Consider the following 72089-nt stretch of genomic DNA (forward strand, 5'->3'; position numbering starts at 1 on the left):
TTTTACGAACAGGCAATCAGTGGAGTTTGTGCAGCAGGGGACGTGAGGGGGCCCGATAAGGTGCACTGGTTACCAGACAAGCAGCTGTGTTCTGAACCACCTGAAGACCTTGCAAGGCAGATTCCTTAGCGGAGATCAAAGCATTGCTGAAATCCAAGCGACTAAGTACCAGAGCATGAACCAGGGTTTTGCGTGATTATGCGGGTAAGAAATGAAAGACCTTGCGAAGGAGGCTGAGGGCATGAAAGCAAGCTCTTTTTGTTGCAGCTATATGTTCATCCATGTTTAGATCTTTATCCATTGACACCCCTAGGTTTTTAACAACAGTCTTAGGCAGAGGTGCTGACCCTAAATAATTGTGGAGCCTTTGTTAGATACAACCTTTTCCGACTTCCAATAAAGAGACTAAGGACCTTATTATGAGTCTGGTGGTCCAGAGACAGCCAAACTCACGGTGGCGCTCTCCCACTACCCTATTATGACTAGGGTGGTTGGGCCACACTGAGGCCACCGCAACCATCAAGGAATCGCTGTTCCCTAGCGGTTGCACGGCAGTCCTGAGGCGCAATATGCTTGGCCCTGTCAAGCATATTATGAGTTTCTACACTGCCACACTTTTCATGGTGGTGCGACCTCCATGAAAAGTGTGGTAGTGAGGAAACAAAGTGGGCTCTATAGGGCCCCCTTTTGCCTCCTGCCATGTGGATGTACAGAGGAGGGCATAACATGTGCCCCCCTGTGTGCATGCTCACCACTACCTGCACGACATGGACTGTAGCAGTCCATGCCGTGCAGGTACTGCCTTTGACGTTACCATTGCGGTGCCTATTTCATAGGCACCACCATCAAAACGCCAGAGAACAGCCTGCCAGACAAGAGAACACTCCTAATCTGGTGGGTGGTTCAAATATGGGTTTGGTAGTGTGGGAGTGGGAGCGGGAGCGGGGCAGTCCCGTTCCTGCATGCCAAACTCATAATAAGGACCTAAGTCTAAAAGTAAAAATCTTTACTGCAACTTCGGCCAGCGGCTCCCCGATGATGACGCCTCCTCCTCGGACACTGCCAGCTTCCTTGTCCCACTGAACCCTTACATTCTGAGACATTTTTCTTCAAAAATTCTGAAAAGTACAGTGGTAAGCAGAGACTGAGCTCAATCCACTTCATGCACCCGAATTGTGCTCCCTTGCGGTTTGCCATAACTTTTGACTTCGCCCAGTCTCACGTAACTAGATGTCAGTGGTTGGTGCTGTGATCTTTTAGGTGCCACTTTAGACTTTAAAAATTCATAACTCTACTTCTACCTTTTTGATTTTTGGCACTTTGGTCCCAAATAATTTATTACAATTTACCCTATGTTTCTAAATTGGTAAGGGGTTTTTCTTGAGTTGTTTATTCACTTTTTCATTGTTTAAGGGCTGCATAAATGCTTTACACATTGCCTTTAAATTAAGCATGACTGCTTTGTGACATGCTACCAGAGTGTTAAGCACAGGTTTATTTAGTGACTATTGGTCACTTTGATAAGGATTGTGTCTGTTGCTTGAGTAGGGTTGCACACTCCTCCACCAATAACCCAATTTATCACAATCATTGAACAATAAATATTCCTTAATACAATTCGCAATCACTCATTCAAGGACTCTGTCTATAAGTAAGTATTTAGTCTGCTTCCATCAGTTGCCACCTACCCTGAGGTGGGCTATCACAGCCCAGCATACACTTGGAAATGATAGGAAAGGGATATCCCCCCATGTTTCACTGACTTTTATGGTAATAAATGCTGATGTAAATTAATTTTGCCATCCAGGCACAGGATTTATATGCATCTAAAGTGAGAGTCTTCTACCTTGCCCTCATTTAGTGATCTCTTAAAATACTGCAGACTGCTATATGTTCCCTTTCTCACCCCTGAGGGAGAATAGAGATGTACGAACAAGAATTTGTCATCAGTAGCATTAAGACCACCTTCATTAACGAAAATGTTGTTAAAGACTCTAGCCATCAAATGGCTAGAAGAAAAGTCCTTTGTAAGGTTTCCTCAGCACATCCTCAAATGATGATAAGTTCAGTTTTGCTACATTGTACTGTCTGCTAGTCCAAGAAACCACTATCCGCAAACAGTGGAGCTCCTGTCCAAACTTGTTGTTCCTGCTGCTGCAGGCCATCTGTACAATTTAATCACTGTTATGCATCTCAATCTCAGTAAAGCACTATGCAGACCTCTGCAGCTGTTCTATCACTATCTTCCTTTGTTTGATCATAGACACCTTGGAGGGCTCTCTCCTGTGTTTTTTATGTAGCGTTCCTTTACTTCTCCCTTTCGGGTTGAGGTCTAGGTCCCACAGGTCCCACACTTTTTCTTGCAGAGGTTTTCTTGTCTTCCATCAGTTGCTCATCTTGTAGCTTCAAAGTTTCTTGGCGTTTTTTGGGAGATTTTTTTCTGATGAAGTTGATCCATCATTGCAATATCAGTTGGCAAGGATTACACCACATGCATACTTTTTGCAAAATTGCACAAATTCAGACGCATGGCAAAAGGCTTTTCCTTTCTGGTGCATAACTAGAGGGCTTGGAATACCAGGATCCCATGAACATGAAACATAAATTTGTGCCTCACTTGTGCCAAATCAGCACTTTTTACAATCATCTAAAAGTGTTGTGCACAGGCCAGGATGGCAAGATTTTAGTGTCTCTGAAGTCCGAGCCCCAATGCCTTATGTATTTTGTCAAACACAATGACTTAAACTTTTCCAATTTTCTGCAGTAACTTAAACTGTCAGTGCACAACCTTGTCATGCCCTTCGCCTTTGCACCTTTTGGAACTTCCAGAATTCCTACATTATTTCCCATGGAATTATTTTCCAAATCTTCAAACATGCCTTGCAAATGTATATTCTGTTCCTGGAGGATAAGGTGTTCCTGCTGAAGGAATGCCTGAACCCCGTCACTAACCTCCTTCTTCATCGCCTTAAGGATGAAGAGTGCCACACTTGCCCTTAAAAAGACCTTCTATAAAGGTTTTTAGTCACTTTAGAGGTATCCTACTTGGTGTTCAGCAACAAAGAAGTTGTCCCTAGTGACACAGCTGCCTTTGATTTCTCCTGAGAATTAGGGTTAGCATAGGTGGCATTGAAAAGCATCTCTTTAACGCATGGTTTCTTTTTACCCTCAGCAATCATTCTCTTCGACAGAGAACTGCCAAGTGAGTGAGGAGAGTCATGCCCAACTGTGGCAATCTTATGGTCCCATGCGCTAGAACATTACCCCTCCTAGGCGTCAATGACTGATTTATTCCTTCGTACTCAGAGCACAAAGATGGAGTTCCCACCTCAGGGTTCTCAACAAGCTGACTCCTTAGGACACCACAACCAGTATTTCATGCAGTGTCCCCACCATAGTGTCAAAGAAGCTAGTTTCATTATCCCAGGGTTGTAGAGAGAGGGAACACCACTTCCCCGGAAATCCCAAGCTTGAGAATATCTCCTGCCAGTCCTCTCAAAATGTCAATGCTGTTGTTTCACCCCTTCAGTGAACAATGCTACCCCAGCTCATACTCCTCTTTCAGGAGGCTCCACCAGCGGAAGAAGTCACCCTCACTTTTTTGAGAGTGAAGTAGATTTTTCAATTGTGTTGCTAACATATTGTGGTCCTGGGACCCCACCGGTAAATAATATTCCCACAGGATATTCTGATCGACCAACTAACTTTATCAGAACCTCAAGAACAGTTCTTAGGTTCTCCGACAACTGGCAAAACTCCATAAAAATGAAATATTGATTAACTTTAATGTAAAATAAATTTTCTTAAACTTTATGAAAATTCCCTAAGTTGCCCTAATCAAATTTAACCTCCAATGCCGATCTACTTTTTGAAGAAAAAAAATCCCCCCAAAATTGAAACACTTAGTAATCTTAGTAAACTTTAAGACCATGGCGTGCCAATGTTGGCGGGAGGCCATGCTCTATTTTTATCTATTATTCATGTGTTGGTGTTAGTCACCTACCTTAGCAAGGGGTTGGACTACTCCTAAATTCTGTATCCATATTTGTGCAACATTGTGTCTCTGCTGTAAGAAGTGTTTAGACACTGAGAATTCTGATAGTTGCAAATGCTAAAGAACATATTCAGACCAGGGCCTTGACAAGAAGGGTTTGGAGAAAGCTAATATACCCAGACCCCTCTCTACAGAGGCTTCACTTTAGCTGATAGCAGGCGAGAAGTGGGATGGCTCACCCAGACTACCAGGTATAACCATGAGTTGGTGATTAAGCTTCCAAATGGAATACAATTTGATGGAGCATGCTATTGCTCAGCAAGCTACTAAGCATACTGGTTATTTGTATATGCAGTTAGTATAACTTAGTAAGGTAATGGTCCTCCTTTAGATATCTTTATGAACCTGAAAATCTCAAATACGCATCCTGGCAAATTCACTCAACCTTTCATCCATCCAACATCAATACAGTGAGAACATTTAAGCTCAGTTTGCACTAACATGTACTGTTTACAGTGATTAGGAACCACTTGATTATTAAGTAAATTACACATGTATACATTCCTCGGAGTATCCTTGCGCGCTATAAATAAAAATAGCCTAACATAGCATAACATAACATGTACATTAGTATTGCTTTTGGGTTTTAAGGCTGAACATTGATAGATGTTATATTTACTATCACATTTGGAATTCTTCGACACTAACTGAGCTAAAAGTAATTAAATATCCGAATAGGTTATTTCTTAACAAAATTTAATAAGATAAACAATCATCTACATCATGGTCAGAACTCAAACACCAGATGCAGTCATTGTGTGGGTTGGTAATAGACATCATTTTACCGCACTCCCTGCAGGGCTTGAAGAAATTGGATACTGAGAAGCAGACAAAGGCAACAAAAAGGCAACAAAGTACCAGTTGGCTACTGAGATTCCCGATAACCGTTAGCGTCGACGACGCGGAAAAAAGGGAACTGATGTCATCACGCCGGCGTGGGCCTATTATAGGCGTCGGTGACGTCAGCGGAGTCGCGAGCGATGCCGTGTCTCTATGACGTCCTAGTCCACGTCGGCGCGAGGGGGATATTCACAAGGTGAGGAATCCACACGGCAAATGTATCTATCAGAAAGTACTTTTTGTAAAAAGGAAGGGGCTATCAAAGGGACAGGCTTTCCTGTATTTCTCACTGGAAGGAACAGGTCCGTGCACATTCTTGAGGAGATACACTTCTAAGTGTATAATTTATGTAATTGTGATCACGTGACCCAGGCTAAACGTTTGCTCCTCTGGTTTCCAGTTAAGCAAAGAATCCCCTTCAAAACCCTCTGGGGCCAATTGATCATAAACCCTCCTGTGTCAATGATAAAATGGTTATGATAAATCCATGAAATATTTCAAACCTGTTATTTGCTGACCATGGTTCTCTGTGTAAAACCCACAGCTGAGACAATAGTGCTATGTCTGCCAAAAAATGCACACTTGGTGCACCTGCCTTAAAAGTCGGAAGACAATTGCATGACCTTGTTCATGTAAACAGACAAGTGTCTGCACAGACATACATGTTATAAGAGCTTAATGCCAGGGCCAAATATCATAATACCAAAATATGAGAAACATCCACATGGGCCTACCTCGGACTTAGATATAGCAATTTTGGACAGTGGTGTAGAATAAACATTGATGTAAAAGAGTATTGTTAAAACATACTATGTTGTGTGAGTGCTTTTACTGTTTGAGTCAATACAATGTATCCAATGTACTTGAGATTCAGGATGAAACAATCTCACAGTCTCTGGGCCTTATTATGATTTTGGTGGTCCAACTGCCATAGGACCGTGTCTGCCCCCGCCAGCAGCCCACAGATGGCAGTCCACAGACCACCCTATCACGAGAGTTGACCACGGGTAGGGAACTTGCAGCAGTGGTGAGGTTTTTATGATAAATTTATTGATGTCTGTGTGTGCATTTAGACTGCATATGTGTCGGATGCACACATATGCATATGTGGAAAAATACCATATACCTATTAGCCCTAGCAATGGGTATATGGTTAAAAAAGGACTCACCTGAAGGTCACTTCAAACTGGGTCATAATCCTCAGCGGGTGAAGATCACGCTGTGAAGGGAGGACCAGGCAAAAGGGATCCACATCGGAATCTGCTTGGAAAAAGAAGAAATGGGTCAGTTACCACCACCTTAAAGCAGGCAATTGGACCACCATGGTCTGCTTGTGGATCAGGCAACTCATAATACCCACAGTGGTGCAGCTCCTCTGTACCGCCCTATTGCAGCTGCCATTCCCTGAACACAGCGGTTGGTGGTTTACAGGCGGTCTCGGTGGCCCAGAGGCAGTGTCCGCTAAGCTGATCTGCTCATCTCATAATACGGCAGTTCTACTGCCGAACTCACTGTGCTCGAACCCCCACCACCAATACAGAAGTCCACAGCACTGCTAACCTTGTACTGAGGCCCATAGGGTGGCAATAGCCCTTGCCAGAGATATGACTGCAGTGTTCAGCTGCTTACTGATGTCGTGGAAGATACGTGGCCTACACCACCCACCGCTGGTATCTCCTCAACACAGACACATACAATGATGTGCGCTAGTTTAAAAAATATCATGTAGCATGAGGAAGGAGTCATCATAGAAGAAGAACAACCATGAAGCAATGCCAAACAATGACAGCATCAGTGTGAATATTCTGTTCCGCCTTTTCCTTACTTCTATGTGTTATAATCTCACCTTTACCTTCTTTTAACACAGTACCTTAGGAATGGATGAATACTATGGCTTAATTAAGGATTTTCTCATTCCGAGCAGTCTGTGAATCTATTAGAAGTTTAATAATGTTTTATTTGTTTTAAATGTTAACATTTGTTTTTAAAAAATCAGTCCCCTACTTGGTAAGTGTCTCCGTTCTAACAGTAATCATAAGCTTCCAAGTACTTTCTGCAACTGTGTATGCTGCTATTTTATTGTCAAAAAACGTATTTATTTGATGACTTACAATAATAAAGAGGTGTTTTCTTATAATTAAAAACAATACAATGTCGGTCCAATATGTAGTACCCACAACAAAGACATGGTGTGTAAGTTTTTAGCACTTTCAGACTGTCACTAAGAAAAAAGGAGTAATAAGCAAAAAAGAAACACATTTCATTTAATTTTCCAAAATAGACTGCTTTCAATTCCTCAACCCTGTCACTACCCAACTGTCCTTGTTCTGTTTACACAATTCAGCAGCTACTTTGAAAGCAGAATTATTTACGAATGGCAGTCTTTATTACCCTTAAATCAGTGGCTACATATATTTTCTTAAACCTTTGAAATGTGTCCAATAATCTTACAGTATCTTTACTAAAAACAGCATCTCATGCAAAAGATCAGACAAGTGTACTTTAGCCGTTATTAATTAGTTAGGCTTAAGACCAACATGCATATCTGACACAGCCTACAAATGCATAAAACAAAACAAATATTCGTGATGTCATTGTAAGTAAGGGTGAAACATCATAGCTACAAATTTTAAAATAAGTGGACTGGTAGGTATCAATCAATTAGTTCCCTAACTATGGCGATCATTATGAGGGCGTGCGGATCGCCACTGCCTGACCGGCGGCGGCGATCCACACGCCATAACTCCCCGCCCTACCGCCATTTACCCCCGCCATATTACCATGGTAGGGGGTACCGCAGCAGATGGAAAGACTGTCCGCCACTTTTCTGCCAGCAGGCAATCGTCATGATTGCCTGCCAGGCCGAAAAGGCCAACAATATGGTGGCAGTGCCTTGCAGGCACCGCCATCCATATTATGATGACTGCGGTGGGCATGTCTTTCTATGGCAGAGACTCCGCCATGGAAAGGCATGCATAGAATGACTTTGGGGGCCCCCTGGGGGGCCCTGGGGGTGGGGTGTGGGTGGGTGCACTGGGGGGTACCTATGGTATCCCCTTCATTGCCATGTACAAGGTGACAGTGCCTGTCACGTTGTGCACGGCAATGCACAATATGCCTCTGTGGCATTGCGGTGGGTGCTGTTTACACCACCGCCCGCCGCAATGTCAAAGATGCGGGATAGGTGGCGGTCGCATCCTAATTGGCGGTGCCGGACTGCTGCACCACAGGCGGCTGGTCCCAGCACCACTAGGGTGGTGGGCGGACTTCCTAATGGGGACCTATGTGTTCCAAATTATGAAAGCCTGTACACATCGCTTTATTAGAGATGTCTGTTGAAACCATGTGACTTGGTAGGTGTCTTCTAAAGAAAATGCATACACAGAATGGCAAACCAAGCAAGAAAGGCTAGAGAAGAACCAAAACATGTTATCTTCATTTGCTTTGTTAATGCCCTTTTAAATAAAACTTAACTAAAGCAGCACACAGTTATCTATCTATATCTCTATCCATCTGTCTGGCTATCTATATATCTGTCTATCTATTACAGAATGGCAGTCAGACTGTGTAGTTATAGTAAGGACCTAGTTACCCTAGGAAGTGGGTTTTTGGTTTTCTAATATTTTTTGCGTCATTTTACGCATCTTCACAAAACTTTCCAAAAGAAATGTTCATCCACTACAGATCCTTCCTGCAGGGTATTGGGGTGATCCATCAAGCAGTGGCTGAGAAAAATGAGGAGGTATGAAACCCAATTTTCCCCTGCAAATACCCTATGGATACTTGAATAGCACTACAGCCAAAACAGCTGAATGGAGTGACACCAAATTTAGTAAAAAACTAGGGGCCCGATGTAGGTAAATCTTTTTTACCACTTCTTAAATACCGATTCATACCGAATCGCTATTTAAGAAGTGGTAAAAAAGAGGAGGGGAGATGTAGGTATTTCAGATTCGGTAAATACCGAATCGTTAAGATTCGGTATTTACCGATTCTGTAAATACCGAATCGGTAATGCCCATTGATTCCTATGGGCATTGAAGCCCATAGGAATCAATGGGCATTACCGAATCGGTATTTACAGATTCGGTAAATACCGATTTCAGCAAGGGTGCAGGGGTGTCACTTTGACACCCTCTGGCACCCCAAAAATAGGCATGTGCGCCATGTGGCACACAGACATGCCCACCTGGATTCGGTATTTTACCACCCAATTAGATTGGGTGGTAAAATACCGATTCTTAAAGCCCTGTGGCACTCTGACATGTGCCAGCTACATCTGCATTTACAGATTCGGTATTTTACCGAGTCTGTATTTACCGATTCGGTAATTTTACCGAATCGGTAAATACAGAATCGGTAAAATACCGATTCTGTAAATGCATGCCCTACATCTGAAAACCCTAATACCGGTTGGAAACGGCCAAAATCGGCCATTTCCGACCGGTATTAGGGCTCCTACATGGCCCTAGATCTTTACCCAGAAAGTGTGCTTTTTGTGGTTTAGTGTTAACCACTTCAGGTTTTTTTGAGAAATTAAGGTTATAAATGTATAAAATCTTTAAAGGTATCTTGACATTTAATTCAGCGATCTGATTGGCCAAGGGGGCTTTTTTCCATTGGCCCACCCTGTGTCCTGAAAATGAAAAAAAATAATACGTATAAGGGGGAAGGCTAGGAGTAGCCTGAACCCCTGAACCTCCGTGGGGATTCCTGAAGAAACTCCCAACAAACAGTTAGCCAGCATGACCAGTGGGGAAAAAATCAATAAAAGAACTATGTGAGGTGTGTTGGGGCAGGCTAGGCGCTGCAGCCAGGCCACAATTTTAGCCATGCACAGCGGGGTGCTGCCTGCCCACAGGGGGTTGGACACATGGTCCAACTGTAGTTTAGGCCTTGCATTAAGCCCCATACCGAGCACAGCCAAAGGCCAAACGCAGCAGGTGGTGGCTGCCTGAAGGATGTTTAGCACAAGAGCTGGCAGAAGACCATGCACAGTGAGGTTTGGCATAGTTCAGTATGGTAATAAGATCTTTAATAATGTTATTCACTATATTATAAATTAATAAAACGAATTTCGTAGCGCGCCCTGCATTGCATTTTGTGATGCAGGGCACGGAACGAAATTCGTTTTATTCATTTAATTGTTTACTTACCTGTAATCACTGATATTCTGGTGTTTATCACCCCCACCCTGCCCCTCCGCCTCCCCGCCTGCCTGCCCCACCGCAACTCCCTCCATGGGCCGCGGCTGTTAGATTGCTTTAACCCCTTCGCTGCGGCGGCAATTCCGGCGCAGCGCTAGGGGGGCGGGGGGGCCGAGCGGCGCTCGCATGCTCCGTGACGAGCCGCGGTTAAGCTGTGCTCATGACGGAGCGGTTCCGTCATGGCCCCGCCCGCTCAATGGAACGTCCAGCGCAGGCGCGGAATTCGCGCCGCGCATGCGCGCCGAGCGGGCCATGACGGAACCGCTCCGTCATGAGCCCAGCTCAACCGAGGCTCATGACGGAGCGGCTCCGTCATGAGCATGGAAGCGGTTAAAAGGAAACTACAGTCATCAGGTGATTGGTGAGCATCGTGTGTGGGTTGAGGGTGCTTCATAAGCATCAAGTTCATGATGGCAGGCTTTTGCAGGCAGGACACTAATCACTAATGGTTAGGAGGTAAGTGGACATAGTAAAAGGGTTGTGGAGAGAAGAGGGCTCTGTGAAGGGTAACATATGTGGTATAGTATCTGGTTGAGTAGGGAACTAATCTCAGCCCCCATTACCCTTCCTGCACCCCCACCACTACTATCAGTCTTCCAGCCTACACCTTGATCCCCCCCCGCCTACCATTAATGCCCTCCCTCATACCACCAACGTCCTCCCTACCTCATCCACACCCCTCCCGCCCAAAACATCTCCCCTCCATAACACCTTCCCGTACACTAACACAACGCAGCCCGGCTTGAACACCAGCCCACTCTCCCACCTGCCCGCGAATTCCCTGGTCATTCACTCACCTCTGACTGCCACCCCCACCTCCACCACCTACCCCACGATGGACAACATCATGGCCACCCTCACTCAGATCAAAGAAGACATACACATCATCAAAGAACTACTCTCCACACACCCCATACACCCCTCATCCACCTCCTCTCCCAACTTGTCCCCTACCCCTCCGGCTGACCCCCTCAATCAACACGCCCCACACCGGGCGTCAATCCCTGCTCATAGACACAGCAACTGCCCTCGTCGCCCCTGCAACCCCTCACACAACTACACCTCCCCGCCTGGGGTGACCCCTCCCAACTTGTCCCCTACCCCTCCGGCTGACTCCCTCAATCAACACGCCCCACACCGGGCGTCAATCCCTGCTCATAGACGCAGCAACTGCCCTTGTCCCCCTCGTCGCCCCTGCAACCCTTCACACAACTACACCTCCCCGCCCAACCTGTCCCCCACCCCTCCGACCAACTCTCTCACTCAACTCCCCCCACCTTGACCTCAATGCCAGCTCGCAATCGCAACAACCGCTCTCATCGCACCCACAACCCTACTTCTGACCTCGACACACTCACTCTTCTCCGCTCTTATGACCCAGCCCCCCAAAATCACACAACCACCCCTCACCTCACCATCCCCACGATACACTCAAATCCCCTTAGACCCCCCACACTAAACAGCAGATTCTCCATCCTCAATAACCTTAGAAAAGTCCCTCTCTCTCTAGAACCATCCACCACCCTCGACTCACCCCGTCTCAAATGCACTCTCCTCAACTGCAGATCGGCCTCGAAACATTCCGCCGCCATTGCTGATCTCCTCTTATCGTTGGACCTTGACCTAATCATCCTGACTGAAACCTGGCTAACTGAATCCTCGACACCTATAATGGACATTCTGGTTCCGCCCAACTACCACATTATCAGGCTCGACAGATCAGGCAAAATAGGTGGTGGAATCGCATGCATCTACAGGAACAACCTCTCTGTTCTGAAAGTCAAATCCACCTCCCTACCATCCCCAACATCCTGGGAATACATCTGCCTCGACATTTTCAGTGAGGGCAAACCGATATGCTCTCTTCACAGCATTTACCACCCACCCAGGGACAACTTCACCTTTTCCCAACAAATCATGGATATGATCTCAACCAATGCCGGACGGCAGCTCACCCAAATATACCTTGGTGACTTCAACCTCCACTGGAACGATCGCAAGGACGCGGTGGTAAATAGTCTTAAAAGTTTCCTTGATGCCCTTAACCTCACCCAAATATGCAACAGCCCGACCCACGAGAAAGGTTCTATACTCGACCTGATCATCTCCAAAGAAGACTCTATCCAACTCGAGTCCATCCAACCCTGTGACTGGTCAGATCATCATATTGTCACATTCTTCATCAATGAAAAAGTTAAAGCTAACCCGGCTCAATTCTCCAAGCCCAAAGTCTGGAAAAGAGACATGAAAAAACTCAACCCAGGCTCTTTGCCCCCTAACAGTTGCAATCTCCTACGCCCGCCGACTGGCGCTACGGACGTTTAAACCCTGACTGACCACTATCTCAACGCTATGACCTCAATAATTAATGAGGCTGCACCTATGCAGCTAAAAAGAGTCTCTACTAAAATCTCTAATCCATGGTACGACGGGAGTCTCAATGAGGATAGACGAGACATGCGAATGGCAGAGCGTACCTGGAGATCAGTGCCCTCTGCAATGCACCTAAAAGATCTGAAGAAAAAGAGAAACGCCTACTTCAGGAAAATAAAACGCTCAAAATCAGACTTCTTCAGCCGCCAGCTCGACGAAGCAAAAAACCGCCCCGAGAAAACTATTTGAGCTAATCAAATCACAATCCAAGGGTCAACCCCAACCAGTCAACACTGTGCGTGAGGCACCCTCCTGTGAAGACTTCGCTGCTTTCTTTATCCAAAAAACTGACAACATAAAGAGCGATCTCCTCATTGACGCAAGCCTCTACTCAAAACCCCAATGCCTAGCACCCACTGAACCAAAAAACAAGGCTACATGGTCATCCTTTGGCACATACTCGGAAAAAGAAATTGGCAAACTGCTCAGCACCCTGAAACCATCCAATCACCTCACGGACCCCCTTCCTGCTACCGCAGTTAAAGAATTTACCCCTTTGCTTCTCCCGCTCTGGACCAAAATTATCAACAGCTCTCTCCAACAAGGAAGCATACCTGACTCCCTCAAAGTTGGTCAAGTCACACCTCTACTAAAGAAACCTACAGCCGACCCATCTGACCTCAACAATTACCGTCCCATTACCAATATCCCCACTCTCGCCAAACTGCTGGAAAAATGCGCACAACTACAATTGACTAAACACATTGAACAATTTGATCTCCTCCTACCCTCACCAGTCAGGCTTCCGAGCAGGGCACAGTACAGAAACTGCTATGACTCACATAATTGACGACGCACTTCAAATGCTAGACCAAAACGACACCTGCCTCCTCATCCTTCTTGATCTCTTTTCAGCATTCGACACCGTTAAACATGAGAATTTACTAGAACTACTAAAACACAAGAATGGGTTTATCTGGAACTGTTCTCAAGTGGTTCACTTCCTTTCTTCACAACAGGTCGCAGAAATTCAAAAGCAATAACCTGATGTCCTCGCCAATACCTGTAACGCTAGGCGTCCCCCAAGGATCCTCGCTATCCCCAACTCTGTTCAACCTAGTCATGGAACCGCTCACTACCCTGCTACAAGCATCCAATGTACACTTTCACATGTATGCTGATGACACCCAACTTTATCTCAAATTACAGTCCCCCAAAGACATGTTGCTCTTGAACTCAACGATCAGATGCACCCAATCCTGGCTTGCCGATAATCATCTCAAACTCAATGCCCTGAAAACAGAGTTCCTTCTGATCTCACCTCCAGCGAAGATCTCCACCACCCAAATTTGGCTTAAACACCTAACCGCACTCAATGTCCAACCCACCATCGTGGACTCAGCAAAATCTTTAGGCATAACACTTGACACCAATCTCAACATGCAGCAACATATCAGCAAGGCAACAAAGGGAGCAAACTTCCAGATCAATACTCTGAGGAAACTCAAACCTTTCCTCCAAACCAAAGACTTCCAAACCGCAGTACAAGCACTAGTCATCCCCCGAATTGAATACGGAAGCATCGCCCTCTGCGGACTCCCCCTAACCTCAACTGCACCCCTAAGAGCTTCTCTAAACGCTGCAGCGAGACTCATCACTGGATCAAAAAAGCATTCCCATATCACCCCTGACTTGAAATCCCTAAATTGGCTGCCTTTTGAAGCCAGAATTCAACTGAAAATCGCCTGCATGACACACAAGGCGGTACACCTAAACTCACCCGGCTACCTCGCTCAGAAACTAACAATCTCTGGCGGAGCTAGAAACACTAGAGGCAGAAACAATCTTCTGCTGAAACCTCGAAGATTCCGGAAGGAAAAAACATATAAGCGCTCCTTCTCAGGAATGACGCCTAGGATCTGGAACTCACTCCCTCCCGATACCAGGCTTATCTCTTCCACTACACTCTTTAAAAATGAAGTAAAAGCTATCCTCCTGGCTAAATACAATTGAACTATTATCTCGAACTCTGGTAAGACTATGCACCGATCTGTACTACATGTTTGACCCCTTTGCTTATTTGTATTATTATCTTATTACTCACATGATTGGCTTTGCAGCCACCTACATGTACTGTTTGATCTATTGATATATCTGTCTCATTATGCTCCCTCATGTACCCCTCTTTGTAAAGCGCTCTGATATCTGCAAAGATCTTGTCCGCGCTATATAAAACTTTCAAAATAAAATAAATAAATAAAAATAAAAAATCATCTGGGTTACAGAAAGCCACAGATAGGAGCTATGTATGTCTTAAGGGGCTCCGCCACACATTTTAGACCATGGCCAACCACAGCCTGTCGCACCACCAATGATCTCGGCTCGGTCGAGTGTTTTATTCATTTCCAACTCATTAGCTCTCGGCAAGAATAGGTGACTGGCAAAACATGCAGAAAAAAACTCTCGCATCATCAACATGGAGAAAAACAAGGTTATTTTGTGTAGTGAATTATAGGTGGCATGCAGAAAATAAATGTCTGGTAATAAAAAAGCACTATGACTTACTTGAAGTGATATTCAGAAATGTTATGGCCTGTCAGAACTCATCTAGGAAAGGGATCCGATTTTAATGAGTCACTCATCAAAACAGCAATTACAGTATAAACATAGGAGAAACACAAAAGATCCCTACAGTGGCCTCATGTGTAACTATAAATCAATTGCAGGTCTTACGTGTGCAGTGCAGGGAAGTGGGCGCCTGGGGAACCATTTTTATTTTCAACTAAAAGGATTGACCTGGAAATCACATGCACTAACTTTTTTGCAGAATATTATTTACCAACGCAGGCAATTAGGCCCAAACATTAGCAGATATGAACAGTGGCGACACAATGTCTACTGCAGATGACTGGTGAATATGAGACATATCGTGCTAATATAATTTTTTTTTATTGTAAGAGTTTCAGTCATATTACAAGCTGGCCATGGTACAGCAAAGGCATTAGCCATAATAAAATGAGGAAGCTCGAAAAAGGAGGCAGCTTGAACTTCACCACTGGTTCAACTGTGGCAGCACTGGATTGTGCACACTCTTCATGGCCCAGATCAGAGCTTAATTTGTGCCGGTGGTTTCCAGTGATCATGAACATCAGTGCTTTTCATGAGCACCAGTTAAGGACACATTAGTTTACGGGGATATTAACTGATTTTCTCAGAATCACATGATGATGAGCCAACTGCCGAGATTTGAACCTGCTTCCCCAGCTTCAAACTCAGCAGCTCTGGTCATTAGCCCACATCCTCTCCACACTTTCATAGTTAGTACTTGGTTCTGTTTTAGGTGGCGCTAACAGGAGAAATGGGCTGGTGCAAGCTGCCTCCTGACGAGAGTCCTGGCACTTACTTTTTTTTTACAAATTAACCACTCCAGATGTCCCTGATTGCACATTGTCATAGAAGTAGCAGTACAGAGGAAGGCTGTGAGACTAGTTTCCAAAATAAAATGCAATTCCTGCCTTGTTACTGCTTTTTAATGCTTATTGGTCCAACTGGGCTTTGGTAGTGATCGGTAGACAATGGCGCAGACTGGAAATCACAATACCGTGGCTACTTAGCTTCAAGGTGGCAACCAAGAACAAGCATTGGCAAAGCCAGTTGGTCTCGCCTATAAGAGCTACTAGTTTTGCTAATGATTTTAGCCGTGCTGTCCAGCGTCACTGCAGCTGTGCATCATGGCTAAAAAAAAAATACCTGATCACATCATTTCGTGGATATGCACAAGCATTAAATACACATGTATGCGCTTCCAAAGGACGATGTTTTGTTTTTTATTTACTGAGCTGAGATTGATCGATAAAAGTGCTGTTTTCAAAACAGAACTCGAAAGCACTTTTAACAATAAATAATGGATTAGTGGCTTGCAGCAGTGGGTGAGGGATGAATTAACACAGGAGGAGAGAGAAGCACATGGGCAGAGAGACCGAGGGGTATAAAAGCACATAAGGGGTGCGGCTGGAAAACACATGCACTCTCACAAAGTGCTTAATGGAAAAGTAGTTCCACAAAAGTTAAAAGACAAAGCACAAAAGTCATTCAGTTAAAGAGATGGGTAAAGGAGCTGTCCTCCGTAGAAGGGTCAAACACAAGATTGACCATAAAACAACTAATAATAAGAAGCAGTCAAATTAAAGCAACAGAAAAGTAAGCCAATTGTAGGCAATAGGAGAGCCCCAAGCCCTGTATTCTCTTGGTAAGCCCACAATATGTGTTTCATCTGCAAAGGTCAGTGTTAGAAATTGGGTCTCAAGTTGGCAAACGTATGCACCCTTTCCAAGTAGGGACCACACTCCTAGCCAGGGTAAGCTAGACTCACACTAAAAGATAACCAGTTCTCGCCCTTTGGTAGCTTGGCACAGAGCAGTCAGACGTATGTAAAGAGGCAACATGTAAAGTATTTGTATAACACATACACACACATGCACACAGAGTAACACAATGACTACACCAATAAAAGGCTCCACACAGGTTTCGAAAAATAGAAGAACCAGAGTTATGAACTTTTAAATTATAAACCAAAAATAGTGCTTAGAAGTCAGTAGCACTAAAAGGTTACCTGAGGTTGTGCTAGACCAGAGTTAATCCAAAGTTCAGGCCAACCGTGATAGGGGGCAGGCTGGCTACAAGAATCAAACAGATCCTGCTGACAAAGTACCTGGGACGGAGCAAAGCGTCGAGAGTCTGATGTCGATTCACATAGTCGTATAGATGCATCAAAGTTGAGCATCACAGTCGGGACCTCGGATCCGTGCTGTGTCCTCATCGAGCAACGCAGGGATGTCTTTGGATCGGCACTGCATCATCATCAAACTGCGCAGGGATGTCGCATCGAAGGGCACTGCACCAGTTCCAATCACCGCAGTGGCGACGATGCACCGTTTTTGTTGCAAAACAGCAGCATAACCCACTTCTGAGGCTCAGGACTGGAGTGGGCACCTGAGGCAAGGGTAGAACTAACAGATGGCAGAGTCCAGCAGCACTAGCAGAGTGCAAGAAGTCTTTTATGACCCTGAGACTTCAGAAAACAGGAGGCAAGCCAGAAAGCCCTTGGAGTGACTCTGGGTTCAAGTGAGATGGGTCAAGTCCTTGTCCTCAGCAGGGCAGAGATCCGATTCAGCAGGCAACAGGGACAGCTCAGCACAGCAGTGAAGCAGTTCAAAAAATCAATCAGTTAAGCAGAGTGCCAATCCTTGTAGCACAGCAGTCCTTACTCCTGGCCGAGTGCTTCACAAGTCCAGTTGTGTACTGTCTTGGGACACTCAGAGCCCCAGTACTTATACCCAAATGTGCCTTTGAAGTGGGATGACTTTAAAGCAGCTCCTTGAAGTGCACATGTCCCCTTTCATCCCAGCCCTAACTGCCATGCTATCTGTGAGGTGTAATCAGTGTTTTGTGTGAGACACAGCACCCTGCCTAGTCTGATGTGTTAGCCCTCTTTCCCCTTCCTGCCCGGGAAGTCTATCTGAATGCAGATGAGTCGTCTGTCACACCCATCCTTCCTGTGTTTGTGGCTGTCTAGAGGGAATGCACAAAGTGTAGCTGTTACCCAACCCAGACGTGAATTGGAAACAGGCTGCAGGTACACAGAGCAAAGTTAAGAGCAGAGAAATGTCCACTTTCTAAAAGTGTAATTTCTAAAATAGTAATTTTTAATCCAACTTTACTATTAAAGAGGGTTTACCATTACCATTCCAAAGATATGATGCAACTACTCCTGTCTACTCGGGAATTACAGCTTAAAAGTGTTCCCAATGCTAGCATAAGAGAAGTTGACTTCAGAGTAGTGGAAAATAAATTTAGCTGTTTGTCACCACCAGGACATGTAAAACTTAAAAGTACATGTCCTACCTTTTACTTACACAGCACTCTGCCCTTAGGGCTACCTCAGGCCTACCTTAAGGGTGACCGATGTGTAATAAAAGGGGAAAAGGAGAGTTTAAGGCTTGGCAAGTGGTCTTAAATGCCAAATCGAAGTGGCAGTAAACTGCACACACAGGACACAGGTCCTGCAATAGCAGGCCTGAAGCAGGTTTAAAAGTCTACTTGTGTGGGTGGCACAATCAGTGCTGCAGGCCCATTAGTAGTATTTAGATTACAGGCCCTGAGAATATGTTATACCACTTTACGAAGGACTTACATGTAACCTAAATATACCCATCAGGTATACACCAACATTGCCATGTTTGGGGGAGAAACCCATGCACATTAGCACTGGTTAGCAGTGTTAAAGGGCTCAGATTTCTAATGCCAACAAAAACAATTCAGAAAAAAGAGGAGGAAGGCAAGCCATTTAGGTGACCTTTCAGAGAGGACCATTTTCCAACAGTCTGTCTGTGAATTATCATTTCAGATAAGCAACAAAACACTCTAAAATAATAGACATAGCTAGATTTGAGATAAATAAATGCAAAAATTAAAAAGCTAAAATCAGATAGAAGTAGAAACTAAAAAGCAGCTCTGGCCGAGTTACTTTTAGTGTTGACAAGTATAAAACAGTCACTCACTGTTTATTGAACAGGTTTGTATGTGATGTGGTTGCCCCCTTAGTGGTACTTGCAGATGGCGATATTATACGGTCTTAGTTTCCATGGGGATGAAGCTACTAAAGCCCTCCTATCCAAGCACACACCACAGGATTCAGTTTAGTGTTTCATTGGCAGATTATAATTTACACATTATCAAACATTTTTCTATTTTACCTCCATCAGTCAGTAAACAATAGTTCCCAAATAAATAAAGTCTAACAATTTAAGAGTTTTGCAGTTGTCCGCTTCAACACACTATACCTACTATACCACAATTGAATCAGAGCGCTCCTGAGGCGGAAAGCCGGGAGTTAGGCCCCCGACCCTTTTTAAAAAAACTTTTAATTACTGTTTTTAACACTGTTGTGTGTTCACTTTGTTTCTTTGAAAAATTGCATTTTAGCCGCTAATTTTGCACAGCCTTACCTCCCCACTTGGGACGCTTAATCCCTGTGCGTCCAGCGCTCCGAGGGCCGATTCAGGGCCACACTCGGATCGACAGAGGCTCCCGAAGGGCGACGACTTTGGCCGCCATTTTAGGGAGAAAGTAGGGTCAGCGCTCTAGCGGCCGGGCGAATCACGGCCCGGGCGCTTAAAAGGAACCCATTAGAGCGAGGAGACCTACTATACCACAATTGAATCAGAGCGCTCCTGAGGCGGAAAGCCGGGAGTTAGGCCCCCGACCCTTTTTAAAAAAACTTTTAATTACTGTTTTTAACACTGTTGTGTGTTCACTTTGTTTCTTTGAAAAATTGCATTTTAGCTGCTAATTTTGCACAGCCTTACCTCCCCACTTGGGACGCTTAATCCCTGTGCGTCCAGCGCTCCGAGGGCCGATTCAGGGCCACACTCGGATCGACAGAGGCTCCCGAAGGGTGACGACTTTGGCCGCCATCTTAGGGAGAAAGTAGGGTCAGCGCTCTAGCGGCTGGGCGAATCACGGTCCGGGCGCTTAAAAGGAACCCATTAGAGCGAGGAGACCTACTATACCACAATTGAATCAGAGCGCTCCTGAGGCGGAAAGCCGGGAGTTAGGCCCCCGACCCTTTTTAAAAAAACTTTTAATTACTGTTTTTAACACTGTTGTGTGTTCACTTTGTTTCTTTGAAAAATTGCATTTTAGCTGCTAATTTTGCACAGCCTTACCTCCCCACTTGGGACGCTTAATCCCTGTGCGTCCAGCGCTCCGAGGGCCAATTCAGGGCCACACTCGGATCGACAGAGGCTCCCGAAGGGCGACGACTTTGGCCGCCATCTTAGGGAGAAAGTAGGGTCAGCGCTCTAGCGGCCGGGCGAATCACGGCCCAGGCGCTTAAAAGGAACCCATTAGAGCGAGGAGACCTACTATACCACAATTGAATCAGAGCGCTCCTGAGGCGGAAAGCCGGGAGTTAGGCCCCCGACCCTTTTTAAAAAAACTTTTAATTACTGTTTTTAACACTGTTGTGTGTTCACTTTGTTTCTTTGAAAAATTGCATTTTAGCTGCTAATTTTGCACAGCCTTACCTCCCCACTTGGGACGCTTAATCCCTGTGCGTCCAGCGCTCCGAGGGCCGATTCAGGGCCACACTCGGATCGACAGAGGCTCCCGAAGGGCGACGACTTTGGCCGCCAACTTAGGGAGAAAGTAGGGTCAGCGCTCTAGCGGCCAGGCGAATCACGGCCCGGGTGCTATAAAATGGAGGCTATTTCCCGTCCGCGCAGCGGGCGGGCGCAGCGGGCGGGCGCAGCGGGCGCGCCAATGGCGCGCCAGAGGCGCGCCAGAGGCAAGCCCGTCTGGGCCCGTCCGGGCCAGAACGGGCCTAGGGCCAGCCCCTATGTCCGTTTTACGGCAAGGACCAGCTGTCCTCACAAGGGATCAATTGCTGGCGCTACGAAACCACGGGGATCCAGGGTGCCTTCAGCGGGATTGGACGGTGGCCCCGCTCTGCCGCTGTCGGTCCTGCCCCGATCCTGGACCCGTGGGGACCAACGGCAAGGAAACCAGCCGAGTCCTGAGGATGGCGTTACTTAACTGTAGATCTCTGCCAAAACATGCGGTAGAGATCAACTTGTTGATCGAAGATAGCAACCTCGATCTGCTTTTCCTCACGGAAACATGGTTAACCCCTCATACAGATTTCGATACCATCTCTGCCCTACCTAGCGGTTTTAATATTCAGACTCATAACCGTGAGGAGGGGAAAGGGGGGGGTCTTACTATAATCTACAGAGAATCTCTGACCTGTAGATTTGAGGAATACGGAATCTTAGATACGGAGAGCACTGGTTTCAATATTCAATTGACACCTACATCCTCCCTCTCGGGATTCCTCATCTACTGCCCGCCGGGTAATCTAAAACAATTCTTAGATTCCCTTTTAGAATCTACCTTAGCAGCAGCAGTTCGGGCCTCCAACTTCTTGGTTTTGGGAGATCTGAACCTGCACTTCAACGATCCTAACGATAAAACAGCGGCTGATCTTATTTCAAATCTCAAAGCCTTTGAATTAGATCTCCTAAATAGGGAATCTACCCATAATAAAGGCCACTTGCTAGACCCCATTTTTTCAAATATTCCCCAGCTGAGAGCTCAATCCCCTCTGCCCCTACCTTGGTCCGACCATTTCTTAGTCCCTTTCTCCTGGGAAATCCACCCTGAAACAGACCGGGCCATCCGTCCCCGTATACTTCAGAGAGATTGGCCGAGGTTATCGGTGGAAGACCTCACCCTTGCCCTTGAACAATCTACTCCTGATACAGAACCTGATGTACTGCTGGCGGATGAAAACTTCAATAATTGGCTTACCAATTCCCTGAACACGGTTCTCCCTCTTAAATTAAAAACAAAAAAGAGCAGCACCTTCAAATCTCCCTGGTTTACGACTGAATTGAGAGACCTCAGAAAAACCTGTAAAAAATCAGAACGTAAGTGGAGGAAAGATTGGTCACCTCTTAGTAAAACCTCCTACCAGGCCGCTCTGAGACTCTATAAAACTGCACGGCAGAAATCTAAGGCAGATTTCTTTAAGGAGAAAATCAAAACATCAGCTAACTCCTCTAGGGAAACGTTTAAAATTGTCAAACAGTTGCTCAAAATTCCAGCTCCTATAACTTTACATAAGGACCCCGAACTAAGATGTGATCAGCTAGCGGAGTTCTTTGATAGCAAAATACAAAATTTTTTAGATAGCCTCCCCCAAATGCCCACTATGGATCACTGACATAATATCAACGTCACAAATATCGAGATACACAAATATCGAGTGAAAAATATCGAGTGACAAAATATCGACTCCCTATCTACAAACAGGTAAGTACCAAAATATCGACTCCAAAATATCGACTTACAAAAATATAGACTGTCAAAATATCGATTTTTTTAAATGTCTTAAAATTAAGTTAAAACTAATATAGTAATAAATATATTTAATATAAACTTAGAAATAATTATTTTAAAATTTTAATTTTAATAAATAATTTCTATAATTAAAAAAATTATATCACCAAAAATAATATATATATATATATATATATATATATATATATATATATATATATATATATATATATATATATATATATATATATATATATATATATAAAAAAACATATTATTAAATAAACATATATAACATTTTTAGCGTAGCATAGAAAATGGTTAACATTTATTGTAACAACTATAGTGAGTTCAACATTAGCAAAAGTGTTGGATAGCGTAGAGGTAAAATTTACTATTCCCACTCCAGTGGGTGCAACAGTAGGGAAAGCGCTGGATAGCGTAGGGGTTAAAATTACTGTTCCCACTCCAGGGATGTATGACGTTACAACGCATACTTTTACAACACCTACCATTACATCAAAACTTTTACAACACAAAAACTTTTACAACTCATACATTTACAACGCAAGATTTTACAACGCATATACCTTTACAACGCATACCATTACAACGTAAGTATTGGTAAGTATATAATATTTTTTTTATATAAATTAATTTAAAATATTATAATATAATGTAATTTTATTTAATTGTATTTAATTAATGTAATTTAAATGTAATTTTACTTTATTTTTACAAAGTACCCCTGTACCCCAAAAACCCTAAACTGACCCTGAACCCTAAAAATACCCCTTTACCCAAAAACTGAAAACTGACCCTGAACCCTAAAAATACCCCTTTACCCAAAAACTGAAAACTGACCCTGATCCCTAAAAATACCCCTTTACCCCAGAAACTGAAAACTGACCCTGAACCCTAAAAATACCCCTTTACCCAAAAACTGAAAACTGACCCTGAACCCTAAATATACCCCTTTACCCCAAAAACTGAAAACTGACCCTGAACCCTAAAAATACCCCTTTACCCAAAAACTGAAAACTGACCCTGAACCCTACAAATACCCCTTTACCCAAAAACTGAAAACTGACCCTGAACCCTAAAAATACCCCTTTACCCCAGAAACTGAAAACTGACCCTGAACCCTAAAAATACCCCTTTACCCAAAAACTGAAAACTGACCCTGAACCCTAAATATACCCCTTTACCCCAAAAACTGAAAACTGACCCTGAACCCTAAAAATACCTTTACCCAAACACTGAAAACTGACCCTGAACCCTAAAAATACCCCTTTACCCAAAAACTGAAAACTGACCCTGAACCCTAAAAATAACCCTTTACCCCAGAAACTGAAAACTGACCCTGAACCCTAAAAATACCCCTTTACCCAAAAACCCAAACATATAACATTTTAAAAATAATTATATACTTAGCAATACTTACGTTGTAATGGTATGCGTTGTAAAGGTATCTGCGTTGTAAAAACATGCTTTGTAAATGTATGCGTTGTAAAAGTTTTTGCGTTGTAAAAGTTTCATTGTAATGGTAGTGCATAGTAAAAGTTGCGTTGTAAACGTTGCATACCCACTCCAGTGGGTGCAACAGTAGGGAAAGTGTTGTATAGCGTAGGGGTTAAAATTACTATTCCAACTTCAGAGAGTGCAATAATAGGGAAAGTAAATACTTCACAAATAGATATAAATAACATAAATAGTAATACCAATTACAAATAAATAAAATATTTTACTTGTGTATAAAAAATATTACATATTTATTTATAAATACAAAATAAAATTATTTAATTATAAAAATTGCCTACTCATACTAATTAATTACCTATTAACAATAAATAAATTTACAATTTCAAAATTAATAAATTTATTTTAATTACCAATTATATTTTAATTAATTACCTATTAAAAATTAATTAACAATTAATTCAAAATAAATACCAATAATTTAAATGACATATTTAATTAATTATAATTAAATTACTTCCCACCCTATTCCCCTATAAACCCACAACCCGCTACAGAAAATAAATTTGTAAAATTAAAATATTTATCAATTAATCAATTATAATTAATTACCAATTATATTTTAATTAATTACCAATTAATAATTAATTAACAATTAATTCTAAATAAATATCAATAAATAAATTAACATATTTAATTAATTATAATTAAATTACTTCCCACCCTATTCCCCTATAAACCCACAACCCGCTACAGAAAATAAATTAGTAAAATTAAAATATTTATCAATTAATCAATTATAATTAATTACCAATTATATTTTAATTAATTACCAATTAATAATTAATTAACAATTAATTCTAAATAAATATCAATAAATAAATTAACATATTTAATTAATTATAATTAAATTACTTCCCACCCTATTCCCCTATAAACCCACAACCCGCTACAGAAAATTAATTACTAAAATTAAAATATTTATCAATTATAATTAATTACCAATTATATTTTAATTAATTACCAATTAATAAGTAATTAACAATTAATTCTAAATAAATATCAATAAATAAATTAACATATTTAATTAATTAGAATTAAATTACTTCCCACCCTATTCCCCTATAAACCCACAACCCGCTACAGACTTATATTACACAACAAAAATAAAATTTATTATTAACTTACCTTAAATTCGATCTTTTTGTTGGCTATATTATGTCTAGTCGATATTATGTCCATTCTATATTTTTGATTCGATATTATGTCCATTCTATTCGATATTAATTTTCTCTAGTCGATATTTTTGTTGTCTATATTATGTCTAGTCGATATTATGTCCATTCTATATTTTTTACTCGATATTCTGTCCAGTCGAAATAAAAGACTCGATATTATGACTGCACACCGCCCACTATACTATTGAGAGAAGTCCCTCCCCCCGCTTCTTCCAGCCCCCAACTTAAGGCCATTAGCGCCATTACTAGGGAAGACTTCTGTAACACGCTAGCCATCATAAAAAGTGGCTCTCCATCTGACCCAGCCCCTATGCACATCCTCAAACAAATTTTGAGTACGATTTCATCCACGGCCACAGAGCTGTGAAACACCTCATTCGCCACAGGCATAGTCCCCCCCGAGCTGGAAGCAAACTAAAATCAAAACACTCCTTAAGAAACCTGGCCTAGACTCCTCAGACATGGCCAACTTCCGTCCAATCTCCTTGCTTCCGGGAATGGGCAAAGTGGCCGAGAAGGTGGTGAATAGGCAGCTCTCAGAATATCTGGAAAAGAACGGCCTCCTGAGTGACTCCCAAACGGGTTTTCGCCCAGGTCAGAGCACAGATACTGCCCTTCTAGTTGCTACGGAAGAGGCAAGATGCATCTTAGATTCAGGGGGATCGGCAGCCCTGATCCTCCTGGATCTAAGCACTGCATTTGACACCGTTGACCATCCAACCTTGGTCCAGCGCCTCGCCAAATTGGGCATCACGGGGTCAGCCCTCAGATGGCTGGAGTCCTTCCTTGAGAGAAGATCGTTTAGGATCTGGGAAAATGGCTCAATGTCCAAACCTATTCCCCTTCAGTGTGGGGTGCCTCAGGGCTCCTCCCTGAGCCCCACACTGTTCAATGTTTATATGGCCCCGTTAGAGGAGGCAGTAGCCCCCTTCGGGATCAAATCTATTAGTTACGCAGACGACACACAACTTATCGTCTCGCTGTCACAACAAAGGGGACACCCATCCGACCTATCAAGATGCCTAACAGCCATCTTCTCATGGATGATTGACTCCAAACTCAAACTCAATGGAGCTAAGACCGAGATTATGGTCATGGGCCACCCACTTCCATCCTTGTCCTCTGATCATTGGCCTCCTTGTATGGGGGACTTACCATCCCCAAAGGAGAAAGTCAAAAGCCTCGGGGTTTGGTTTGAACCCCAACTCACATTCATGACCCATGCACAGAAGGTGGCAGGAGGATGCTTTGGATTACTGCGGGCTGTAAGGAAAGTCCTCCCCCTTCTTCCTTTCGAATCGAGAAAACTTCTAATTCAGGGCCTAATTTTGGCCAGACTAGACTATGGCAACGCCCTCCTCCTGGCGGCGCCTCAGGCCTCGATCAATATCTTACAGCGAGTACAGAACGCCGCAGCTAGGCTCCTTATGGGAGCTCCCAGATGGGCTTCAGCTAAACCCTTGCTCAGAGCTCTACACTGGCTCCCAATCCAGGAGCGAATCTCCTTCAAGTCACTATGTATTGCCTACAAATCCCTCCAAGGTAATGGCCCTCCAGCCCTTAGGGGTTTGATCTTATAAACCGACTCGGGCCCTTCGATCTGACGGAGAAAACCTGGCCATAACACCCAGAGTGAGGAAAGCCCGCACTGGAGGTCGCCGGTTCTCGCTGAATGCAGCAAAAAAGTGGAATGCCCTGCCCAGGGACTTACGGAAGGAACCCTCCTACCTGAAGTTTAGAAAGTCTCTTAAAACTTTTCTTTTCCCCAAGGCCTCCTAATTTTCTTCCTCATGTGTTCTGTTATTAATTGTTCCAGCGCTGGGACGCTCTAGGGCAGCCATGCGCTCTATAAACCCAATTTCATTTCATTTCATTTCATTTCAACACACACAACAGTACTCATGTCAAAGACGTATGAAGGAACACTAAAATATAAATTTGAGAAATGTGTATAATATCACAATTCAAGGAATTGACTCAAGGGGCTTTAAATGGTCTGTGTGTGTGTGTGTGTGTGTGTGTGTATATACATATATAAGGTTCAATTCACAAAAATAAGAAACGAAAAATAAATTGAACACATGATGCAATTGCTACATTACTGATATACGCAAGTTAACAATAATTAAATAAAGCTCTCTGTTAGAAAAAAAAACATTATCAGAGTATACCTTGATTGATGCAATACACCGAAGAAAAACATTATACTGAAATTGTTGTCTTTTGTGACCAAAACGATTTAATATTATCAGGGCTGCCAATCTGTGCCAGAAAAATGTGACCATGAAGCAGTAATGAAAAGGCATAGGACAAGAGGCAGAGATGTTACTCTTGTGCTGCTGTTTACTGAGGGCCTACAACATGCACTATTTTATATAGGGTTCGTATTTAACCAATTAATGTGGGGTTTATTTAGAAGAACCTGGTCATACATAACAAAACCCAGTACATGGTATCCCTTATATGATGGATCCAAAGTCAACTAGGAAAGTTTTTTAATTCTGACTTAATTCCAAAAATTACACATATGCGATGTTGTGTGCTTTGAGAAAGAAACTAGCATTCTGGAAAGAAGATAATATTAATTTCTACAGTTATTGTATTGAATGCGACAGGGCAAAGCTCAGCACATTCAATTTTCAACAGTAAATTAAAGTAACTAAGTTTCTAACTTATATGAAAGTGTTGTACATAGTGGAGATCGTGTTCCGAAGGAGCACTTAGTCCACAGGGCATAGGCATCCATCCGAAAGCCTGCCACTTGAAAATTGCATTGAACTGTCAATCATTGGCAGGTGTCAATAGATGCCTTAAAGAAGAAAAATGCGTTCTCTAATGTTTTCTTTCATGTTAGGAGAACAAATTTCATTACCATCTTTAAGAACTTTTAAACCGATAGAAATAGAAACAGAAAATGTTTGGCCCATTTATATATATATATATCACTGTCTGCTCAGGCCACCGGACATGAATCAAATGGGCCAGGGCTCATATGTTGGCTTGCTTGCTATAAAGATAACACCATGCTCTATTCACAACTAAACAACTTACAAATCTTAGCTGCAAAAACAAAAGGACATTTTCTGGATTTTCAGTGGAAGACATTTTTTGTCTGCTAGTGAAATGAGAAGGCGTTTTAGATGCACATCCTCTACAAAGTGACCTTTAAAGTATCAGTCATGGCTCGGTCAGGCAGCTAAACACAACATACACATTCATGCATAAAGATTCTACAATGTATCTCAAAAACGAAGGCAAATAACAAAACAGCTTCTGGTAAAAGTGATTGCAACACAAAGCGCCTTACAGAAGTTAATGAAACTAAGCAGCTTGAAATAATTTCATTGGCTAGTAGAAACAATGACCCTTTTAGGTTAATCAAATGCACAAATGGGGTGAAGCTCATGGCAAAATGGAGAATTACAGAGTGCCGAGGTGGAGAAGCACAGGCAACTGTAAAAATATATGCACTGTCATGGAGTCCTTCAAGATAAAGTAAAAAAGAGTTCCCAAAAACAACAAGCAGTCATAGATCAATAGAAGGAGCCAGTTAGAGAGGTGGTTTAGAGGCTATTCTCTAAGGGAGGGGCTAACACAAGCTGGACAGCCTAAAAAATTAAGCTAGCGAATAGAAAACAAGCAAATGTGAGTGACAAAAAGCAAAGCCAATGAAAAGCAATAGGCTGACTGCATTTTTAGGTAAGCTTTCAGCACGTCCCCAATATATCTTTGCAAGCAGATAGCTGGGTTGTCTAGGTAAGTAGGCTGTGACCGAAAAGGGCCAAAAGAAAACGTACCCCTCTGGTTTGTATTTTCCCTGCAGTGGGACTTGCAGTGTTAACAGGGGTCTGAATGTCTCTGCTGCACAATACCTATGTAGTAGCAAAATGTATATCCTAATTATCAACACAAAATTTAGTGCATTCATTGTTCATAAACACTACATACATTTTTGATGTATTCATTGTTATAGCATCATCTGACGCTCTGGGCTTTTTGAGCTAGTTTGCAGCTGCTGCTACAAAACACATGATCCTAGTATTGGAAAAGAAGTTCAATTATGCAGTATAAATGCAAGCAATATCTAGGGAATAAGCTGATGAAAAAAAGTTGATCTGTTCCCAAATTGCACACTTTCATCATCAGGACAGTGGGATAAACGGAAGTTTAGACTCACCACTCGAAATGGATGATGCACTGAGCTATTTGCAAAATAAGCGGGGGAATTTAGTTGGCATAATGAACTGGATCAGTTTTACAGGTTTAAATGCACAGATGCAATTTCAGAAGTAACTTCATGCAATCACTGTTGGCACCTGGGGCCATGTTATCAAAAGCACCCCTATTTTGCATCCACCAGGCATTTTAGTATTATGGGGGAGGCCATAGAGGCTCACAAGGCCCCTTCTGTAATACAGATAATGTCAAGGCATGAAGTACTGGTGTGATCTTAAAGAGGTGGTGCCCCATTTGTCTGAGCAACAAAACTACAACACTGCCAATATCGCTACATCACTTCTACACTCATTTATGAGACACCTTATTGAAAATGCAACAATATGTACCTTTAGGCTTCTTTTTCTGCCTTGAATTAATCTTTTATTTTTTGTTTTAGTTTTCACATAACAGAATTCAACTTTTTATTCAAATCCCATCACTGTATTCACATTATACCTCGTCACAAAATCTTTTTTGTACAAAATTCTACTATTTTACACTCTAAAATACCATACTCACTTCACGCTCTCCTTTTCTTTCATTCAGCATTCAACACTCTTACACATCCATAACTTACAATATACTAAACAAAACTTTTTGGTATTGTTTGAAAACACCAGCCATAGTTCATAGTATAACAATACATAGGTTAACCAATTTCAATGTAATTGGACTTAGTTTTTTAACTTTCTATAGCTGGTACAACAAATTTGGTTTGGACCATTTGTTGTACCAGCTAAAGAAAGTTAAGTCCAATTACATTGAAATTGGTGAGTGAGTGTGTTGAATGCTGAGTAAAACAAAAGGAGAGCGTGAAGTGAGTATGGTATTTTAGAGTGTAAAATAGTAGAATTTTGTAAAAAAATATTTTGTGACGAGGTATAATGTGAATACTGTGATGGCATTTGAATCACAAAGAGGTGGCAGTCTTTGGGTCCGCCTGGCGGTAAGCTTTGGAAGGCCAAGAGGGTTCTATAGGTCCCAATAACATCCCACTGGAGGCAGATGTGGTCACTCACTGCGCGTGGCTGCAGGGAGATGTCCACCCCTTCAAATGCAGACTGGTTGCACAGAGAAAGTGGACCACAGTGGCTTCAAGGAGTCATTTAGACTTTCACGTTTATGCTGCTCTGAGGACAGGCACAAGTTTGATGCTACCTGCAGTCCTCACATTCATTGTGATAGCATTTAAAGGGGCAGATTTACAATAACTGGCGCATACCAGGGATGCGCCAGTTATTGTGCGCCGCAGCTCCGCCAACCATGGTGCGCCGCATTTACAATGCGGCGCACCATGGGGCAAAACGGTACAGATGCGTGACACATCTGTGCCGTAAAGGCGGCGCATTGCTGGAGTTGTGTCGCAAGCACGACGCAGCTCCAGCAATGCTCTTGGGGGCCCTATCTGTCCAATGCTGCGTCAAGCCTTACGCCTGCTTCAAGCAGGCGCAGGGTTTTGACGCAGCATTGGCCTAAAAGTGCCTGCATGAAATCTTGTAGATTTCACGCAGGCATTTTTGCGAGGCGCACCTGCCCCGGAACGCCCAACCTGCGCCGGAAAGCCCACATGTGGCGCAGGGTTTTACAACATGACGCATCTGCCTAGATGCGTCATGTTGTAAATGGGTAGCAGGGATGCGCCACGTTTATGCCGCAACGGCGGCGTAAACGTGGCGCAAGTCCGACATAAATCTGCCCCAAAGTATTTACCACCACCACTGAAATGAAAGTATGAAGGTGCATCAATGAGACTACACACAAGTTATGATTAGGAATTGTATTTATCAATGATTTGCACTTGCCAACGTTGAAAAGTTACCCATGCCTCAAAGGTTGTGGTAACTGATTAGTAAACATGAAGCTTTCCCCGTCTTACAGCATTCACTTTTAAAATAATTCCTGACAACATGGAGGGTGGACCAGCCAGCAGTTCAGACGTCAATTGTTTCATTCTAAAAGTGGTACCATTTCCTTAAAGGAAAGAGGCTTGCTTTTAAAAATAAGATTTTCTACTTGGGGGGTGCAAACACAAGGATAGTGGCCTGATGCTCCTTGCAGGCCAACATCCCTGTGTTTCTAGCTACAAATAGCGACCTGCCTATGGACGTCATTGTGCGAACTTCTATAACTTGACATTTCGAGTTGTCATCCATTAGTACACAGGTCACATTCCAAAATTAAAAACCCATCGGAAAAAGTCTGTGCACAGTTTGCCACAACTTTTTGCTACCATTCTTTTTTTCCTTAACCACATCGTTGCGGCGGCTATTCCGCTAAGGGGGCGGGGGGCCGCGCGGCGTGCCCATGCTGGTGACCGAACCACTCCGTCACCAGCCACGGTTGAGCTGTGCTCATGACGGAGCGGTTCCGTCATGGCCCCGCCCGCTTAATAGAACGCGCCGCACAGGCGCGAAATCAGCGACGCGCAGGCGCGTCGGGCGGGCCATGATGGAACCGCTCCGCCATCAGCACAGCGCCACCACGGCTGATGACGGAGCGGTTCCGTCATCAGCGTGGAAAGGGTTAAGACCCTTGTTTCTGTCTGGAGGGGTTTGTGATACTTGCCAGGCTTACTGTTTGAAACTATGGGGCATATTTACAAGCCCCTATCACCACAGGAATGTCACTTTGAACGACTTTCCTTTGGTGATAGGAGCTTTGCGGGGGCATGGCCACGAGGCGGATGAGAGCAGATGCGTGAGCACGGAGCTCCGCGCCGACCCCTTCTTTTATCCTGTATAAGGGACACTGCAAGAAGCCCCCGAACCCCTGGGGCGAAGGCGGCGAGAGCCTAGAGGCACCGGCTGTCAAGAAGGCGAGTCCTGGAGCGACGCAATCAGGGGAACTGCAGACTGGAAGTGGAAGCTAGTCGTGGACCCAAGATGGCGGTGTGCGGATTTTGCGATCCTGCTAGCTGCTGGGGCGGCTTGACCCGTGCGGATTAGCAAGCACCACCAGCGGTGGAGGACGCCACCCACGAGAACCCAAGACGGGCATAGCTGAAGGGGACCAGGGATCTCAGCCCCTTAAACGTGTTGCATACTGAATAATCCGGCAGCTGAGGGGACGCAAAATGAAGGCGAGTGCGGACCAGACAAGAACCCATGGCAGAGGAGAGCTGAGGCCGCGGGCAGGCCCCGGGGTCTGGTCCGCTGCCGAGAGACCGGAAATCCTGAAAGGGGGCCATGGAGGAGGACCGGGTCATAGCACGGAGCGGTTTGCAAATAGCAGCTGGCACAGATAGGTGGCTGTGCAGTAGGCTTGACAGGAGCAGGCTCTGAAGTGGAGATGGGGCCTGCTGCTTTCAACCCATAAGGCGGTGGACCGTAGAAAAGGACGACGAGAAAGGCAAAGCAACTGGCGATCACTGGTCTGGAGTGGGTCCTCTTGATGGAACAGAGCCTTCGATGCCCAGCTGGAGACAGATCCACCAGGAGGGCTAATACTGCGTAGTGGTAGTGCCTGGCCGGGCTTGGAGGACGACCCTGACGAGGTGTGTGAGTCTGAGAGAGGGTGAGGAGCGGCGCGGTGGAGACGGCTCGACTGCTTGAGGCTTGGAAGTACAGCTGGAGGCCACTGAGAGGAGGTGATCTATAGAGGAGAACCCGGCGGTTTAATGGATCTTACGACCCAAGGGAAAATGGGGAAGCCAAGAGGGAAGAAAGCGGGAGCACCAACGGAGCATGCAGATGACACAGCTATCACAGAAGAGCGAGAGGGATCACAACAGTGTTCTGAGGGGATGATCCAGCAACAGGTCGATCAAATACTAAAAGCCATAACAGATACCAGGGAGGTCCCGCAACTGGACATCGTACACGTGACGCAAGGTCTAGGGTTGCTCCGAGCGGACCATGCCAAACTGGCCGACAGGGTGAAACAAACAGCGGTAGCCATAGAAGTCATGGAACCAGCTCAAAAGTCGATGGTGGCACAGATGACCGATTTTCAAAACAGGCTGCCGACCCTGGAGCGGAGAACAGAAGATGCCGAAGGGAGGAATCGAAGTAACAACATCCGGGTGGAGGGGCTACCAGAAGGGATGTAAGGACCCAACATGGTGGACTATTTGAAAGAGTGGCTGAAGGGAACCGTCGCAACGGAAGGCTTGTCATCCTTCTTTACTCTGGAGAGAGCCCAGAGAGTGCAAGTGAGGCCATTGGCCCCCGGGAGACCGCCAGGGCAAGTGGTGGAAGGCTGCTTCATTATAAGGACAGAGATCTCCTGCTGAACAAGGCCAGGATGGCGGGCCCATACACAGTGGGCAACAGTAAAGTGACATTGTTCCCAGATTATACATTTGGGTGGGTATCGGAGACGCAGGGCGTGGCATGAATGCAGGTACAGAGGGACCTCGACCGCGCAGACTGAGGCGCAACCGGCTACATCAGCCAGCGGCCCAGAAGCCGACGCAGACAAAGAAGGAGCGAGCAACCGTTTTGCAGGCTGTCACGGCTATCTCTCGTAAGGGGTAGCATCTCCGACAGGGACGGAATCGGAAGGGGGTCCCTGAAAGAGGACAAAGAACAATTGGATGCTGGCAGCCTGAAATTGCCTCATGTGACAGCTGGGGCGGCGGATGAGATCGTAGATGGGTGATGTAGAAACTGGCTGGACATAAGTAGTGAAACAAGTAAGGGGTTGGTTATGACGTGGGGGCTAGTTATGGACCTGGTTGGCTGGGGACTGGTTATTGAGGGCTGGGGGGTATGTGGGGGCTGTAGAAAAAATGTGGAAGAGGTCCTACTGCTATACGGCCCCGGAGGGGGCTAGTTGACATTAAGGGGTTTGAGTGCAGGACGGCGGTCTACTGGGTCGCCAACTCTCTGAAGCTTAGGGCTTACCCCCGTAAGTTTGTGTGGGTGTAGCTCCCTAGGGGCTTTTTGGGAGCATTTGAGCAATAGTTTGGATGGGTTCTAATATTGTAGCACCTGTTCTGGGGGGAGGGAGTTGGGGTGGGGGTGATTTGGGAGGCAGTTGGGGGAGTTAGTGACACCGGTGTGGTCTTAGATGAGGGGTGTGTGTGAGGGAGGGAGTGTTCAACAAAAGAGGACGTTACATGATCTGAAATGTATAACCTGGAATGTAAGGGGGCTCTACACAATGCAACAGCATCACAAGGTGTATGCTTACCCGGTGCGATGAGGGGTGCATATAGCGCTCCTTCAGGAAACGCATATTAACCGATCTGAGGGAGTAGCTCTGAAAAAGAGATGGAGTGGGCAATTATTTTACACAATTTACTCAGCTTTTGCCAGGGGTTCCTTCGTGTAGGTCAGAGCGGGAGTCCCTTTTCAGCCAACGCAGCCATTGGTTGACCCAGGGGGAAGGTTCGTAGCGGTGATGGGGCGGCTAAATGGTGTGGATGTGACACTGTGCAGTGTGTATGCCCCCAATGTGGACCAACCCTAATTTTTTGAGAGTTTATCGGGGAGTCTAGCGCCATACTTAACTACTGCAACAACAATGGGAGGAGAATTTAACTCAATAGCAGATGGAGGGCCCGATTCACAGAACTAACTTAAGACAAAATCCTAAACTTACTACTTTTGGTATTCACAGAAGTTAGGATTTTGTCTTAAGTTTGTCTTAAGACAAACTTAAGACAGACTTAAGTTAGGATTTTGTCTTGAGTCTGTCTTAAGTCTGTCTTAAGACAAACTTAAGACAAAATCCTAACTTCTGTGAATACCAAAAGTAGTAAGTTTAGGATTTTGTCTTAAGTTAGTTCTGTGAATCGGCCCCGTAGAGAGAGACAGATCCCACCCCCCACTGTCTGGTGCCCCGGTACATAGGATTTCCAAGGCGAGAAGCGCATGGCAATCTAATTGGGGGCTGGTTGACACATGGGGCGCAGCACCTGGAGGAGCGGGATTATTCTTAATACTCTGGCCTCCACAACTTGCATGTGAGATAAGATGCAATATTATGAACCCCTGATGTTCACTCCAAGGTGATAGGTAGCGAGTATTTGGCCAGAATGATATCGGATCACAACCCGTTGTTAGTGCGGATGCGATGGAATCAAGAGAGGGCGGTTATACTGACCTGGCGGTTCTGGCCGGAGGCGCTGGAAGACCCTGTCTTTTGTGAGGAGTTGGGGACGGGTATTGACCAATACTTCGAGGAGAACGAGGGGGCGGCAACGTCAGTGGCAATTGAGTGGGATGCGTTTAAGGTTGTGGTCCGGGGTATATGCTTTGCTGGGGTGGCTGGCTAACCCGATTCCCGGGGGGCACTGATATTGGGCCTGATAGCCCCCACAGAGGATGTGGTGAGCACACAATCAGGGATCAACAACTTGTTTCTAGAGTATTATACTGGGCTTTACAGTAGCCAACTGACTCAGGATGCCGATGGCATAGAGGAGTATCTAGAGAAGGTGACCTTGCCGAGCTTGAGTAAGGAGCAGGGAGATCTGCTGGGAAGCAAGGTCACGGTGGGGGAGATCAGGAGTGCGATTAAGGATATGGCCATAACAAGACGCCAGGGGTGGACGGTCTCCCCATAGAATTTTATTCCAGATACGCGGATTGTTTAGCCCCGAGCGTACAAGTGATATATCAGGAGACACGTGAGGCGGGGAGACTGCCTGAGACCAATAGGAAGGCTATTATCATCCCCCTCTTGAAACCTGGAAGGGAAGCTGCAGATATAAAGGCATATCGTTATATGGGCGAATTTGCCAAACAATCCGCGAATTCACGGATTTCCCCGCAAAATCACGGATTTTTTTGCAATTGCACTATACTCAACTGGAGTACTTTCTACTGGCTAATAAGTAAGTGCTACCTCATTGGGTAAATGTATCGTGCTTTTCCTACACTACAGCTGCATAAAGGCCCAGAAGAGTTGTTCAGTCACCACGTGTGTCTGCAACTTTGCCCCCGGGCCCATAGGCACCGAGGTCCCTCGAGTGAGCTGTCCATCACAGTGGGGGAAAGGGTGGAAAGAGGTTGCATAGCCTAGTGTATGTGGGGCCGGGCTTCTGTGCGAGTTCACATGCCTCTTGTTTATAAAGGGTCAGAGACCGATCAGAGCAGCAGATGAGGAGAAAGCAGCCTCCTGGTCAATGGAAGTACAGGGGGATTGCGCTCGAGAAACTCGTGGATGCCTAGACCTCCATCACGGAATACAGCTATTTGTAGACTGTAGAATTGGGGAGAAAGCACACCTGCCTAGCATCGACCGTGCTCACTAGATTCTTATGCTGATTATAATGCGTTACTGAATTTGAGCTTCAACTTGGGCACCTGCTTTATTTATATCTGTAAGTGCTTCCTGCTGGGGTTTAATTTTTGTGAGAGGAGCCTCGTTGCCTAATTGTAACTATTCTCTGACCCTGCTTCGAGGGTCAGAGCAGGGTCAGAGAATAGTTGCAAGTAGGCAACGAGGCGCCGCTCAGGAAGCACTTACAGGGTTACAGCAGGTGCCCAAGTTGAAGTTAATTTCTTTGTAACCCTTTTGTAAATGGTTACAAAGAAATTAGCTTCAACTTGGGCACCTGCTGCTGTAACCCTGTAAGTGCTTCATGGAAAATGTGTCCCGCTCGCGGATTCGCGGATTTTTCTGCGATTTTGCGAGATTCGCGGATCGCGAAATTGCAGAAAATCCGCAAATTCCGCGAGCGGAATGAATTTTCGGCCCACACTTACATATCGTCCACTCTCAATGTTGACAACCGATTACAAAATTCTGAGTAGGATCCTAGCATCCCGACTACTCCCATATATGTCGCAGTTAGTACATCGGGATCAGTCGGGTTTTATACCTAAGCGTAACACATCTGTTAATGTGAGAAGGCTTCTGCGAATTCTGGAGGAATGCCATGACCTGACCTCGACTGCCCTGATTCTTTCAGTAGACATAGAGAAGGCCTTCGATAGTTTGGAATGGCCATTTCTCTTCCAGGTTATGCGCAAGCTGGGCTTGGGGGAGGCGTTCGTGAGATGGACTCAATTACTATATAACTCAGCGACTGTTAGGGTGAGGACGGGGGGGACGGTGTCGCAATCCTGCTCAATGGGACGAGGGACGCGACAGGGCTGTTCGCTATCTCCGCTGCTGTTGACACTGGCGATAGAACCATTGGCAGTGCGAGCTAGATCAGGGAGGCATTTTACTGGGCTGGAGATGCGCTGAGACGTGCACTACATATCGCTTTACGCAGATGATCTGCTGATGTTTTTGGCCACCCCTGGGGAGGTCTTAATGGGAGCAACGACGCTGTTACAGATGTTTGCGGAGGCCTCGGAGTTGTTCCCGGTGCGTCGGGTGATGGGAACCCCCTGCTAGGCTGGACAGAATAAGATGGGAACCCTGCTGCCTACCATACTTGGGAATTAACATCTATCATGAGCAGGCGTATCTTTTGGAAGGTAATGTGAATAGAGCAGTGTGAGGGATCAAAGGGAGCATGGCATTTTGGGGTACATTGCCACTTTTGGTGGCAGGAAGAGTAGCGCTTCTGAAAATGGTAGCACTGCCTAGACTGTTATACTATTTCAGGAGGCTGCTGATCTGGATCCCAGGCTCTGTGTTTAGGACGCTTCAGTCCATGGTAGGGGGATTTCTGTGGGGGAGTGGCAGGCGGCGGGTGGCACTGACCACGATGATGAGACCTCGAGCAGAGGGAGGCTGGATGGTCCCGAACTTTGAATTTTATTATTTGGCAGCCCAGCTGCTGGGCTTACGCAGGTGGTAGCTCTGGAGTTTAGGGGCCCGGATGGGCCGGGGGACCAATGGTTTCTGCGGCATGTTCTGTCCTTTATTGTTCTTGGCCAGCGGATGCGAGTAGATTCATTGACATATGAGGAGAAAGCGCTGAGAGCGTGCTGGAATAGAAGCAGGCGCAGGGGTGGCGTCACTCGCCCATACGCACCTTTGGGCATGTGTATGGCCCTCCTGCACGGAGGAGACTGGTCTGCACTGGCAGAGTGGGAGGATCTGGGGTTGCAAATGGTTGGGGACCTGTATGGGGAGGGAGCCCTCTTCCATGCACTGCAAGACAGATATGGTTTGCCCAGGGGTGACTTTTTGCTGCATGCCGCCCTGGCCTCTGCAATTCATAAACACTGAGGTGAGGGATTATCAGATCCACGAAAACCCCTGACATGTCAATATGTTGTAATGGCAGCGGGACGGTAAAGGCAGTAACATGCCTATATAGGCGAATGGTGGAGGAGGGAATGAAGCCACTGGATCAATTGCAAGGAAAGTGGGAGGTAGACCTGAGTAAAGATATTCCCGAAATGACTTGGGCTAAAATAGTGGAAAGGCCGTGGATGGGCACACGGAATGCTAGATTCCAACGTATTCATTTCTATGTTATACACAGGGCGTACATAACCCCAGAGCAGATAAATAAATATTTTAATGTGGACTTAGCACGTTGCCCCTGGTGCCAATCAAACGCAGCAGACTTCCAGCATATGATGTGGAGTTGCCCGCAGCTCGGAACATACTGGGAGGAGGTGGTTGAAGTTCTGTGCGGAGTGACGGGCAGACAGATAGAACCCAATATGGGGGCATGTATACTGCACTGGTTTCCTCATACAGCGCAAACTAAGGTTACGAGCAAATTCATTGATCTGGGGTTACTATTAGCTAAACGAGATCTAACAAGGCAGTGGAAATCCAAGCAGGGTCCTAGCATGGAGCGATGGAGGGCGGAGTTCATGACTTGGGTGAGTGTGAGAGTATGGTCATGTTCCAACAGGCCAGGAGAGCAGCAACGAAAAAGCGATGGAAACTGCACAGGCGTGGGAAACCTTGGTGGTATTACTGAAGTTGCCAGACTCGGACCCTGACTCTTTGGAGGCTCCTCAGGAAATGACCGGAGCACGCAGAGTATAATTAGGCTCAAGATGGCTATGGGGTAACGAAAGCGGGGTCGGAGATGGCATAAATCGGAGCACAGCCCTAATAAACTAGGAGGCCCGCATACCCTTGCACAATGATAGTGATTGATAATCCTTGTTTAGATTAATTGAAGCACACTGGTGAGGGGGGGTAGGAGGGAAGAGGAGGGAGAGGCAAGCAAATAAGGGGGCACCAATCTTGGATTCCACAATGTTGCGGGATGTTACTGAATGCATGTAATGGTGAAGACACTAACAGATGGTGAGAAGGTTGGGAAGTTTGCTGTGATAATGATTATGATGTGAACACAAGGAAGGTGAATGTTCATGCTATGTACAAAAAAAAATGTGTCCCTATCGATAATGTGTCTTATATATGGGGGGTTTGTGTGTGTTGAAAATTTAATAAAAATACTTTAAAAAAAAAGTGATAGGAGCTTTGCCTTATTTACAAGGAGGCGGTAAGCCACTTAATGTGGCTAAATGCCGCCAATGAGGCCCCCTTTCACGCTACACTTAGCATGAAAGGGGTGGGCAATGGTCGTTGCGGTGAGTGTTCCGCCGCAACACCCATTGATTTTGACGCTGCCCTCTCTTTACAAGGTTGGTGTAAATAGAAGCCAGCACCAAAATTAAGACCAGAGAAAACCTGATTTTAACATGGCAAATGAGGAGAAATCCTTTATTTCTCCTCGTGTTTGCTGTTTCTATGTGTGCTGCATTGTGCAGCACATATAGAAGCAGCAAAACACCATGAATGATTGTTTATGTACAGGAAGGTATCCCTTTCTGCACATAAACAATCATTTAAAAAGTGACGATTTGCAACTTCTATGTATGCTGTACAATGCAGCACACATAGCAGTTACAAAACATTCATTTTGGACTGTTCATGTGCAGGAAGAGACACATTCCTGCACATAAACAATCATTCCTTTAACTCAGGCACCCTCGCACTATTGTGCAAGGGTGCCTGCATTGGCATTTGGCAGCTGAATTTCGCACTAGCGCAGGGAGAAAGGCAGGGGTGAGCTGTATTATTGCAAATACGGTGCTTCTTAAGTGACGGAGCGTGGTGTTAGCAATTTAGGAGCTAGCCTGTGCTCCGCCACTTGCCCCTATGTGTTTCACTTTCGGGTGGATGAGGTAAAATTAAGGCCACTGAAGTAAGAGGACATCTCAACAAAAAATTGTGTTGAATATGATGATGCCAAGCATTGTATAAATTGTGGTTGCTCTGGATTTTGATCTGGAATAGATCTGGAATTAGAGAATTGTATGCCCATTAGATCACATATTGCTTGAATTTATTTACTTATTTGTAACATATGTATTATGGATCATATGGACCTGAATTGTCTCAGGGCATAGTTGCAACATTAGTAAGGTAACACCTTTAATGTTCCAAGGGAATGACATAAACCCACAGATTTAGACCAGGGGCAGAAAGGTGAGTTTTTTTAGCTTTTGGTGTAGAAGAAAGCACCCAATGTGGCCAATTGCATGGCCAAATAGATGTTAGGACAATGGTCATCAATAGTTGAGCATAGCTACAGAAAGGAACTGTGGTCTATTAAGATTAGAAAATGGGATGGGTCATATTTAGAATGGGGTATGGGTTCACAGCCTTTGAACTGAGAATTCTGTGGAAATAGTTTTTGGGGGTTTAGATTTTGTGCATAAATAATGATGATTAATATGCTTTTCACACTTGGTTTGACATATATAGACTGAATAACATGACTGCAATGAAAAAAAAAATTCCTATGAAGTGTAGGAGTGTGTTTGTTAACGTGTCCTAGTTATGCCACATTTCTTTGTTAGAACACATTTTAGACAAAATGGATGCCATCTGTGTCACTCACTCTTGCTCCCTCCCCCTGCATGCATCCTTTCCCCACAGTCTCTGTAGCATGTAATTAAAATGAGGTCATATTAGTTTATTTCCATTGCTGTATTGTTTTACTCACAATTAACATTCTGTGGTGTGGAAATAAGATTACAACACATGTCTATCTTATTTGTTTCTTCACTGAGTTCATTCACTCAGAGAAAGTCTTATTGTTCAGTGTTTCATATTTGTTTGGTCATCTCTGGATGTCATTAACATAGAGGGTGTTGAATATTTTTTTAAGTACTGGGATGTGCTTATGTGCTTATGTGTTAAGGTAATGATATGTATGTTTTGATTTGCTCAAGAAAATATACTTTTGTTCCCACCTTGAGAATTTAGCACAATTGCTAATTTTCTATGCAAGAAACGTGTATAAGAACACCTTGATTTTTTGGGGCGAGCCAGAGATTTTCTGATCTTTCCTGTGCAGCTAGGAATGCTGCCTCAGGTTCTTGTGATTTTGCTGATCATTTGGAATATTAGAATAGTTCTTGATTTGTACATACTCTGTATAAATTACATTTAAGTGACGAAATTTTAACAGAGGCAATCTGACTTCGGAAGTTGCCCACCGGGCTTTGGAAAATGAAAGACTCTATAATAACTTGAGACATCAATATACTCAGTAAATCTGTGAGGGTGGATAATAACCGTACGGATAGCAGTGGGATGACACATTTGAGTTGAATTGTATTTTTTCGTTTCTTTCGCCCACCAGGGTTCTATGACAAATATTTTCAGAATTACAATTCAGGTTGATTTCTGGATTTCTAATCCGTGGGATGGGAGAACTACGCCTTCTCCAACTAAGAAGTGAGTAGACTTAAAAAATGAATGCCAAATTTTGACACTAGGGGACAGATAGGACTGCCCATTAAAACCCCTTGTACCTTGTGTATTTGCTTCTTAGAGCTTCGGTCGTACCGTGGCCGCGCATGGCGTCTAATTCGAAGGAATATAATTGACCAATCACAGAAAATATTCTATTTTGAAAGGTCAGTGACCCTGCACTGCAAACACTAGGGACTCAGAGCACAATGAATGTCTCGTAAGGTAGCACTTTGATCGTTTGTACATCACTTGGTAGTGGGTCTTTGTTCTTCTTCTTCTCCCCCCCTTCCTTTCTTTATTTCTTTAGATATGATCAGCACAATGTTGATCCATTTATCACTCTTTAGAAATTTCACTTCATTTCCACTTTGGCAGCACTTTCTTCTTGTTCTCACTCTGCACATCTTGAAGTGTAAAGACTTTTTTAGTAAATCCTATGATGGAAATGATTGCCTATCAATGGGGTATTGTCATATTTGATTAGGAACAAAACATGAGGTCATGTCATTGTCTTTGCAGCCTTGAGGAAGTCACTGGATGTGACGAAACACGTGTCAGCTGTTGCGCTTTTTGGATCAAGACTATAAAGCCTCAAACATTTCTTATAATTAGCTTTTCAACTGTTATGTCTTCTCAAGAATAAGGGGTCTTTATGGTCTTGTTTTTGTAAATTTTGATGCTTCAAAGTTGTGTTTAAATTTAATATTTTGCTTAAATTAAAAAGCACATTTTTTGTATGAATTAATCTCTGCTTGTTATCAGTTGTATATTAAGAAAACAGAATGTAGCTTGCTTAGAGAGGCTAGACACATAGGAAAAAGAATATCACTCTTCAACATCTACATTGCACCCCTCACCACCATCGTCAGAAAACACAGACTCAACATAGTATCTTACACCGACGACACCCAGCTGATCCTCTCTCTCACCAAGGAACCCAACATCACCAGACACAGTTTCCAAGAAGGAATGAAGGACGTTGCATACTGAATGAGTAGCAGCTGCCTGAAGCTCACCTCAGAGAAAATGGAAGTCCTGATCCTAGGGTCCACCCCTCCGCATGGGACAACACCTGGGGGCCCCCACACCCTCGGAAACTCACCCACCCCTACAGACCACTTCTGCAACCTTGGCATCATACTCAACTCCTCACTCACCAAGAGCCGCCAGATCAACGCTGTGTCCTCCATATGCTTCGACAGGCTCTGTATACCCTGCAAGACCTTCAAATGCAGCCCCTGACTCCAGGAAGACTGTCACCCACGCACTCATCACCAGCAGACTGGACTACAGAAACACACTCTACACCGGAATCAACAAAACACTCTTTCACAAACTTCAGGTCATCCAGAACACCATAGCCAGACTCGTCCTCAGCATCCCACAACAGGACAACACCACCCAGCACCTCCAAGCCCTCCATTGGCTGCCTGTCAAAAAAAGAATAACCTTCAAACTGCTCACGCACACCTACAAAGCATTCCGGACCCCAATACCTCAATGAAAGAATCTATTGTCACGACCCCAAGAGAAACCTCCACTAAGCTGACCTTGCCCTAGCCACGGTCCCCCGTATCCACAGGGTCAGAACGGGAGGCAGATCCTTCTCCTACATCGTGGCCAAGACCTGAGACAAACTCCCCCTCAGCATCAGACGAATCCCAACACTGCACCTATTCAGAAAGGACCTTTAAGACCTGGCTGACCACGGACCTGCACGCCCCCAACCCGTCTCAGCGCCTTAAGACCCTCATGGGTGAGTAGTGCGCTTTATAAACCCCTGATTGATTGATTGATTGACTGTTACATGACAGGGTGTGTAACAAAATCCTGAGCGGGTTATATAATTCTGCCACTATATAAGCATGGTCCCACACATGTACTCAGCAACTATGGGGAAACATCAGTTTAGGATTCAGTAGGAAAGATTTTTGCCAAAATCTTCCTTGAGAATCTTCAATCTTGAGCAACTGAACAAACAATTGTCCTGTGAGAACAAGGACACTTTAAAGCCAAATGCTCGATGTTGGATAGTATAGCAACAGTAAAGTCTTTCCTGGAAAGATATGTGAGAGTTCTAGAACCATCATTCATCTGCCTGATTCCTCCTTTGAGTTGACCTATAGCTAGACCAGCTCTACCTCATAAAACCATTTACCTTAGCCAAACTCTCAGAATAGTTTAAAAACTCCCTTCGGTTGAACTTATAAATCACTAATGAAAGACTAGCTTCTTCATCTCGAGGAGGATGCACATCTTTTTACACCCTATGTAACATACATTTTTTGCAAAATTTTATTTATGAATCTACCCATATAGGTTTCTAATTCATGACTGTATGCCCTTCAATTGAATTGTAGGTCAGGTCCCCCAATGGATCCCATACCCCCCAGATACTGGGTCTACCTCAGACATTATTGCTCAAATGTATCAGGAGTTATTTTCTATCTCCCTCCACTTAGTTGAAATTCCTGTTGACTAGGAAAGAACTAAGCAGATCCCTTTATTAAAAAAGACCAATGCTGATTCTGACTTCTTACCTAACGTTATGCCAGTCTTGCTGCTGCCAGCAGTTTCAAATGTGTTGGAGAAGTTGCTAAACCAACAACTCATTACCTTTTTGACGGAAAACCACCTACTTCACCCCCCCTATTCAGGGTTCAGAGCCTGCCACAGCACCGAGACCACATCAAAGAACGTAAGCAGATGATATGGATGAAGCCGTATGCCTCAGGAGAAAGTGGGGATGCCGCAAGGCCCATCCCTTAGTCCCACACTCTTCCAAATTTAAATGTTCCCTTTGGCATATTTGGTGGAATCTTTCAACACCAAGCGCTCCACAAAAGGGGACCTTTATGCCTGAATGAACGCATTGAGGCATATAGCCCAGGGAGGGTTCTGCGCTCTAGTTCTGCTGGTCTTATTGTGATTGCCCACCTTCATAAACAGAAGAGGGGAGGCTCCTCCTTCACTGTTAAAGCAGAAAGCTTGTGGAATAAACTGCCTGAATATTTGAGAATAATCCATGAGGAGGTTACATTTAAAAAGGAACTGAAAACATTCTAATTTAGAACCGAACAATGAATGTGGATGGACAAACTTCTCTCTTATCTCCTTTTTGGATGCCTAAAAGCTCCGGGACATAGCTGAGCGCTATAGAAAATATTTCAATCAAAACTAATACAGTAATGTAACCTGTTAATAATTTATACAAATTATTTATTTTCTTTTGAGACTAGTAAATCTTTACAGGATTTATTACTAGTGCAGTCAATTGCACTAAAGGTGTAGTACACGACGTGCCATGTGCCGACACAAGGACTGGTGTATTAGGGTATGGATCAGTTGCGCTCTTCCTGAGTATGAGGTCACTAGTACGCCACACCCAACTCCTCCAAACACAAACCCATTACAGCGTGTTAGATTTGATGAGAATAGAACCTGATTAGATTGCAATCACCCTCAACACTATAGGATGGGGATATCAGCATAAAGTGGAACTGACAAAGACCTTAGCTCATATTTAGTTAAGGTTCACGGGGGAGTAATCGTAGCTCCAACAGAAAACTTTAAAAGTCTAGAAAATTACCAGCTAAGGCACTGAGCATATGGTGTCATGCTGTAGGTGCTGAGAGGATTTTTGGGCAAGGATGTTGACTTCTAGTCTGGTGTAAATGAGTGAGGCTATTAACGGCTATTAACTTCAGGAAATCTATTGTTATTAAACAGTGATTGTATTTTTTGGGGAATACTGGATTCTGTACCTTCTCGTACTTTGCACATTGCACTTTACGATGCCCCTTGTTGGACCTTGGCCATGGAATTTTAGTCAATTTATGAAGGGTTACCTTTTGCATCAATTGTATACTGAATTTGTGTCAGCTCCTTTTTTACGGATGTTTTATATGGATGTAGTTATTTAAATCGATGGTATCTTTCTTCTGTATGTTTGAATTACTGTTATGCTCTGTGGCTGATTACTTCAACCGAATTAACCTTTTAAACTGAAACTGAACTGAGTGAGGTAATGGTATAGATCTACAATTTCTCATACAACAACCCTCTTCTGAGGGTGACTTCACTTCTCTGGTATTTATTGGCACTTATCACCTCTATGAAGCTGTAATTGTTGAAGTGTGCTTTTAATGTTATATCCTTTGTTTCACATTCTCACGTTTCTAACATTGAATAAGCAATAAATAGAACAGCACTGATTACAAGAAATAAAGTAATTAGTGATGCAATAACAATGGAGATCTACGTGTGCTATTTAAATTGCAAACATGTTTCCCTGGCCTGTAGCCCTCAGCCTGAAAAAAGGAGTCTGACTGGAGCAGAGGCAGACAAATATACCAAGACCCCCAATTCTGAGTTGGGTCCTTAATTAGAGTAATGCCACATCAGTGTTTATTTTAATATTTGCAAGATTTTGTTTTGGTGTAAACCACAGGTAGAGGATAATCTGCACTACAATTCTAAAGGTGTGTGTGAAATCACCTATTTTTTGGCAAATGTTCAGAAAAATATTGAAGGGCTTATTTATGAAATCTGTTGCATCGCTGCGTGAAAACAGCGATGCAACAGTTTTCACTGCGCCCTCCTCGCGACATGATGGATGCATCAGATTTACTGTATGACGCATCGTGTCGCAAGGAGTTACAGATACGTCCGTATTTCGGAAGTATCTGTAGGCACCAAAGTTACGCATTGCTGGGGTGTGTCTGAAAACTGACGTAACTCCAGCAATGTGTCCTTTCATTTGGGGCAAGCCCCAATGTGAAAGGGCTAGCGGCAGTCTTACGCCTGTTGTGAGGCGGGCATAAGATATTGACACAATAGAGTCCTAGAAGTGGCGCACTGAAATCCTATAGATTTTAATGCACCACTTCTATGAGCTTTTTGAGGGGGAACGCCTACCCTACATACATAATGCCTGACGCACGTATTATGTGGCGCAGGGGTTTACAAAGTGGCGCATCTGTCTAGATGCATTACTTTGTAAATAGGGCTCAAATGGCACCTTTTTTACGTCGCCGGTGCATCACAAAAAGTGAACCACCGGCGGCGTAGAAGTTATGCAAGGCCTGATAAGTAAGGCCCTCTCCTTGGAGGGCGGGAATATTTTATTTTGAGCTTATAAAGGGAGAGTGGTTTACTTTGTTGTTTTAGAGGGAGAGGATGGCTTATTTTGTTTTTTTGCGAAGTGATGGGGCACTTCAATCGCTTCACCACTTTTAAAGGGTACCAGCCGCCCCTGAGAAGTGCACTCAAGCATTGGAAATTAACGAGGAATAACTATAGCATATGTTAATAGGGCAGCAGTGGGAGGTATTGACAACACTGGATTGCAGTCCTTACACCAGTAATTTTTGTGATTCTATGCAATATCAGGCTGGGTGGAGGAGAGGACACCTGCACAGAGAGTCTTTGCAGGGAAGCTGCCCAGTCAAAGCCAGTCACTGGCCCCTCGGATGGTTCCTCTTCTTCGGTAGAGGGGTAGACATTTTAGGGCTTGGCAAAATGTACAGACAATTTCGCTTGAGCCCAACACAGTTGCATTTGGGAACCGTGCTGGGGGGGGGGGGGGGCAATTTACTTACCTTAATGATAATTACATTTAAGTAATTACATTTTAAGGAGCTCTGACATTGTAGTTGAAATCAACTTCCCCAGCAGGAAGCCCAGTGTGCAGCACCAGCCTACAGGGTATAGATGGTGCTCTAGCAGGGAGGCGTGACACACAGGCTCCCCGGGGATTTTCTTTCCAGCATTGTCTACATAATTAACTTAATGCAATTGTCATTAAAGTAATTAAATTGTACAGCACCTGACAGTGCTGGACCGCCCAAATATTCCTCATGTGCCGCCATGCCGCTTTATTAGATCTTAGATTGGAGGACGTGAAACCAGTTAAAATGGGCAGAATTGCCAGAGCTTTCACACCTCTGCTCACATATTAAAAAAGCAGCCACTCTACCTAGGATGAATGTTGTGCACCGAACGCCATTGACTTGACTAAGTCTGGCTTGTGCACATGTGCTACAGTAGTCACAACCATAGAGAGATACATGAAGTGATGTGAGTGGAGGAGAGACCTGGCCATGATTACAGAAAGAGGCTAAGAAGAGATGGGCATTAGCATTTAAGGGGCAGGGCGACCTTCACTTCAGAATGCAAAAAGGAATTGCAAGGGGGTGGTACAGACAGAGGGGAGACAGGCACACTGTCAATACATTTGCACTTGAAGAGAGATATGCTTTAGGAGGAGGTCCTATACCTTGTGAACTCCCATGATTATGTAAATATAATGAGTCCAGTTTTATGTACATGGTTTAGCCACTTTAGGTATTGAATTAAGAATGCTCCATATCAGGTCAACAGTGAGGCAGGGACTAAGGGTTGACTACAAGGTTTGTGGTTCAAATGCCCAAATACAGAGGCCGCAGCCTCTAGGGCACCGCATTACAAGTTTACCGCAGTGTCTGCAGTGTTGCTGCAACAGTCATGTGGTGGTGGTGAGTACTTTCCCATATGTATCGATACCTGTGTGTATAGTTCGACTGCATTTGTATTGAATGCGCACATATGCATAATACATGTGGAAAAATGCCACTTACCCATTGCCGGAATCTGACCTATATGTCGGCAGTCCTGCCAATGGGTATATGGTACAAAAAGGACTTACCTGTAGATCGCCTCAGACCGGGTCCTATTTCTCGGGGTGATGATACTGCTGTGAAGGGGGGGCCTGGAGAAAGGGATTCACGTTGACTGCTGCGGGAAAAAACAGGAAGTGTGTGAGTATGCACACCAAATCCTTTGTTTCCTCCGACCTTTAGACGGCGGCCCCACCGACACAGTCAGCTCATCGTAACACAGACAGGGGTGCAGCTCCTCTGTACCACCATATGGCAGTTGCTTTCCCCGGACCGTGAGCCGGGCAGTTGGGGGGGGGTGCTGGCGGTGTCAGCGGTTCAGCCGCAGTCTTTGCAAAGTCAATCAGACCATCTCATAATACGCCGTTGGACCACCGAGCTCACGGTGGTCGGACCTCGACCACAGGTACGACAGTCCAAGGACTGCCAAACTTGTAATAAGGCCCTTAGTTTGAAAATGATTCGCCATTTTTGTGAGTGTTTTTTGCTGTAGGGTGGTCTCTTTCTTACATCTCCAGCTAAAAGAGGACCTTGGAAGAGGGAATGATTTTCTGCCCACTAGGAGACACACAATGGATGAGTTCTAGGTGGGATTTTCTTAAACTGAAGATGACCCCAGGAACTAGTCTTTGTTCTTCTTTATGGGCATACCATGCATAGCCATCAGAGAGGGACAATTTCACTCCCACCCAAGCTGGTTATTTTAGTGGGTCAAGAGAGGGAGATTTGGATAGAGGCGGAAAACCAAAACGATGGACTAACATATTGTGCCTTCTGTAAATTTAAAACTGTAACTTTATTGTGCGTTAGACTGGCTTCATTCAGATAAGGGGCCCCTCGTTTGTAGCAATTACCATCGTGCATGAACAAAGTAGATTTGTTGTACAATTGTGCTGAGTTTTTATTTACATTTTATAGAAAATTTTAAAAAATCTGCAGATATTCATATATTCTTCTCTAGATTGTCAGCACAAGAGGGTATTTGGAAAACCAGTTTAATGTATTCTATTAAAATATATTTTAGTTAGATAGTCACTGACTATGCTGCAGAGCACAAAGGAGTAGAGCACTAAGGAACAGCGCAAGGACCTCCCACCTCCAGGCACTCTGTCAATTTAAATAATCTGTCAGGCAAAAGTGTTCTAAGAGCTCCAACAATCAGTGCCTAGGAAGAAGTTTCAACTGGTGCTTCTAAGATTTGGAATCTTCTTCCATCACATATTAGGGCCTCACCCTCCCTGCTGGCTTTTAGAAAGGAGCTGAAAACTTAGCTGTTTAATAAGTAGGGCTTCATTCCTGTTGTGTTCAAGAAATGGCTGGCATCAAGACAATTCAGGATATACAAGCGCTCTACAAATCGCTTAACATACAATAGCGTAACACATGTTCCTATTAAATGGCTCTAAGGGCATCATATGCATTCGCTGGCACAAACTACAGGTGCCTTTGGCAACGAATGGGGAGTATGCAAAAGAGGCTCCTCTTCCAGTCTGCAGGTGCCCCTCTTTTTGTAAGCATGTGCAATACTTATGTTAGGACAGAATAAGCGCTAGGGTCAAATTCTTTATCAGAAGTCAGTGACCAGCTTAATTGAACGTTGGCGTGCCGAATACCAAGGCTCCATAGAGTCCATTCTTGCCTATTTAATCCACCAACAGACACTCCCTTACTCTTTGTCTCACTCTTTTCTCCTTCCCCCTTTGATTGTTTTTTCTCCCCCTTAATCTTGATCAAAGTGTGATGAGAAACAATAAGTGAGAATTTGTAAAAGAGTGTTGATTGGCTGAGCCTGGAGCAAATTGTCAAATTAGGCACGGACCATGTGGGAATGTGGGAGGCCGGACCCACCCCCATAGCAAACTCAAATGGGGGCCTAGCTAAATTTCAGAATATAGTATTTGTAAAGCTACTTCTAGTTCTGAGAACTGCAATATGTTTAAAGCAGACACACGATCTATGCAAGGCTAATTTCTTCCTAAGTGGGTTTCTCCAGAAGCATTAGTCAGTGGCGGCCAGCACGGATCTGGGATGGTGAGGCGGGGTTCAGAGGGAGTAAGGAGATATAATTTTTAAAAAAAAGAAAAATGTACCTACCTCCTCGCCGCTTTGTCCCAAGTTGTCTCTCCTCCACTGGACAGGAAGCAGCCAGGCTACCCTGAGCAAATTACAAAGCTGCAATGCAGTGCTGTGATTGGTTTGAGCGCCATGGTTCGGCCCTCAGATGGGGACTGGAAGCCTGGGCATGTTCTCCATGCAGTCTGTAATGCAGCCTGCATGGAGAACAGGCTAAAGTGCGTATGACTGTTTGGCCTGCCCGAGAGAGCCAGTCAACTGGACTTTAGTGTGCCCACCGCGCCTCCCCTGCTCTGACAACACAGTAGCCCCCCCCCTCATGCTGCCGCAGCAGGGAAGAATAAAATGATAATAACATTGCGTTATTATCATTTTATTTTTCCGTAGCGGAGGAGCCGCCGCCGGCATTAGTATGAATTTTCTGTTCTCCGACTGCATCAAAATTCTCTGAACTGAAACTATTCTGAGCTAATTCTTTCCTGTTTTCAAACTGTTTTCAAACTTTAATTCTCCATCGATTTTTAGAACTCTGCTCCTTTAAAATGTCAATTCATTTACTGTTGTCCTTCTGCTGCTCACTACTTTGCAATTTGATGAGGCAGAGAATTCTTTGTAAAAACACGCACAATTTCCTTGCGACATTATCTTTTTTGTAGTCTACCATGGACTCTGCATGTCTCCTGAGCACAATGTTAATGAAAGCAATCAGCATATATAATAACTTTCATATAAACCTAGATATATTGTTCTGCTTCTGTGTAGGGTGCAATCCGACAGGACTTGGATGGCCATTTATCAGAGCCACAGATGTTTAACTTCGCAAGCTTGCAGCTCATGCAGCGCTTTGCATCAGAGTTGTCCCCAGTACAGAATGTTCTTAACTGGAACGAGGACAGCCAGCACAGTGCTGCCAGGCTGGTTATGTTAATTCGCATGCTCGCTGGGGGGCGACCCTACGTGGGGGGTCATCATTATTTTTATCACGCAATATCCAAACCCCTCTCAATTAGCAAATTCTCATTTCAAGCATGCTGGCCATGAAACAGCAGGTAACATAAACGTTTGATCTGTCGAAAAAGAACATTTGTGCCTGACAAGTAAGACAGAGCAGTGATAATAAGTTATAGTTGTAGGGGGGAATGCATGAGTAGATGAGTTAGTAAGGGACTCAATGCATGGATAATTCTAGGGTGAGTGAGTTAATAGATTGATGAATGGCGAATAAGTAAGTGCATTGATGCATGGATGGATGGTTTAGTGGCTGCATGAATGGATTAATGAGTAAATCCATGGTGTGTATACTGATAGATTACACAACTCTTACGGGCTAGGGGGCTTATTTATGAAGCCCTTGCAACACTTTTGCGCCACCGATCATTACTTTTCGTGACTCAGCGGCGATGTAAAGAATGCGCCACGTTGCCCCATATTTACAAGGTGATGCATCTAGGCAGATGTGAAACCTTGTAAAGCCCTGTGCCAATTATACCTGCATCAGGTAAAATGTATGCAGGGTGGGTGTTCCCACGTAGAAAAGTGTCATAGAATTGTCGCAGTGAAATCCCCTAGATTTTACTGCGACAATTCTAGGACTCCACTGCGGCATGAGGCAGACATAAGGGTGATGTAGTGCCATAGGCACAGGCCTACCGCATGCATTGCTGGAGTCACGTCATACCTGCGACACAACTCCAGCAATGCATGACGTTTGCTCCGACAGATACGTCAGGATTCCTGACATATCTGTCATTCCTTGCAACATGAAGCGCCGAACAATAAATACAGCGCATCCATTGTGTCGCAAGGAGGGTTCAGTGAAAACTGTTGCATTGCTATTTTATCGCAGCAATGCAACAGTTTTCATAAATGAGGCCCTCAGTCTTCTGGCAGCAGTAGTAATAGTGTTACAAAAAAACAAGATTTAGAAATATCATGAAACTACAAGCATTATAACGGAAAAGTGGTTCCTAATATTTTGGGCCTGACTTATGGTTTGGCGGACAAGAATTTTCTCCTGCATGACGATGGAGTAAAGCATTCCATCGTCATGAGAGAGCACTTGTCCACTAAACTTTGAGATGTCTGCCAGTCCAGCTGAAATCGCTCACATTTACAGTAACTGCCATCACTGTGGTTCCTTTAAATGCTTCGAAAGTTTGATGGACTGCTCTAGACAAAGCTGTATTTCAAACTCTAATCTTCTTTTTTTATTTTCATAAGACATCTTACGGGGTTAAGACACCCGCTGCAGAGATCTTTGTGTTCTTAGCAATTTTAATGCGGTTATAAGGCTCCCACTTTTCACTCTCTACTGAATTTTACAGATAAATACAGACAGAAAACAATGTATTGCCTGCCTGCATTTATTTTTAAAGTTGGAAAAATACAGAAAATAAATGGTGCTTCTTGTGAGCTAATCTATATGCTGTCTGTTAGATCTGGCATCATCGGCATAGGTTTCCCCTGTATTTTTGCCTTTGCCTCCTGTTATTTTGCTGTGTGTTGGACTTCATTTTTGCTGGTCTAGTTGCTTTGGGCACTTTGCCACTCCTGTTCAGTGCCAAAGTGCAAATGCCCCCTCTGTAAATTGTTATGTTGGATTGGTGTTTCCATGATTGGTTTATTTGGTTTACTGTTAAGTCCCTAGTACAGTGCACACAGTGTGCCCAGGGCCTGTAAACCAAATGCTGCTAGTGGGCTTGCAGCACTGATTGTGCCACCCACACATTAAATAAAAAAATAGGATGAGATTTCCTTAAATACTGGTATATGTTAACATATATTTGTATATAACATTAATATTGGAGAAGCGTGGCTCAGTGGTTAGAGGCGGCAGACCCGGAAGCTGAGATCGGCCGTGGACCAGGGTTCGATTCCCCGCCTCGGCGGGTCTCGGGCTAAAAAATTCCACGGACTCGACAATTCTCGCTCCGGTGCCTACTCAACTCACAGGGTCACACTCTGCGACTCTGGGCAATAGCTTGCTTAATCTCCACTATGGCCCCTCGCGGCGGGATGCCTGGCTTTCACCTTGTGGATACCCTGCCAGGGTATCTCACAGGGGAATACCAGGACGGGTTCCCTAAGCAAGCGCTTAGATACCGTGTCGGTGATTTGCGCTATATAAATACATGTACATTTACATTTACCTGCGGGCGTATTGTTTTGTTAAATTTGGCTGCCTAATTTGCTGAAACACGACAGGCATCAAAATATGAGTGCATGTTTGTCAGTTAAAGAAATGTGATAATATACCATTTTCCAAGTCCATTTATCCTCAAAACAAAAGATAAATATGGATAATACTAACAAGGATGGCCCAAAAATCAATATGGACAAATACAGAATGAATTGTTAAAAAAAGAAATACCATAACATATTAACAAATTAAAAACCATAAAACCGAGAGCTGTAGTTATAATACTGGTACGGAAACTCTAGAGGTTAATGCAATTCCTGGTGAGTTCTGTATTTTGTCCAATCACAGTTTTTACTCATAAAGTAGCATAGAGAATTAAGGTGCCTGATGCAAAGCACATTGTGTAACATGCAGATCGCAGATTTGTATTTTATGTAGATCGGTAAGTGTGCTACTGAAATCATATACAACTTTAAGTTCATGAGTCCCTGAACCAGCTCCCCTGCTGCCCGAGTAGCAGACCTTCCTGATTCCTGCCTATTTTTTCCGGCTGGTCCTTTATCTACCACTTTTGCCGTCTTCCATTGGTTCTTCTTGCCTCATTTTCCCATCAGTTTTCTCACCTGCCACTCTGTGGCTTCCACTTCCTGCTTCCCTCTTCCCGCAAGTCTCTCCCACCACCATCCAGCATATCTCCCTCCTCTCAGGACCTACTTAAAGGAGGCCGCAGTGTGCGGCATGCAGTGGGCACGACAAAGGCAAGCCTGTCTGCACCCATCCATGCCTGGACCGCTCCCAGCACCAGGAACCATGGTTCTCCCGCCCACTGCACATACACCACCAAGAGCTCCGAGCCCTCTGCACCAGGCTCCGCAACAACAACTGCTGCCGCACCTCTCCTAGATCAATGGTTAAAAATTTCTACTGTAGGCATTGCCTCTTCTCCCGCAACACCGAAGCACCCAGGCGTAGAATAAACACTACCACCACATCAACTACTGCCTCATACTCAACACCCCCAATGTCATCTTTCTCATTGAGACCTGGCTCAACCCTGCTTCTGAACCCAACATTGCTTGAGCAACTTCTGATGGATATAAAGTAACACTCCAGGACCGCATCAATAATCACAGAGGTAGAATTGCCATGATCCACTAAGAAACCATTGAAGTATCTCGCCGCAGACGACACCACTCTGATCATGAAACACCTCAACTTTCAGCTCCGAATCGATGCCAAAATCACCAAAAGAGGCACCCTCACTTACAGACCTCCTGGACCACACCCTAGTTTTTGTGACGTCATCCCCAAATTCATCACCCCGCTCGCCATTGACTCCAAGCACTACACCTTCCCCAAAACCTCAACTTTCACCTCAAAGACAACGACACCAACACCACCAACCTCCTCAAAAGCATGAACCACTTCAGGCTCACCCAATTAGTCACTGACCCCACACACGACATAGGTCACACACTCAACCCTTTCTTCACGGCCAGCGACAGAGTCAGGTACCCCCATGTCACCAAGCTCATATGTACAGGCCACTCCATCGTCCACTTCACCTTCATGGGGTTCCCAAGCACCACCACCAAGCCCCCGATTACTTCACACCGCTGCTGGAACAAAGTATCAGAGAGCAAGTGGACTGACACCCTCAACACATCCTACCCCGACACCTAAAACAACCTTGAGGCCGTCAAGAACTTCTCTGCCTGGATCACTGATTGCACCGACAGAGTTGCTCTTGTCAAACCCAAGTGATCTACCAAGAAATCCAGCTAGTACACCATGGAACTGAGAGCCATGAAATGCTACTGCAAGCAACAAGAAAGGAAATAGTGCTCCAGCAGAGAGCCTACAGACCAAACCACCTTCAAGACATCCATACCACCAGCTCCTGAAGGAGATGAAAATGAGAGCCTTAGCCGACCGCATCGAAGCCAGTGCTAATCACAGCAGTAAATGCTTCAACATTGTCGGAGAGTTCTCCTACCCTTCAGACACCAACAACATCATCACCCCTTCTCAAGAACTCTACGATACTCTTGCGGACTTCCTCCATGACAAGATCTCCACCATCTACAAAAACTTCGAACCCCAACCCATCGCTGCTGACACCCCTAGACATCTCGCATTGGCTGAGGCACACCCTGACAAGCTGCTCATCACTTGAGACCAGCTCGCCACACAACATACCATTGCCATTATGAAATCTGTCCACTCCAGAGCTCCCAGGGACATCTGCACCCATTACATATTCAACCTTGTGAGCAAGAAAATCAGCAAGGAGCTCACCACCATCTTCCATGCATCCATCACCTCAACCACTTTCCCTGAAGACTGCAAACATGCAGAAGTCAAACCCCTTGTCAAGAAACCCTCCACAGACCCCAGCGAACACAAGAACAACCATCCCATCTCTCTTCTCCCTTCCCCCCAAAGCTGTCAGGAAGGCCATCAACCGTCAACTCACAGAACACCTGGAGAACAAAAATCTTGTGGTCCCCTCCCAAACCAGATTTGATACAACCACAGCACTGAAACCACCCTGCTTGCTGCCACAGATGTCATCAGAACCCTCCTGGACCAGGGAGAAATAGTGGCCCTGATCCTCCTTGACCTCTCAGCAGCATTTGTCACTGTATTACCCCACACCCTTATCAAGAGGATTAATCACATTGGAATCCAAAGAGAAGCCCTCAAATTAACCCCTTTATCATCAGAAGAACCCAGAGAATGTGCCTTCTGCCATTCATCTTGGACCTTAAAAACATCACCTGTGGCTTTCTCCAAGTCTCGTCCCTCAGACCCACAATGTGTAGTACTTACATGACCCCCCTGGCCAACATCATCAGAACTCATGGACTAAACATCTTATGTTACACAGATGATACTCATCTAATCCTACTGCTGTCTAAAGATGTCTCTACCTCAAGGGCCAACTTCTACAGGTGCATGACGAGTGTCACCAACTGGATGAAGCACACATGAAAGTGACAAAATGGATATTTTTTAAGGTGTGTTTATGTAAAAGAAGGGATACCTCCCTGTACATTATCAAACCATGGCATTTTGCTTTTTCCATGTGTGCTGCTCAAGGCAGCACACATGGAAAAAGAAAAAACGAGGACAAATAATGCATTTTTCCTCATTTCGCCAACTTAAGACCAGGGTTTTCCTGGTCTAAATTTTGGCGCTGCCTCCTATGTACTCCACCCATGTACATAGAGGGCAGCGTCAAATACAATGGGTGTTGCGGTGGAACTCCCACCACAATACCCACTGCACACCCCTTTCACTCTAACCAGCATTAAAGGGGGCCTTATGTACAAGGCAGCGTTAAGCCACGTTAAATGGCTTAACGCTGCCTTGTACATAGGGCGCAGCCCCTATCGCCACCACAATGTGGGTAAAAGCGACAATGTAGTGGCGATAGGGGTTTGTACAAATGCCCCAGTGTTTTTAAATTTCTGTCCCTCTCAGCTGCAAAAAGTGGCTCCTCTTTCTCTCAATGCTAGTGCTGATATGGGAGCCCCCCTGCGCCCCCTAGGCACCAGCCTCTCCCAACTCACATATGGAAAAATTACAATGCGCTTTCTGCTTGCCTCCTATATAGGAATTTCTTTTTTAAACAGCCCGGTGCCAGAAAACAATCTTGCAAAGAAAATAAATATGGTGTACTTTGTTATTTTTATTGTTAGGTTTCATAAGGCGCACAGCTACCCAACAAGGGTTTCCCAGCGCCGGCCTGAAGGAAGAGAGAGGAGCAGAAAACGTGAAGATTATTAATTAAACAACCGAGTGGCATATTAGCAACAAAATAGTGATAATTATCGCTAAATGCGCTTAGGCCATTTTTATTTATCGCCGCATATCGCCGAATATTATCGCAGAGATAACGTGCTATTAGCCACGTTTATCTCTAAGGCGATAAAATATCCGGCAATAGCGGCTCAATGCGTGAATATCGCTGGGTCAGGCATTAACGCTAATGGGGACTTAACCTGAAAATCCACCTCCCATTGGATATACAGGTTAAGTCATGGTCTGAGCAGACGTTAGGTTCTAACGATAATCGCGCTTAGCATGATTTTTTTTAACGCTTCGCCTGCCTTGCTAATAGGCGATAGCTGTGTTAGCGACTGCTTTCAGTTGCTAACAGGTTGGGTACGCCTACTTTGCATGTCATTAGCGATAAATATCGCTGACATGCAAAGCGGGCCCCAAACCTGTAGCTATCGCCTACAAGCTGTCGCTAACTGCTGTTAGAGACAGCTTGCTAATAGGGCGATAAAAATATCACTGCTTTAGTGGGAAAAAGTTCAGCTAAAACGGCGATATCGCCATTGCTAATATGCCCCAAAGTTTTTAAAAGATTACGAAAGTTTGCATATATTCTTTCACTGCGGAGCGCTATGGGGAGAGAGTTCCACAGGGATGGACCCAAGTAAGCAAACAAGCGATCTCCCGTCCTAGTAAGTTTGACTCTGGGAACCGAGAATTTTCTCTAGGTAGTGGAGCTTAACAAATGGGAGAGTTGATCTTGAACATATATACCAAAGCTTTAAACTTGGTACAGCTTTCGACCCTAAGCCAATGCAGATCTCCCAGGGCACTAGAGGTGGAAGATGTTTTAGGAATCTGGCAAAGCAATCTTGCAGCTGAATTTTGAACCACATGCAGCTTCCGTATTACATCCTTATTAGCCCCCAAATAGAGAATGTTCCTGTAATCCAGTCAAAATGGTGGTGCCACCTGTAAAAGGTAATTGGAGTGTGCATGCACACATGAGTGAGTGTGTGTGTGTGGGGGGGTGTGTGTGTGTGTGTGTGTGAGTTTATTTGCATGTTTGCTTAAAATGCTGAAATCTGACTTTGCATGGCTGTGTGTATATATCTTTATATGCATATTCTTAGATTCACCTTTATACACACATAAATATAAAATCAGAATGAAATATTAAGAAAAGATTCTTGTTTTGCCTCAAACAAAAGCTGCTTTATGGAGAAAGGTAGATAAACAAATAAATGCTTGACCCAAGTTGTCGTTTAATTTTTCCCTGGGGGCAGCGCAGTCCCCATAATGCGGCGCATTTTCCTTCATTGCGCCGGGCGCACCTTTTAAAGGTGTCCCCGGCGCAATAAATAAAAATGTGCCGCTTGTGTAATGTGGTCCATGATATACTGAGAAACATTACTCCTTTCTCTTTGTATTACATTAAAAATGTGTGTTTGAAGAAAAGGATGTGGTGCCACAAAACACCAATCAGCACTAGGAACCTACATTATTTATACTACAATGTGTCATGATTTAATAGGTCACCGTATGTATCCCACAGTGAGAATTGTATTAATAAATCAGAGAGAAAGGAAAAAAAGAGATTTAAAAAAAAAAAGTATTTATGTGCCCATGTAGTAATTAATATAAGCCATATATTGAACGTGAGGTGTGTTTAAGGATTACATTTCTCCTTATTATAAATCTTTTGATTTATTTCCTTAGCAAGCACTATCACTCATGAGAAGCACAAAAGTGGAGGTTTGAAAACAAATGTTTGTTTTCTAGTTTATTTTTTTCATAGGTGCTTGTCGTACTAGGAATTGCCCCAAATATTCCAGTGCCAGAATTTTTAATGGTTGCCACCATAAGTAAAGAATTACCTTGAGTAAGTCAGGAACAGCTGCTGACTTGAAAGAATTTCACAAGATTGTCACTCACAGTCACATCCAATCACTCACTCACTCACACACATTCTCGCTCACTCACTAACGCTCACTCAAGCATTCATTGTCATTCACTGGCACTCACTCATTCATTCTCACTCTCTTTCACTCCCTCACTCATTCTCACTCTGACTCTCTCTAACTTTGACTCACTCATGCTTTATCACTCACTCACTTTCACCTGCACTCACGCATACACATTTCCATTAAGTTTCACTTACCACTCAGCTTGACTCATTCTCACTCATTTAGTTATGCTGACTCTCAATCACATTCACTGTTACTCTTCCTCACTTCACACTTATTCTTATTCTCAAAGTTTCTTTCTTGACACTCAGTCTTACTCATCGTCACTCACTCTCTTTGACTCATCTTCACACACATTCATCCATACATCAGGGGGGCAGATTTACAAGCCCCTTGTGATATCTTTTCGACACTGTTGGGTCACTTCTGTGACGCAGTGGTGTTGCAAACCATGCGCCACTATGCAACAGATTTACAACTTGACGCATCAAGTGAGATGCTTCACGTTGTAAAGCCCTGTGCTACATTATACCTGCATCAGGTATAATGTATGCAGGGTGGGCGTTCCGTCACAAGGAAGCCCCTTAAAAGTGACGCAGTGAAATCTGCAAGATTTCACAGAGTCAATTTTACGTCCATGGTGGGTCAAAACCTTGTGCCTACATGTAGCAGGAGTAAGGAGAGACGCAGCATTGCAAGTATAGGATGCCACTGAGCAGTGCTGGAGTTGCGTCACGCTAAGCGACACGACCTCAGCACTGCATTACCTATATGCTGACAGATGCATCACGCATCTGTCTCTCCTTGCGCCACGGTACGCTACATTGTAAATGCAGCACATCCATGGTGGTGTAAGGGGTTCCTAACATCACGCAAAATAACTGTCACCTCCCTGTTGATCTGCAGGGACGCGCCAGTTATTGATAATCTGCCCCCTGGTTTTCACATGTCCCCCTTCTCTGCTGTCTCTTTTTAGCCTGCATCTTTATCGCCTCTTTTCACACATCGCAAGTAATTACAACGCATAGTACCCTTACACTATCCGACACTTACCCTACTGTTGCACTCACTGGAGTTAGAATAGTAAATTTTACCCCTACATTATCCAACACTTTCCCTACTGTTGCACTCACTGGAGTTAGAATAGTAATTATTACCCCTATACTTTGCAACACTTGCCTTAAATGCAATGTGTTGCTTTGCATTGTAATGGTATGCGCTGTAAAGGTATAATGCGATGTAATGGAATGCGTTGTAAAGGTAGTTTCTGAAAATGCGATGTAATGACATGCTATGTAAAAGAATGCGTTGTAAAGGATGCTGCGATGTAAACACTGTGTTGTAAAGGTATGCATTGTAAATGCATTGTAAATGTATGCATTGTAACGTCATACATTCCTGTCTTTCTCATCTGTCTTCCTGTCATATTTCTAACCTGTCTCTTTTTCTCTGTCTCTCTGCAGTCTCTTTTTCGCATGTCTCTGTCTTTATCATTTATTTCGTCTATCTCTCTCTCTCTCACATCTATCTCTTATTCTCCAACACTAACAGTCCCAGGCCGAAAAGGCAACACAGACCTGAGCACCCAGGCCAGGGACGTGGAAACATTGTTTAATTGCAGTTTAAGTTTTACTGCTGGATTTATTTATAGCAGTAAAAAGTCGGAGTTGTAATCATTATAAAAAAGGCTTTCAAAGGCTCTCGAGAGCTGTGTTAACTTTTGTTTCTAAACTGCTTCATCGCCTAGGCCGGAGGCTCGCAAGGGCTGTGCCGGGGTCGATGCACTGTCCCTTTGGCTATGATATTTACGGTCTGTTTTGTTCTGTGTCAGGGCTTGCCTTCTCTTGTTGCTGTTTTATTCATATAAAACCAGGGGATGGGGGCCTAGTTTACATCACTGAATTAGGGCTGAGGGCGCCCTTACTAGTCACTGGCTGATGAGATCAGCAAAGGTGTGTTGGAATAAACTGCAAGGCCAAACTTGGGGGTAATTATGATGGCGGGTCGATCGCCATCGCAACGTGAAACCCCCCCTCACACTCACATCATCATGGCGGTGGGTACTGCGGCGGAGGGTAAGTCCGTCTGCGCTTTTCAGCTGGTAGCAATCGTTACGATTGCCTGCCGGGCGGAGGAAGATCACTAAAATGGTGGTGTTGCCTAGCAGGCACCGTCCGCCATATTAGTATGCCGGCGGAAGCCAGCCGTTCCATGGCAGTTGAACCGCGATTGAAAGGCTGACAGGGATTGGTTCCGGGGCCCGTAGTGGGCCCCCCTGTGTTGGGCGGGTGTGGGTGCACTGAGGGGGTACCCACGGTACTCCCCTACATTTCACTGCACCAAGTGGCAAGCACAGTGTAGTGCCTGCCACGTAGTGCAGTGAAATGCACAATATGCTCTTTTTCGCATCGCGGCGGTGCTGCTGCCAGCACCTTCTGCAGCAATGTTAACGTTGCGGAATCCGACCGCAGCGGTGGCGGGCCCATCATAATTGGATGAGCGGGACCGCTGCACGCAAGGTGGTCAGACCCAATCTCCGCTACGGTGGCGGCCGGAGGAAACCCGACCCCATCATAATGACCCCCAAGGTGTAAACCTCAGTGCTTTCAATCAGTGCTACATCACCGGTTACAGAAATATTCAGCACAAAACAGTGCTCTACGTGTAGCACAGCAGCCACTGAGATAGTAATTTTAGGACACCGTCTGTAACTACATCAGCGTGCGGGTAGAGTAAGACAAAGAAATTAGTGGATTTTCATGCAGAGGTCCTCCCTCATTGACCAAAAAGTTGAAGATCTTTTTACAAACTTAACAGAGAGATAATGGATCTTTCAACAAAACTGGACCAACTTTGAACGCCACGGTACGCCGCATTGTAAATGTGGCGCATTCATGATGGAGCAAGGGGTTCCTAACGTCACGCAAAATAACTGGCACCTCCCTGCTGATCTGCAGGGATGCGCCAGTTATAGTAAATCTGCCCCCTGGTTTTCGCATGTCCCCCTTCTCTGCTGTCTCTTTTTAGCCTGCATCTTTATCGCCTCTTTTCACACCCAAACTCCTCTATTTATCTCGCTTAGCTGTGTCTTTCGGGAAACAACCTTTACAATGAAGTTATTACATCGCACTACCTTTACATAGCAGTCATTACATCGCAACATCCTTTACATTGCATGTCATTACAACGCAGCCATAACATTGCATGTCACTACAACGCATGTCATTACAATGCATGTCACTACATCGCAGGCATTACATCGCAAGTCATTACAACGCATACAATTACAACGCATAGTACCCTTACAATACCCGACACTTACCCTACTGTTGCACTCATTGGAGTTAGAATAGTAATTTTTACCCCTACATTATCCAACACTTTCCCTACTGTTGCACTCACTGGAGTTAGAATAGTAATTATTACCCCTATACTTTCCAACACTTGCCTTAAATGCAATGTACTGGTATGCATTGTAATGGTATGCGTTGTAAAGGTATAATGTGATGTAATGGAATATGTTGTAAAGGTAGTTTCTGAAAATGCGATGTAATGACATGCTATGTAAAAGAATGCGTTGTAAAGGGTGTTGCGATGTAAAAACTGCGTTGTAAAGGCATGCATTGTAAATGTATGCGTTGTAACGTCATACATTCCTGTCTTTCTCATCTGTCTGCCCGTCATATTTCTAACCTGTCTCTTTTTCTCTGTCTCTCTGTCTCTCTGCAGTCTCTTTTTCACATGTCTCTGTCTTTATCATGCTTTTCCTCTGTCTCTCTCTCTCTCACATCTATCTCTTATTCCCCAACACTAACAGTCCCAGGCCGAAAAGGCAACATAGACCAGAGCACCCAGGCCAGGGACCGTGGAAACATTGTTTCATTGCAGTTTAAGTTTTACTGCCGGATTTATTTATAGCAGTAAAAAAAAAGCTTTCAAAGGCTCTCGAGAGCTGTGTTAACTTTAGTTTCTAAACTGCTTTATCTGTCGCCTAGGCCAGAGGCTCGCAAGGGCTGTGCCGGGGTCGATGCACTGTCCCTTTGGCTATGATATTTACAGCATGTCTTGTTCTGTGGCATTTTACTGTGTCTGGGCTTGCCTTCTCTTGTTGCTGTTTTATTCATATAAAACCAGGGGATGGGGGGGCCAGTTTCCATCACTGAATTAGGGCTGAGGGCGCCCTCGCTACGTCACTGGGTGATGAGATCAACAAAGGTGTTTCCCTGTCTGAATCCGTTCAGTTCGAAGTGTAAACACGTCCAGAAATAGATCATTTGAGTCACGGATCACCTCCTTGCTGGAAGCAAGGTACACGTGGATGTATGACATTACAACGCATGCTTTTACCACGCATGCCTTTACAACGCGGTTTTTACAACGCATGCCTTTACAACGCATGGCGCTTTGGGGTGCTGGATAGTGAATAGTTTAATTTACTATTCCAACTCCAGTCCCCGTGGATAGTAGGGAAGGTGTTGGATAGTAAATTAAATCTATTCCCTATCCTAGAGCGCCCCCCCCCCAGCGCAATGACTTGTAATGGTTTGCTTTGTGAAAGTTGTGTCGTAAAGGCTCTGCGGGGTAAAAGTTGCGTTGTAACGGATGTTTCCCGGTACACATTGATGGAGAGACTCTTCCATTCTGTAACTCCCACAGATAATGCATGGGCTGACGCTGCAGGAGAGCTGATGAGTTAAAGGGCAGAGGAGCACCCTTGAAACAAAGCTCATGGCCCGGATGTTGACTACTGAGCCATCAGGTCTAAGGAGAGCCCGAGCCAAGCATCATTAGTCACTCTCTTCTGCCTGCTTCTCCGGCCACTGCTTTAATTACTTGCTGAAACAGTAGCATGAGGAGTTGCTAAAGAAATTAGCTGTGTCCTGCTAAGATCTTCCCACCTTCCATGACAAATGAAACATATGCAAAGGTTGGACCGCGTGGGCCCTCATTACAAGCGGACCAGTTAATTGTGATATGTGCAGTAAATAACTGCTGTTTCTGTGCCCCAGGGAGGCATTTAATGGGTGGAGCATGAGTGTTCCCACGCTTCCATCCATGGGCTTTGGCGGGTTCCCAGATTGACCATTAGTGGTAGACCTGGGAATGCGTCAAAATGCTACGCCCCCCCTGGTGAGGCGTAACGAGGAGAAATATCTTTATTTCTCCTTGTTTTTTCCCCTTTCTTCCTGTGTGGCAGAATGCCTCCCAGAATTGATTTTGTGCTGGAAGGTGACGTAAGAACTTAAGTCAGATTTACTATGGCATGCATAGCCACCTCGTGTGACTCTGCGTGGTACAGAAAATTTGGAGAATGCAGGGCAGCGCAAGTTGCAACGAAGGAAAAAGCTTTCCCACCCCTTTGGACATGCTTAAAGCACGGGATTGCCAGAAGCAGAGGGCAATACTCTGGAGTATGGATACTGGATGAATCTCTTATCTAGAGAGATACACTGCTCTGTGAACCAAGGCTAAGGCTTTGAACAGGATCCGTTTTTTGATGGGCAACTAATGAAGAGCTTTCAGTGCTGATGCAGTCCACAAACGCTTATGTAGATGCAGAAGAAGACAAGCAGCCGTATTGTGGACCACCTGCAGGCAATTAACTACAGGTATCGCTGCTCCTGGATAAAGAGTGTTCGTTTAATCCAAGCGCAAGGTGAATAAACCATGGATCACCACACTTCCCACCTCGAGGGGTAGGAATTACTTAAGAGTACAGAGCAACGTGAAGCATTGGCCCTACTCCTCAGAGAACTGTTACTTCATGGAGAGGGTGGTGTCCAACTTCACCCCTAAGTTTTTAACGACCACAGATGTACGGAGCAAGGCAGGCAACGCAGACGGCAATATATCTTCCTACCAGCTGGATACATGCAACCCAAATGAAACAATTTCCATCTTCTCTGCATTGCATTTAAGTTGATAACTTTGCTTCCAATCGAAGATGGCATGCATGCAGTCTGTGAAAGATGCTGTTATCGAGGCATGAGAAACACCCAAGGAAAAGAGCAGCTGAGTGTCATCAGTGTATGAAATGATTTTACATCCAAACGGTTCAACTACAGAAGCCAAGGGGGCATGACAACATTAAAGAGGGTAAGGCTAAGTGAGGAGCCCTTTAGGACCCTTGGTTAACTGTCTTGACCTCCATGGAGAAAGGGCTGAGCCAGGTCGACTAACCTCTAGTGGCCAAGAAGGGCTTGCATCAGTTCCACCCAGTACCCCCAGCACCCACCCCCAGCACCCATGGCAGATAGGCAGTGCAGGAGGAGGGCATGAGGGATTATGTCAAAGGCAGCAGACAGCTCGAGAAGGATCAAAGTCCACAGACCATTAAACAAGTAAACTATGTTACTAGCACCCCAAGTAATACTGGCAAACCTGAGAATGTGTCAGAATGCTTAGCCTTCCCAGGTAAGGAATAACGAAGAGAAATATGTTTATTTCTCCTCTTTCTTCCCTCTTTCCACATGTGCTGCATTGTGAGGATTGTTTTGTGCAGGAAGGGGTACCTTGATGCACAAAAACAGTTCTGCTTGTAATGCAGGCCCTATTGCACAATGGCATAACGGATCCCGCATTGTTGCTTAGCAGGCACAAGTGCGCCAATGAAGAGAGAGTGCAGGAATGTGCTATAAGTAAGTAAATATGGTGCAATCCTGCCCTCTCAATATGATGCATGCAGCGCAGCAAGTTGTCTTCATGCGTTGTGCCAAATATTGATACATCTGTCGGGAGGTTTAGTGTAGTCTATGTGTAGAATTTCAGGTGCTGTGCATAGCGATAAGAGGTGTGTTCCAATCCAGCCATAGCATAATGTGGTGCAAAAGAACACAAACTGGGGTTCTGACTAAATATTGCACGGAATAGGAGGGTATGTTTACCCCACTCGATTACTATATGGTGAGGCATTTACCGAGATTAATAAATATCTCTGATTCTGAGTTTACAACTTGAAAATGAGTCATAACATGCGGATTCGACATTTAACACAAGTATGGGTAGATTCCTTAAGCTTTTGCATTGTTTCTGTGACACACAAACAAGGCAAAGGACAAAACCCTGTTTACTAAGTAGTGCAATATAGGAATTGTGTGGGAAATGCATACATTGTTACCCCTTTGTAGTGCATAAACTGTGTGGTGCCATGCTGCATGAAGACATTTTTTTTCACAATCTAGTGCAAATGTCAAGTTGTGTTGGAAAAAACTGCAAGGCAAACTAGGTGTAAACCTCAGTGCTTTCAATCGGTGCTACATCACCGGTTACAGAAAAAATCAGCACGAAACAGTGCTCCACGCGTAGCACAGCAGCCACTGAGATAGTAATTTTAGGACACGGTCTGTAACTACGTCAACGTGCGGGAAGAGTAAGACAAATAAGTTAGTGGATTTTCATGCAGAGGTCCACCCTCATTGACCAAAAAGTTGAAGATCTTTTTACAGACTTAACAGAGATATCATGGATCTTTCAACAAAACTGGACAAACTTTGAAGGCCAACACTCCCCACTCACATGACATACTATCTCATGTGAAGCTATTGGCCAAACTATTTTTTACTGGCTAAGGTTTATTTCAGGGCACATGTGCCAAAGTGGCTGGCATTGCAAAATGTGCTGTATAATTTTTTCTTTCATCTGTCCTGGTTGCTACTTTGAAAATAAATTACTTCAAAGCATCTCCATTTTCCAAAACATGCACCTGAGCAAATGAAGGTGAAGCAGTGACTTTACAAAATGTCTGATATTCTAAATGTTCCACTAGCAAATACTGCCCGTATGTTTTGCAACAGTGCACCAGTAGGGAAAACATAAAACTTTAGAGGAGTTAAATTTACTATTCCCAGTCCAGTCTGTGCAAACGTAGGGAAGCATAGGACTTTAGAGGGGTTATATTTATTATTCACACTCCAGTGTGTGCAACAGCACGGAAAGTGTTAGACTTCATAAATGTAAGATTTACTATTCCCATTCCAGTCTGTGTAACAGTAGGTAAAGCTTTGAGCTTCAGACAGGTTAATTTATCTATGCCCCCTCCAGTCTGTGCAACAGTAGGGAAAGTGTTGGATTTCAGGGGGTAAGATATACTATTCTCACTCAGTGGCGGGCAGAGTGAATCTTTTAACCCACTGTCAAGCACTGTGATAAATGCCTTCAGTCCCGATACCAAAGCTCTCAATCATGGCTTGTTAAGAGTGTTTTATCCGGTGAAACCTTCCGTTAGGCTGGGTGAAGACACTTTGAAACCACACATGGGTCCTGGACCTTGTGGACAACACTTAGGGGTCCGGACTAGGGGTGGGCGGAAGTCGCAGAGTCTCACTTCGTGGAATTCTATGGAGTTACATTAAAACTCTGCAAGATTAAGTGGAGTTCCACGAGGCAGCAAAATTCGCACATTGCTCTGATTTTTAGCGCCAGGAGCCTGTTGTGTGCTGCAAAAGCAGCACAAACTTCACCACATAGAGCAACTAGAGAGCGCTGCTTCTTTAATGCCACTTGAGTAGATTTTCTACTCCAGCAGCAGCTTTCTCACCATGAACGGTTGTACCTGCCACAACTGCCAGTGTTGAGGAAATCTTGCCGGGTGCTATCCTAATGCCTGAAAAACATGGTAAGGGATGCCAATTCTCGCTCACACTTACCAAGTCAATGTTTGCGAGCTGCACAGTAGAAAAAACTCCACCACACAGTGGTTGGAGAAGTTTTGCTGGAACTCCATATCACAAGCGTAACAGGGAGTGGGCAAAACTCCACCAGTGAAGTGTGATTTATCACCCACCACTAGTCCAGATTTACTTCCACAGAGTCAAGTAGAAGGGACCAGGTCAGGTCCGGTTGGGTCTTGTCAGCTGGGAAGCAGAAAAGTCCTCTGGGCACTTGGTGTGTCCTGTAGTTCACACAGGAGGTCAGCCAACTGGCCCTTGAAGGGACATCTAGGGGTTCTGGGTAAAGTGGAAGCAGGTTCAGCCCTTGAAGTCCTCCTCCAAAGGTTAAGTAGCAGGTGCTGCCCTTCTTCTGTCTTCCACATTTCCAAAGGTGTTCTGAAGGGGGTACTGAGGTATCACATGTATGCCCAGTGCCAGCCTGTAGGTGGGAGAATGCCCCAGCTACTCCCTGATCAAAGGAGTAAAAGTTCACAGGGGTTGACCTCCCCACTTTTGCAGCACTTCCTGTGAGTTGTATAGTAAGCTGTCCCACAGTGCCCTGTTCTACCTAAAAACAATACAGCAGAACCTTTCTTCCCTTGTGCAGAGCTCCCTGTGCCTCCACAGAGGTGTGGCTAGTATAAGGAGAAAACCCTCCCTTGTAGTTTCTCAATATGGATTCTGGGGGCAGCCCCTCACCCACTGAGATTGATACCTGGCTTGTTAGCAAGACAATGAGGGGGCAGACCTAGGTATCAGCTACACCTGCCTTGTGATTTGTAATTAAGTTACTGGGTACATGGTAAAAAGCATCTCCCCACACACAAGCCCTTTGTCTTTAAGCAATATACATCTCACCTCAGGAGAGCTATAGCAGTCGGATGACACTGAACAATGGCAGAAAGGCACATTTGGCTTAGGCAGGAAAATGCCAACTAAAAGTGGAATTTTCAAAATAGTCATCCAAAATCTAATTTGACTATTAGATTGGATTTTAATTTGAGTCTTTGAATCATTTTTCTAGGTACTCCCAAACTGAATGTATGCATTATTGGGTGCTATAATTAGGCCAGTGTGGAATTTCAATTATGCCAGAGTAATCAGTGTTAGTTTTGTAATTCCACGTTACTCATTGATTTGTAATTACTGATAATAATGTGATTATGACTGCTTGTGTAATTCAGAGTAATTTGGGAGAAACAAATCCTACTGCAAGAGCACATTTAGTGACCACAAGTGACTGGTCTAGCTGCCTTTTATGTTTGCTTGAATTTATATCTATTTTCTTAGTGCAACATGCATCCTTGTGTTCATTTTGGACTTGAGGGTGCAGTTTGCGCAAATAAACTAGTGCTTAATGCTGGGAATAAATTGGGGGGAAATCCTACCCCAAGTGCACATTTAACGAGTGTAAGCAGCTGCTCGTGCTCATTATTCATGTTCTGTTGCAGTAAACATTATTTCTTAGCGTAAAATGCATTCTTGTGTCCATTTTGGATGCATATGGGCATTTTTGCTCGAATAAATTAGAGCTAAATGCAGAATTACTCTTCTTGCATAATTTGTGGGGGTAATTTCACGTGATTATCTTCTACTGAATAAGGCAATTTACGTCCATCTCTAGTTAAGATGTACCCCACTGCTTTTCTATGGGAGTGTCAGTCTTGCCACAGTGAAAAATTACTTTGGAGATTTTTCACTGCATGTAAAAGTTAAGTACAAATGTCTATTTTATTAAATACCATGCACCCTGCCCTGGGGGCATTTAAGGTCTATCTTAAGGGTAATGTGCAAGTATTATGAAGGACGGTTTAGGCCTGGGATAAAGTTTATTTTAACAGGTCGAATTTGCAGTTTTAAACTGCACACTCAGGCTGCAGGGGCAGGCCTGAAGGCCTACTTTGGGCCTTATTATGAGTATGACGGTGAGGGAGATGGACCGCCCCGCTGCCGCACCGCCAAACCCATGGTTAAACCACCTGCCAGATTAGGAGTTTTCTCCTGTCTAGCAGGCAGTTCTTTGGTGTTACCAAGGAAAGTAAAAATCAGCACCGGCAGGAATTGGACTGCTGCAGACCATGCCCTTCAGGTACTGGGGTGCATGCACACAGGGAAGCAGAGCATGTGCCCCCCTGCATGCACCCCATGGCGCAGAGGCACAAGGGAGCCCTGTAGGCCCCCTTAGTTTCCTCACCACCAGACTTTTGAAGGCGGTTCACCGCCATCAAAAGTGTGGTGGTGAAAAAATCTTGTAATATGCCACCACACTCGTAATGAGACCCTTTGCATTTTTACTTTAGTAATGGCAGAATAATTGTTGCTATCCACTAGTGATATGTGACTTGCAGGCACAGGGTACACTAAGGAACCATATTCTAGGGACTTGTAGGTAAGTTAAATGTGCCAATTCGGACTATAGCCAATAAAACAATATTTTAGGGGTTACAAAAACCTTAGAAATTCACAAAAAAAGCACTACTATTTAAAAACAATAAAACCATGGACATTTTCCAATTATACATAAATGACATAGTAAAACTTGCACTGCCTTAGATTTCACATGTTACCAGTGATGTGATATGTGAGGTATTTAGCAGTGCATCACAGCAGTGCTTATTATACTTATGCCATGTATCTACACCCAGCACATTTCCATGTTTTATGTTTTTTAAATAGTAGTGCCCCTCAGTAAATGCCCAACTTCACCAACTCCTCCACACAATTCTATCACAAATGTATTTCCTAGATTCAAATGGATTTATGTAGGATCAATGCAAATCCTACATCAAAACTAAAGAAAATGTTAAATCATAACCTATTTCACTCATTAACTGCATCTTATATCCACAGCACACGTGATATCCCTCTAGTCGTCAACATCTGTCATCTCGTGAAGTTATCAACACAGATTTCTGCGTCATCCCTCAAGTGAAGCATGCATATTTTTCTTTTATTTCTTTTCTTCCCAGTATCCATCAGTGGCAAATTAAATCAGCTATTTCTTCTTTTGTTATGATATATTCCAGTTGCAGTCTCAGCGGTGCCATCCAGTATTTGCATGATCCCATTGTGCGGCTTCATCCTTTTTGCTGTACTTCATGTCATCCACAGCTAATAATGTGATCTCCATGAAGGATTAAGCACCTCTTTTTGTGCTAAGTATTACGTGGCCTCGTGTATATGAGGCCTGGGTTGACGTCTTTGCCCCAGGCAGGTTATAGAAGTACCCATGAATATGCAAATATCCTCATTCTGATCGAACTGTTTCTTATAAAAATTCATTTATGCCTCAGCTCATGTTAGCAGCCTTTTGGAACCAGAGAAGTAGATCAAGACAAATAGGCCAACAATCAATCGTAGGTCCACTTTGTAGCCTTAGGCACCCACTTTGCCTCATAATATAGACTACTAACATAGCCTGCATTATTTGTATGACACTTTGCCGTGGTCAATCTTATAGAACAACAAATAAATTGCATGGAGTAAACTGCCTACTGCCAGATTATGGTGTTATGTATATTATTACTATATTTAGGCTTGTATACACTACCTAACCCTATTACCCAGTGTATTCTGCTGGTATACTAAATTTGTGATGTAAGATTGCCCACTATATAATTGTCACGCAAGATGATGCCCCAGTTACTTACCAGTAATCTTCATTACTCTGAACCCTGGTCTTCCTGGATGCAGTCCTGAGTCCCGCCCTCCCAACCCGGGCATGGCGATTGACTATTTCCTGTTTTTCTTGGGTCGTTTGGTGTGATATGGTTCAGGAAGTGATTCATTTGTTCCTCCCTTTGGTGGTGGCTCATGGGTAACAGGGGCCATCTTGGGGGAACTTTTTGAGTTTCAGCTAGGGAATTGGTTCTGCCAGAAGGGAGAAGTATCATGCGTAAGGGCTGCATCCAGGAAGACGGGCGAGG

The 72089-nt window shown here is 44.4% G+C and overlaps 1 long non-coding RNA gene across 1 annotated transcript; it reads left to right on the forward strand.

Moving 5' to 3' along the window:
* The first annotated feature begins 5030 nt into the window (after positions 1 to 5030).
* Positions 5031 to 42052, forward strand: LOC144785081 (uncharacterized). The gene is made up of 3 exons (XR_013601753.1): positions 5031 to 5090; positions 41782 to 41876; positions 41974 to 42052. It is a non-coding gene; the product is annotated as an uncharacterized LOC144785081 (long non-coding RNA).
* The last annotated feature ends 30037 nt before the right edge of the window (positions 42053 to 72089 follow it).

This window comes from Lissotriton helveticus, chromosome 10 (assembly GCF_964261635.1).
Source record: "Lissotriton helveticus chromosome 10, aLisHel1.1, whole genome shotgun sequence".
Classification (NCBI taxonomy): Eukaryota; Metazoa; Chordata; class Amphibia; order Caudata; family Salamandridae; genus Lissotriton; species Lissotriton helveticus.